Here is a 72,089-nt window from a genome sequence, read left to right as displayed (position 1 = left end):
TCCGGAGGCCTGCGCATGCGCCCCCATTCGACCCCAGGCTCCGCCCCCTACCAATCCAAAATCCATGCTTATACTTACCCTCCCCGCTGCAGCTTCCCAACAGGAAAAAGCTTCATGAAAGAGGGTGATGGTCTGGGGAGGGGCTGCTGTCTTTTGGGAGAGCTGTCTTTTAGGTGACTTGCAAGCCACACCAGGCCCTGAGATCACCTCCTCTGTAAGTGGTGTCAATATCAGTAAGTTTTGTGTATTGTGTGTGTGCATGTGTATGTGTCAGTAAGTGGTGTCTGTGTCAGTAAGTGTTGCGTGTGTGTGTGTCAGGAAGTGGTATGTGTCAGTAAGTTTTGTGGTGTGTGTGTGTGTGTCAGTAAGTAGTGTCTGTCAGTTACTGGTGTCTGTCAGTAAGTTTTGTGTTGTGTGTGTCAGTAAGTAGTATGTTGTGTGTGTCAGTAGTGTATGTCAGTAAGTGGTGTCTGTGTCAGTAAGTTTTGTGTTGTGTGTGTGTCAGTAAGTTGTGTATGTCAGTAAGTGGTGTCTGTGTCAGTAAGTTTTGTGTTGTGTCGTGTGTGTCAGTATGTAGTATCTGTCAGTAAGTGGTGTTTGTATCAGTACGTTTTGTGTGGTATGTGTGTCAGTAAGGTTTGCATTGTGTGTCAGTAAGTTGTCTGTCTGTAAGTTGTGTCTGTGTCAGTAAGTATTGTGTTGTATCTGTGTGTGTCAGTAAGTAGTACCTATGTTGTGCGTGTGTGCCAGTAAGTAATGTCTATCAGTAAGTGGTGACTGCGTCAGTAAGTTTGTGTTGTGTGTGTCAGTTAGTAGTGTCTGTCAGTAAGTGGTGTGGTAAAGAATGAGCATTTATGTTTTAATGTGGTACCTGTGAAAAAAGTTAGTTATTAAAAACAAATGTTTACAGCCCTTTATATGAGCCCTTTGGCGGTGTAGTACACAGACTTGTCCGGAATTTAGACCTAACTGTCCCTACCTTACTGATGGCCACGGGATTACTCAGCCTGGTGTAGAAGCAGCTGTCTGTGGCTTGCTGGTATAATCGTGTCTCTCACTACTGCTGCGTCCAGCTGGGGAGATGTGTTGGGTAAGCGGTAACACAAAGGATCTATACAAACTAACGTCCAGCGGATCCAGCGATTGCCGAGTGACGTCATCTGCTCAACTTCCCTGCAGCACGTCTCCCCCGCTGGATGCAGCGGTAGTGAAATGCGATTATACCAGCAAGCCACGGCCAGCCGCTTCTACACCAGGCTGAAGAATCCAGTGGCCATCAGTAAGGTAGGGACAGTTAGGTCTAAGTTCCGGACAAGTCTGTGTACTACACCGCCAAAGGGCTTATATAAATGGCTGTAAACATTTGTTACTAATAACTAACTTTTTTTCACAGGTGCCACATTAAAACATAAGCGCTCATTCTTTACCACACATTTATTATTATAATTTGAGCTGCTATATATCATTAGCGCAGAAAACATTTATATATAAATTGTCAGTAAGTGGTTTCTGAGGCAGTTAGTTTATCTGTGTTAGTAAGCGGTATCTGTATCAGTAAGTTGTATCTGTGTCAGTAAGGGTTGTGTGTTAGTAAGTATGTATGTACCAATAAGTGTTATCTGTTAGTAAGTAGTGTCTGTGTCAGTAAGGGGTGTCTCAGTAAGTGGTCTGTGTCAGTAAGTTCTATCTATGTCAGTAAGGCGTGTCTGCCAGTAAGTTTGTATGTTCCAATAAGTGGCATCTGTGTCAGTAAGTGGCCTCTTTGTCAGTAAGGGTTATCTGTGTTAGTAAGTGGTATCTGTCAGTAAATGTGTTTGTATCAGTAAGGAGTGTCTGTGTATGTAAGTAAGTGTGTGTGTCAGTAAGTTTATATCAGTGTGTTTGTGTCAGTAAGTGTGTCTGTCAGTAAGGGGTGTCTATGTCAGTAAGAGGTCTCTGTGTCCGTAAGGGCTATCTGTGTCCATTAGAGATGTCTGTATAGGTAAGTGGTATCTGTCAGTAAGGGGTGTCCGTGTCCAGGGCTGCGTCAGGGGTTGGGGGGAACTGCTGGACAAGAGTACCTGTCCTGGATAGAAAGTGGGGCTCCCTCTGGCTTTTACAGTAAGGGGCTGACACTGTACTTAAGCTCTGGCCTGGCCGCGCAGAGCTTATCTTCCAGCTTAGATATGGCCCGGTAACCAGCCAACCTGGCAGCCCACCATTTGTGGGCCAGGAGAGTGCTCGGCAGCCAGCATCTTTTCACTGGTGATAACCTTTATATTAATGTTGCTGCCGAGAGGAGTATGTGGGTGTGTGTGTGTGTGTGTGTGTGTGTGTGTGTGTGGGTGTGTATGTGTGTGTGTGTGTGAGGAGGGTGAAACAGAAGGAAATGTGAGTATGAGTTTCGTGGTCACTGAGAGACAGAGGGGAATGTGTGTTTTTTTTTGGGGGGGGGGTCACTGAGAGACAGGGGAATGTGGGGAGGGGATCCGGTCTTTAGGTCGACAGTAAGTAGGTCGACAATGTTTTGGTCGACCACTATTGGTCGACAGTAAGTAGGTCGACTGGGTCTCTATGTTGACAGGGTATTTAGGTTGACATGTTCAAGGTCGACAGGTCAAAAGGTCGACATGAGTTTTTTTTTTATTTTTTTTTTTTTGAACTTTTTCATACTTTATGATCCATCTGGACTACAATTGGGAATAGTAACCTAGCCCGAAGCATGCGAGGGGACACGGTGAACTAATTGGGGTTCCCGATCATTGTACGGAGAAAACAACACCAAAAAAAACATCGAAAAAATCATGTCAACCTTTTGACCTGTCGACCTAAAGACCCTGTCGACCTAGCATCCCTGTCGACCAATAGTGGTCGACCCAAACGTTGTCGACCTACTTACTGTCGACCTTACATACCGCACCTGTGGTGAGGTGGGTCACAGAGACAGGAAAATGTGTGGGTGTCACTGACACAGATAGGGATATGGGGGCAGTATTTGAGAGACAGAGGTGAATGTGGCGAGTGGGTTCACTGAGAGACAGGTCAATGTGGCCATGTCACTGAGGCATAGGGTAATGTGTGGAGGGGGTGTAACTGAGAGACAGAGGGAAATATGGCTATGGGGGTAGCATATGCATGTGTGAGGCTATGTGGGTCGAGGGGGGGTTATCTATTTTTTTCAGTCCCAGGCCCCACAATTTCTGATGGCAGCCCAGTCCCTGCCAGTAGGAGTGTTTGTGTCACTAAGTTGTATCTATTATTAAGTATGTATGTGCCAATAAGTGGTGTCTGTGTCCGTAAGTGCCATATGTCAGTAAATGGTGTCTGTGTCAATAAATGTTTGTGTTAGTAAGGTATGTCAGTAAGTGTTTCTGTGTCAGTAAGTGGAATATGTCAGTAAGGGGTGCCTGTGTTCATAAGTGATATCTGTCAGTAAGAGGTGTCTGTGTCAGTAAGAGGTGTCTGTGTAGGTGTCAGTAAGTGGTATGTATCAGTAAGTCTATGTCAGTAGGTGGTGTGTATGTTAATAAGTGTGTCAGTTAGGTGTTTCAGTAAGTAAGTAAGTGAGTCTATATTTGTATTTGTGTCAGTAGGGGATGTCTGTTGGTAAGCAGTGTCTGTCTGCAAGTGTGCCTGTGTCAGTAAGAGATGCCTGTGTCGGTAAGTGGTGCCTCTGTCAATAGGTTTCTGTATCAGTAACTGTGTCCCATGAGCCCTCAGTTCACTGTTTGCTCTGTTTTGCCCCTATCTCTGCTCCCCTTTCCCTATCTCCTCTGTATTGCCCCCCTCTTTTCCAATCTTTCCATACCTGCTCTGTTTTGCCCCATCGTTTCTCCCCTTTACACCTTCTTTGCATGTTGATACAGCTCTCTGTATCATATGGCGGTCACTGCGATGCTCCCTGTATTAAATGCTTGTCACTGAGATGCTCTCTGTATCATATGGCGGTCACTGCGATGCTCCCGGTATTAAATGCTGGTCACGGAGATGCTCTCTGTATATATGGTGGTCACTGATGCTCTGTATTATATGGAGGTTACAAACTTTTTCTTGTTATAGCGCCACTATTAAGTGGTTGAAGGTAGGCATTAGCTTTGACCTCCATCGAGATAGCCACACCCATGGCACAGGCCACACCCCTATTTAGACCACACCCACACCACACTGGTCACCCCCCCACATCACTAATCACACCACGCAGCGCTTGTCACACCTCCTGCCGAGGCACATAATAGGCCCTTCCTAAATTTCAGCTCCTGGCCCATGTGGACCTTATTCTGGCACTGACAGTGCATGTTAAGCTAGCAGTGTGCCCAGCTCCTTCTCCCTACTCTGGAAACTGCTCTGCTCCCGCACTCTTGTGTTCCATAATCTGTACGCTCTGCCCAGTTAGGGGCAGAGCCAGATGCTGTGTAGTCTCCAGGACCAGAAAGTGGTGAAAGCTGGCTGCAGTTACATGGCAGTAAGTAAATAAATGCATTGGCTTTTACTATTGCAACAGTATCTGTGTGCTTACATATGGCTTCCTTTTGGCAGGGAGCTTTGCTGGGAAAAGTTGAACCCTACAGGGGCCAATAACATGCACATGCTCTACTATCTTAATGCGTGTGTGCTAGTAGGAGCTGCCAGCTGTATACTGTCCCCAGATCCAATTACATATACCATGTCTCCAACCCCATAATTACTGAAGATGTGTGCTATTGGGAGCTGCAAGTCTGTATACTGCTCATGGGTCCCTTACTGCTAATATACCATGCATTAGATATATTATCACTGCAGGTGTTTGTTGGTGGTGCAAACTGTCCCCATGGCATTGGGTATATAATGCCGGGATTCGGGATGCCGGTGGTCAGAATACAGACTGCAGCATCCTGATAATGGGAATCCCAACAAGGGAAAGGTAGATATACTAAACCTAACCCTCCCTCCCCTGCAGCCTAACCCTAACCATCCCCAGGGGCACCTAACCCCAAAAACCCCTTCCCGCAGCCTAACCCTAACCCTCCCGGGGTCACCTAACCCTAAACCCCTCTTCCCACAGCCTAAACCTAACCCCCTTCACCCACAGCCTAAACCTTACCAACCCCCTTCCCCCCGACCCCCCACCCCCACGGCTTACCTTTCTGGCATTCTGAGCAGTGTCATTATTCCAGCATCAGCATTTCAACTGCCAGGATCCTGACCAGATCCTTTCCCTGTGTCCTATTACATTTACCATGTATCAGATCTGTAATGGATGCTGTCTGTATATTGCCGCTGTGTCCTATTTCATATACAGGACCATAAGGAGACTGGTGTGACCATTTCCACCATACAGGAGATGCCTGGGGATGGGCTCGCCATTCTCACCTTCTGTAATCTATATTGTTGGTTGCTTTCTGCGAAGCACGTTACGCTTGTGCTAAGCCTGGCTCCTCACCAGTCCACCTCTTGGCTCCAGCACTGTGTGGGGAGAGTCATCATGACGTCTCTGACAGTGCCATGCGAGGAGCTATGGGACTGCGACATGTACAAGAACAACCCAGCTGCTGGCTGGGTTACGGTATTAGGGCTAGTTTAGGGGTTTGGTAGGGTTTTGGGTTAGGGTATTAGGTTAGCGGTTATGGTTAAGTTTATGGTTAGGGATGAGTTAGGGTCAGGATTAAGGTAGAGATGCCATGCATCCTGGATTTACCTATCTAAATATGTGTAGATTCATGCCCAGGCCCAGAGTATACAGATTTTAACTGATGTGTAAGGTGGAATTGCAGTCTCCTTTACACATTCATTTATACACCTAGATCCTGTCCAGTCCAAGAAGTGCTAGGACCTGAACCAATAATCCTGAGAATGTAGCCTATCGATTTATAATGTCTAGTGACAATGTTGTTAAGCGATGTACTTTTGGATGAGAAATGTTTGGACACACAAAATGGTTTTATACACTGTATGTGGGTTTCTTTTAAATGTGACACAGGTTTTAAGGCTACTTCCAAAATACCTAGGGCCTAATTCAGTTTTGTATGCAATGCAGATGTTCATGCAACTGAGCAATTATCGGTAGACCGCACATCGCGATGGCACTGTGTATGCACCTTGCCATTTTTGTGATGACACTCACAATCAGGAACAAAAATATAGTACTATAGATTGATTGAGGGAGGGGAGCCACATAACGTTATCTTGCCTAGGGTCCTATGAGGTCTTAATCTGGCTCTGCCCCCCTGGATCTTCAACAGGCCTGGGTTAAAAGTATATGCCCCCCCTCCCCTTCTGTGCCACTGTATGAGCCTTTGCATGCAGTCTAGCTGCCCATTATATAGAGGGGCCAAGAAGCGAAGTAGTGCACTGCATGAAGTAAAGGCAGTGTTTGTTTTTATTACTGTATGCAGACAGTAAAAGCTCTGTTTCATTTTATGTATTGAACATAAAAGCTGCATGTTTACCATGATTATGCACCTGAAACTGTACAACTAAACACGCCACCAAGCTAAATTCACCAGAATGTCTTTTCTTATTTTATATACTGTACATCTAAGGGTTAAGAAATCCCTAAGCTAGCAGCTGAAACAATTATTTCTGAGGAAATTAAGTGGCCCAATATCAGCAGTATTTAATTATTTATTTTAGCTAATAAAATCTTGGCTTGCAAATAGTCAGAAATTAGGCTGATTCGCCCAGATTACAAATGACTGAACATATTTGATCTGATACATGCTACATCTCAATATCATTGGTGTCAAGCAGTCAGGCTGAATGTCGCACATCCCATGTCTTAGCCTCATTACACATACAGTAGTTTCCTGTGCAAGATATTGAAAACATAATACATTAATGCCAGTGATGATTATTTTAACAGAGCATATGGCGAACATCATGTTATATATTAGAAATGTGTCTTTATTTACCCAAGGCATTGGCTATGATTTGTAAGCTGCTATATCTGTTATGAGGTGAACTAACTAGTTAACAGGGATGTTTGTGGCACATACAACTCTTAGTAATTAATACGCTGTATGAAGCAGAATACTGATGGAGATTATTGCAGTGAGCTGCTGCACTCTCCTAGCCAGCATGAGGACAGTAAATCCTGAAGCCCCAGAGAACAAGCAAATTAGGACCTAGCTGGTGCTGGTCAGATATATATATTGATGATGAGTATTGATAATTGACAAGGACAAATAGCAGAGAGAAAATGACAGCGTCGGTGGGAATGAATTACTAGCTATGACACACATTCTGTTGATATGCATTCAAACTGACACGCATGTAGAAATGATAAAGAAAAGAGACAACTATTTTACTGCATTTCTGAGGAATCTACATTTCATGGGTATTTTTTGTCACGTTAGACATTAAGCATGCGTCAAGAAATTATTACTCAAAGCATTCAGTTATTCATACTGGAAATGTATCATTGTGTTTACAATTAACTTGAACAACTTCATGGGAAAAAAACTCATACTGTACTATTGAAAGTGATCTGTACAGAACAAGCAAATAGAAATCTGAACAAAATTTCCAAAATCTAATTTGAGTAATTATGCAAAATGTTTTTATAAGAGTCTCCAAATTCTGCATTTTAGTGATGTAAAATGGCAGAAAATTATACAAAGTTACATATTGTTGTCCATGTTATAGTTATCCTCTTGAATGTTGGTAGATAAAGCTTTAACAGTAGGCAGATATGCCAAAATTTCCCATATTTTAGTCTATTATCTATATGTATATGATGTGATTTTGAGCCCCACATGCTCATGCACAATTTGTAATGAAAGCGCATCCGGCACTATCTCTGTTCAGCAATACTAGGATCCCGGGCTGCTGGATGTGCAGACTCCAACCATTGTGTGTTTCTGCACATGTGCTGTCATGCTGCAAGTCCTCAACTGCGTCCACCATAGAGAAAGATTATGCCCCTCTGCATAATGACGAGAGACAGCATGGCATAGGCCAGTAACCCTGCAAGTTTCAATATATCACCACTGTACCACTGTATACGCTATATATGCCAAAGTGTGCAAACTCCACTACTGCCATGCTCTTGTTTGTTCACACACCAGTTATGTTGCCTCATATGTTCCTTGCTGGATCTGGTACATCCATTATATGTGTGCATTGTCTACCCGATGAATATACCTGCTGCAGTAATCCTGTGTTATCTTCCAAACCTGTTCTGTCTGACTAATAAACCAAATACCTATGTAAGATATTTATAATTTGAGCTGACCTCAATCATGCATCGCTACCACCTGTACCATCTATGGCATCTGATAATAAGATTCACTGGAATATTATGTACATTTACAGTTCCTTGAAAAGATTTAATGTTAACACTTTTTTATATGGGGTTCCTAAATTGTTGCTACATACTAGAAATGAGCGGATTCGGTTCTCAGAGAACCAAATCCCCCGAACTTCATGATCCGATCTGGGAACCGAGTCCGGCTCTGGACTTCCCGCAAGACTCAGATGCCAGAATGAGGCAAAATGTCATCATTCTGCTGTCGGATTCTTGTGGGTTTTGGATTCCATATAAACAGCTGCACATCACCGCCATTTTCGCTCCAGACTTGGAGAGTGAGGGAGACAGACCTCTGTCTTGCTCTGTGGGTGGTGGTATCAGGTGGAGTCAGTGTGTGCTCTCTAGGGGTGCTGTTAGGGGTGCTGTCCTGTAACTGTGCTGTTTTGGCTGCTGTCCTGTCACTCACTGTTGTGTCATGTGCTGTTAGGGGTGCTGCAGCTGTACATGGGTGTTGCTGTACTGGTTGTCACTGTGCAGTACAGGGGAACTGTCCTCCTGTATGCTGTGAAAATGCAGAGGTGCTGTTAAAATACAGGGGTGCTGGCACTTTCCTGTATGCTGTAAAAATTCAGGGGTGCTGTTGTTAAAATAAAAGTACACTAGCCCAAATTCAGGGGAGCTGTTTTTAAATTAAAAGTACACTGGCCCTGTCCTGTGTGCTGTAAAAATACAGGGGCGCTGTTGTTAAAATAAAAGTACACTGGCCCAAATACAGAGGTGCTATTGTTAAAATTACACTGGCCCTGTCTCGTATACTGAAAAATTACAGTGGTGTTGTTCAAATACAGGGGTGCTGGCCCTGTCCTGTAAGCTGTAAATATTCAGGGGTGCTGTTGTTAAAAATCAAAGTACACTGGCCCTGTCCTGTATGCTGTAAAAATAATAATCAGAAAAAAAGAAATTATCTGATGAAAAATTTAAAATTGGCAATATGCCATTCATGATACGAAGTGGCCTGGAAAGGCTAAGGCCTTGGCCTACTTTATGTTCATGACTAGTGGTTCAGCTTCTCATAAGGATGGAAGCCCTCCTCCATCTCAAAAAATGAAGAAAAAAAAAAGCCTGTTAAAGCACAGGAAAAAACAACTGTGCATTCAGAGATATCACAAATCCCCCACGAGAGTTCAAGTGTGTCCACGGTTGTGATTGCTAAGCCTAACCTTCCCAACACTGTATGGGAAGAGGAGTCTCCTACCACCATTTGCATGCACTGTGCAAGTGCTAGGAGGAGCACCGCCAGTCCAGTTGCTGATATTGAGATTGAGGATGTCACTGAAGAACTACACCAGGATGAGGAGGAAATTGGAGTAGCTGGCGCTGAGGAGGAAGTTGTTGATAAGGATTCTGATGGTGATGTTGTTTGTTTGAATAAGGCACCAGTGAAGACAGTTGTTGTCCATGGGATGAAAAAGCTCAATGTCATGCCTGGGCAAAATACAAAAAAAGCCACCTCTTTGGTGTGAAATTATTTCTCCACAAATCCGGACAACAGGTGTGGAATTATTTCTCCACAAATCCGGACAACAGGTGCTAAGCCATGTGTTGCCTTTGTCAATCCATAATAAGTAAGGGTAAGGACGTTAACCATCTAGCATAAGCAGTCCACTGACACCTAAATCCCTTCTTCCTGTTGTACCCAAGCTCCTGCAATCAACACTACCAACTCCCTCAAAGTCAATTTGCTCCTAAGTCAGGAACGTCAGTAGTCCTGCAGGCCATGTCACTAGCATGACTGATGAATACTCTCCTATCCGGGATCCTCTGTAGGATCCTTGAGTGGTACACCTACTGCTGCTGCCACTGCTGTTATTGCTGCTGGGAGTCGATCATCATCCCAGAGAGGAAGTCGGAAGACCACTTATACTACCTCAACTAAGCAATTGACTGTCCAACAGTCCTTTGCGAAGAAGATGAAATATGACAGCGGTCACCATGTTGCAAAGCAGATTACTGAGGCCATAACAACTATGCTGGTGTTAGACATGCGCAATTAGTGCAGTGGGATGTAGATAGTTGATGGACGTACTGTGTCTACGGTACCAAATCCCATCTAGATTCCACTTCACTAGGCAAGCGATTTCTGGACTGTACAGGGACATTAATAAAAGTGTACACAGTGTCCTGAAAAATGTGGTTGTACCCACTGTCCATTTAACCACGGACATGCGGAGAAGTGGAGCAGGGCAAACTAAGGACTACATGACTGTGACAGCCCACTGGGTAGATGTATTGCCTCCCACAGCAACAACAGCAGTGGCACCAGCAGCAGCATCTCACAAAAACCAACTGGTACCTAGTCAAGCTATGCTGTGTTCGTAGATAATTGGAGAGAGACTGCGCTCACTGGGATGGGGGGGGTTAGTGCTGCTAGGCCTAGAGGTGTCCTACCTCCGTACTAATGTTAAGCAATGGTGAGGTCAGCGCACTTGTGGGAGAGAAGGATTGTGAGAGAAAGGGTGAAGATGGAAAGGGATGGAGAAAGAAGGGATGAAAGAAAATGGGAAGAAAGTGATGTGACAATTTGATGTATGATAGTGTTCACAAATGACCATATGTCGTAATATAATGATGTTTATTAGGGTGGTATGTTCCCACTGTCAGGTGTGTCATGCAGACCACCCTTTTCAGTGTACCCTCCTGAATGGTACACTTCTGCTCAAAACTTCTAGAATTAATAATAAGAGTGGTGGGTAAAAGTATGTGCCTCTCCGTAAATCTGGCACAATGTGACTTCCTGCTTTGCCGCTCACGTGATGTGTCATGTGAGCGGGAGTGTTCAATTAGCCCCTGTTGCTCGGGGATACCTCTCTCTAGCCGGGGAGAGGTGTCTGTAGAATGCAGTGTGTAGTGAGACAAGTCCTCCAACGCGTTTCAGCAATCTGCCTTTTTCTAGGATTACAAGACTTGTAATCCTAGAAAAAGGCAGATTGCTGAAACGCGTACCCCCGATTCCTCATTTGGTGCACACAGGGAGGTCTGACAGGCGGGACGCCGCAAACTGTCACACACCCCACCACGACTGATACTTACCTAGTTTCAGAGCCACATAGGTGATACCATAACTATGGTAAAGGTGCACCCTTGGGCATACCTGACATTTATCCCGCAAGGGACCTCTGAACATTAGGACTCCTAAGGACATAACACTGACACAGACATTGTGCCAGATTTACGGAGAGGCACATACTTTTACCCACCACTCTTATTATTAATTCTAGAAGTTTTGAGCAGAAGTGTACCATTCAGGAGGGTACACTGAAAAGGGTGGTCTGCATGACACACCTGACAGTGGGAACATACCACCCTAATAAACATCATTATATTACGACATATGGTCATTTGTGAACACTATCATACTGTACATCAAATTGTCACATCACTTTCTTCCCATTTTCTTTCATCCCTTCTTTCTCCATCCCTTTCCATCTTCACCCTTTCTCTCACAATCCTTCTCTCCCACAAGTGCGCTGACCTCACCATTGCTTAACAAGCTATGCTGTGTGACACCAGTTTCTGTAAGAGGCACACAGCTGAGAAATCTTACGGAATCTGAGAGACATCATCATACAATGGCTTACCCTACTTAGGCTCTCCTGGGGATTTGTGATATCTTACAACAGCACCAATATTGTGCGTGCATTACATCTGGGCAAATTCCAACACATCCCTTTTTTGCACATATAATTAATTTGGTGGTGCAAAATTTTGTAAAAAAAATGACATGGGCATGCAGGGGATGCTGCTAGTGGCCCAAAAAATTGCGGGCAACCTTCAACATTTATCAACTGCGTGCCAAAGACCGGAGCACCGGCAAACAACTCCTGAACCTGCCCTGCCATCACTTGAAGCAAGAAGTAGTAACAAGGTGGAATTCAACTCTCTATATGCTTCAGAGGATGAAGGAGCAGCAAAAGGCCATTCAAGCCTATACTGTACATTCACCTATGATATGGGCAAAGGAGGGGAATGCACCTGACTCAAGTGCATTGGAGAATTATTTCCATGTTGTGCAAGGTTCTCCAACCCTTTTAACTTGCCACACATGAAGTCAGTTCAGACACTGCCAGCTTGAGTCAGGTCAGTCCCCTCATCAGGCTTTTGCAGAAGCAGCTGGATAAATTGAAGGAGTAGCTAAGACAAAGCAATTTCACTAAGTATGTGGGACTTGTGGATGGAGCCCTTCATTCACTTTGCCAGGATTCAAGGGTGGTTAATCTGTTGAAATCAGAACACTACATTTTGGCCACCATGCCCGATCTTAGGTTTAAAGCCTACATTGTATCTCTCCAGCGGTCATTAGTCTACAGAGGTGCAAAGACGTGCTGGTGAGAAAATTGTCAACTCAAGCGGAACATGACCTGTCAACAGCTCCTCCTTCATTTTCACCCTCATCTGGGGCTGCAAGGAAAATAATAAAATTTCCTAAGCCAGCCGCTGGCATTGATGCAGGGCAGTCAGGAGCAAGTGTTGACATCTGGTCCAAACTGAAGGAGCTGCCAACAATTACTGACATGTCTACTGTCACTGCATATGATGCTGTCACCATTGAAAGAATGGTGGAGGATTATATCAGTGACAGCATCAAAGTAGGCATGTCATACAGTCAATATGTATACTGGCAGCAGGAAAAAGAGGCAATTTGGAGGCCCTTGCAAAAACTGGCTTTATTTTGCTTAAGTTGCCCACCCTCCAGTGTGTACTCTGAATGGGTGCTTAGTGCAGCAGGTAACCTTGCCAGCGATCGGCGTAGTAGTTTACTTCCACACAATGTGGAGAAGGTGATCTTCATCAAAATTAATTATAATTTCCACCAGGAATTGCCTCCAGAAAGTACACAGGGACTTGTGACGGTGGTTTCGAGTGGGGACAAATTAATAAGTAAACATCAGTCAGTCTTTTTATGAAAAATCTTCTTTTCATGAGGATAAATTGGGGCTACCCATGTTTGTATCAGATTTAGACATTTGAGACTACACAGTTACATAGTCAGTGAGGTTGAAAAAAGGCAAACTGCCCATCGGATTCAACCTGTATTCTGTGTTAATCTATTCATATTATAATGTGCCTGCTGAAGTAATGGCTTAGTACCAAATGACAATGATGATTCTTACCACTCCCAGATAATGTAATGTCAATATGTTAAATGCTATAGCCCTGGATACATCTACCAGTTAGGAATTTGTCCAATCCGCTTTTAAATACATTTACAGAGTCTGCCATTATTACCCTCTCCAGCAGGGAGTTCCAAATCTTTATTGCCCTTACCGTGAAGAACCCTTTCCTATGTTGTGTACTGAATTTCCTCTCCTCTAATATAAGCGAGTGCCCACACATCCTATATAGAGTTCTTTAAAAAAAAAAATCTGCTGCTAGCTCCTTGTAATTACCCTTTACATATTTGAAGATATTAATAATGTCTTCTCTTAGACGTCTCTTTTCTATTGTATACATATTTAACCTAGCAAGCCTTTCCTCGTACTCCAGAGACGCTACCCCTTTAATCAGTTTAGTAGCTCTTCTTTGAACTCTTTCTAGTTCCCCAATATCTTTTTAATAATATGGTGCCCAGAACTGAACACAATATTCCAGGTGCGGACGAACCAATGATTTGTACAGTGGCAGGATTACATCCTCGTCCCTCGTCTCAATGCCTCGCTTAATGAACACAAGCACTTTACTTGCATTCTTTGCTGCACTTTGACTTTGTGTACTTTTATTATGCCTATTATCTATGAGCACCCCCAAATCTTTTTCCACCATAGTTACTCCTATATTTTCCCCATCTACAGTGTAGGATGCATGTGTTTTTTTTTTCCAAAATGCATAACTTTGCATTTTTCTATATTAAACCTCATTCCCCATTTAGACGCCCAGGTTTCCAGTTTAACTAAGTAATCCTGTAAAGACTCCACATCGCCTTCTGAATTAATTACCTTACACAGTTTAGTATAATCTGTAAAGATTGACACTGTGCTTTCCAGGCCTATTCTTAGATCATTGATAAATATAGTAGGCCAAGAACTGAGCCTTGCGGTATTCCACTGACTACTGGTGACCAATTGGAGTACATCCCATTGACCACTACTTGTTGCACTCTGTTATCCAGCCAATTAGTTATCCATGTACAAATAATATAACCTAAACCAAGTTCCCGTAATTTGTTGATCAGTCTCCTATCAGGCACTGTATCAAAGGCTTTTGCAAAATCTAAATACACCACATCCACTGCTTTTCCATGGACAAGATTCTTGCTCACTTCCTCATAGAAGCAAATTAAGTTGGTTTGGTATGATCTGTCCCTTACAAACCCATGCTGACTTTTACTAATAAACTTTTTAGCCTGTAGGTGAGCTCCTTTGCTATCCCTCAAAATGCCTTCCAATATTTTACCCACTATAGAGGTTAAACTAACTGGTCTATAGTTTAAAGGATCATTTTTATTTCCCTTTTTAAAGAAAGGCACTACCTCCACTGTGCGCCAATCCCTTGGTACCATGCCTGATCTAATTGAACTATGGAAAATCAAGTATAGGGGTTTTGCTAGCTATAACCTAAGATCCATAATAACCCTTGGACGAATACTGTCGGTGCCTGGTGATTTATAAATTTTCACGTTACCAAGTCTCTCCAGGACTACCTCCTCACTTAAACAAGCATCAAGCCAAGAGTCATTACCTTCACTGTCATTATGCACTAAGGTCACCGGCTCATCCTCCCTGGTAAATACTGATGAAAAAAAATTGTTTAATATTTCCGCTTTTAATTTGTCATCATTTATCAAAGCTCCCAATTCATCTTTTAAAGAGTCTACGCTCTCCTTCTTTAACCTTTTCCTGTTTATATATTTATAAAACTTTTTAGGATTAGTTTTACTCTTTATAGCAATTTTTTTTGTTTATAATTTTAACGCCCTTATCGTTTTTTTAAATTTTTATTGCATTCCTAGTAATACCGGAATGACTCCTCCCCTACATTAGATTTAAATGTTTTTAAAGCACTCCTCTTATTAGCCATTACTTCCTTGACTTCCTTAATGAGCCACATTGGTTTTTGCTTAGTACTCCTGCATTTACTGTTCATGGGAATTAATTTGCGAATATTGTTTTCAAGCAACCCTTTTAAAGCTTCCCACATTTCTGATGTGTCCTTGCCTTGAAACAAAACTTCCCAGTCAATGTCGTTTAGTGCCCGTCTCAGCATGTTGAAGTTAGCTCTTCTAAAGTTAAATGTTTTGGTAGCTCCCTTATAGCTATGTTTCTTTAAACTGATGTCAAATTTGATCATGTAGTGATCACTGTTTCCCAGGGTCTCCCCAACTTTAGTGTTTGACATAAAGTCCACATTATTGGTAATAACTAGGTCCAGAATAATTTTACCTCTAGTTGGGTCTTCAGCTAATTGAGTCAAGAATTGATCCTTCAGTATATTTAAAAACCAGCTGCTCCTAGTTTTTACACATGAATCGTTACTTCAATTTATATCAGAATAGTTAAAGTCCCCTAACACTAGAATGTCCCCTATTCCTGCTACTTTTTGAATTTGGTGTAAGAGTTGTTCCTCATCGTGTACGCTAATATCCGGTTGCTTGTAACATGTGCCAATGACTAGTTTATTTGCCTCAGTGCCCCCACTTGTGATCTCAACCCATAGCAACTCCACGTTATCTCCTGCCCCCTCAAAAATACCCTCTATTAAGTTTGGTTTTAGAGATGGTTTAACAAAGAGACATACCCCTCCTCCCCTTATGGTAGCCCTGTCACTCCTAAAAACAGATAATCCCTCCATATTCGCAACCTAGTCGTGAGAGTCGTCCCATCATGTTTCCCTAATACTTATAATATCATACATAGACTTTGATGCAAGCCATTCCAATTCCCCCATTTTACCCAATAGGCTTCTTGCATTCGCAAGCATACATCTTAGCTTAGTCTCTCTCATGCCCATTTGATTTAATGGTATCTTGTCTATATTGACAAGTGCCTTTCTAGAATTACTCTTACCGACTGTTAATCCCCTCCCTCCATTTCCATCCCCTTCATACTTAATACAGCCTTCCTTACTGCTATCTGAACCCCTCCTCCGGTTGTTAGTATCTTCCTTATGCTATGGACATCACCTTCTATATACCTTATTGTTGTACAATAATCATCAGTAAGTAATACATTTGGAATATATTGGGCAATACCCGTGTCAGTAATTCCGGTGTCAATACCCATGCAGATACCCTTGACCTTGCCAGCTGATCTTTCACTCCCCCCTTCTCCTCCCCCATTTGTTCACTACCCCCATCTTTCCTGTTCTCACTGTTTGACCAGTAGCTTCTAGCTAAACCCTCTCCCCAGGCTCCTAGTTTAAAAGCTCCTCCAACCTTCTAACCATCCTACCCCCCAGCACCGCAGCCCCCTCTTCATTCAGGTGCAATCCATTGTGACAAAAAAGAAGGCGCCTGACTGAGAAGTCCACCCAGTGTTCCAAGAACACAAACCCCTCCTTCCTACAGCAGTCTCTAAGCCACACATTTACTTCCCTAATCTCCCTCTGCCTCCCTGGGCTAGCTCACGGCACAGGTAATATTTCAGAGAATATTACCCTAGATGTCCTTGCCTTAATTCTGTTGCCTAATTCCCTATAGTCTTTCTTAAGGACATCCCACCTACCACTAACTTTGTCATTGGTGCCAAAATGCACCAAGACCGCCGGGTCTTTACCTACCAAGTCCGCGATGTGCCATACCTGAGCACCCAGAAGACAACAGACTGTACGGTGATCACGGTCCCGGTAGCAGATTGCCTAGAACACCATCATTGAAATGCTTAGCATTATGTAATACTGCCAATCCAAATAAAAATATGGGAAAACTATGGGTTATCTAAAGCAGGTGCCAAAGCAATTGAAAGCTTAATATAAATGCTCACATATGACGGGGTGTGTAATCCTTCAACAAACTGTTTATTTTGTATTCCAGTTGATGTGATCTACATCTGCTGATAAATTTACTTTTATTTTACTTGCAAACAGTGGCAGATTTTACCTTTGGGCTGCAGGACTGCATCCCCACAAGTAAAATCTGCCACCCAGCTGCACTTGATTCACTGTGATAGGCAGTGACATCCTATTGGAATTCCTACCTGTCATTCACAGACACACAAGGCAGTCCCATCAGGAGGTGTTTCCTCCCCCTGGAACTGCCAGGAAATACTGCAATAAGCATAGAGCTGGTTTCCTGTAAGATGTCATCCCCATTCCTTCTATGCACTGCAGTCGGTGCAGTCTGCAGAAGTTGACGGTTTGCATATGCGCAGCCGCATCATAACATCTGTGCATGTCCCGATCCCAGCACCTGCTGGACACATTGCGCAGGTGTTGGGGCCTGGGAACTAGCTGTCTCTTTTCTGGGCACTGGGGAAGCAGCAGCCCCCCTACCAAATGTAAGTAGGATCCACCACTGATTACAAACAATGTTTGCAATGCAACATGCAAATGCAGAGGGTAAGTCTCTACAATGTCTCAGTTTGGAAGATGGCATCAATTGTTTAAAGCAAGTAGTTAATAGGTTGATCATGGTGGTTGTACTCAATTTCTGTGATTGAGTGTTTTTGAAAATTGTCTTGTGCATTTTATCTGTTGTTTTGTGTCTGTTTAAAGTTTGTCTACTATTTTTTGTTACTTGACTTTTTATTGTCTGGTCAGTATTTGTTTGTGAAGAGTGTATGGTTAGCGTTAGTGTAGGCTTTATTTAGTTTGTAATTTTTCTGTATTTTTAGAGATGAGCAGTTCAGATTTTAAGAGATCCAAACACCTACGGACTTCCAGGATCTGAAGCAGTCGAGCCACAAGCTGCCTTGGAGGTGGTCAACATTGAGTTGAAATGACTGGAAAATTATGTTGTTGTTTTTTTTGAAAAGTATTTTATTGGACAACTGTACAACATTTGCATACATTATCTCAAAACAGAACAAAATGATATAGTAACATAGCTATCTGTATGTATACATTTGATACAATTAGTTTGAAACAAAACAATCAACATAAACCAGGTCAGGTCTATCAGAGAGTACCACTATAGGGGCCTTTTAGAAGGGTGGTTGTCCTAGGTCTAAAATTTCTAGGTTATACCATGTAGTGTGATATATAGCTTGGCGTAGGGAGGTTTTGATAGGGCTGTCTAGTGTTTGCACATAAGGGAGCCATATGTCAAAGAATTTTGTTTTTTTGTTCTCTTTATCTAATAGCATTTCCAGCCATTCCATGTGGAAGAGGTATGATATTCTTGGCAAAAATATAGCTATGGATAGGGAGTCGGTGGCTATCCATTACGACAGTATTGTTTTTTTTCCTGCTGCTGCTATTTTGGTTAGCAATTGGCGTTTGCCGATCGGTAGCTTAGAGGCAGGGTGATTCAAGTGCAAGTCCCACATAACCCATTCCGGGGAAACATCTAAGTTGAGATGCAGTTTATCTCTGACATATGTTTGAATTAAGTTCCAGAATTTACGTACTTCAAAACAACTCCACAAACAGTGATAAATATCTGCATCTATCATGCCACACTTAAAACATTCGGAGTCAGAGGCTGTTCCCATTTGGAGCCGCAGTTTATGTGTAATGTAGGATCGGTGTAAGATTTGATAATTCATTTCTGCGTAAGATGCTGATATAAGGGTTTTATTGATCTTATTAAAGGCAGTAAGCATGGTGGAAACATCAATGGATGGGAAGTCTGATAGCCACTTTACTAGTCCCGTCTGGGTAGACTCCCAATCAATGGGTTTTTTGATGTATGTATATAGCAATGCAGTAGAGGGGTGTATAGTCGGTGTCAATTGCAAAGTAATGTCAAATGTATTAGTCCTGTCTTCTGCGGACATCAGGGCTATGGACTTTTTAATGTAACTACGTATCTGGAAATATATGAATAATGGAATTTTAAATTGTGGGAAACTGTCGCAGAGATGCGAGTATGTGTAAACCTGGCTGGTGTCTTGGTCAATCAGTTGGTATAACAACCTGATTCCTCCGTCTGATAGGGTAGTTAATGTGGTACGTGCCGCAGTCCCTCTAAAGTCTGGGTTATGAGCTAAAGGGAGAAACATCGTGTTATAACTGGATATACCCATCCTCGAACGTGCCTGTCTCCAAGCCGCACAAGTCGAGGTCAATAGTATATTATTTTTGATCGAGGATGGAAGGGCCGATGGACGCATGTGTAGCAAGCTGACAAGAGAAAGTCCAGGGCAGAAAGCCTGTTCTAAGCCTGTGTTAGCAAAGGACTCAGTTTTATGTATCCAATCGATGGCATATCTATAGTTCGCTGCCAGCATATAACTTCTAATACAAGGTAAGTTAACCCCTCCCAATTTTTATGATTGGCTCAATTTAAATAAGGAAATTCTGGGGTTTTTTTGCGCCAAAATAAATTCACTAAAGGCTTTATTTAGGGTTTTTATGTCTGCTTCAGTTATTAGTAGGGGCAGCATCTGAATAGGGTACAGCAGTCTTGGGAAGGAGATCATTTTGATTAATTGGCATCGTCCCAGATAGGACAGGGGCAGATGTTTCCATGCCTGAAAGTCCGTTAACATACGTGTTATAATTCGTGGAAAGTTGAATCTGTATAAGTCAGACGGGTTTACGGGTATCTGGAGACCGAGATATGTAATTGATCGACTCGCCCATCGGAAGGGGAACTGAGAGTTCCATCCATGTGTGGCTTTTGAGTGCAAAGCCAGGGCTTCCGTCTTAGATTTATTAATTTTAAACCCTGAGATCGACTCAAATGTCGCCAGCAATGATATCAGACTAGGGAATGCGAACTGAGGGTTCGAAAAGTATAATAACAAGTCATCTGCATAAGCTGTGACCTTAAGGTTATGATTATCAATTTCGATCCCATGCCAACCAGAGTTCAAATAACAGTGTCTGATGAGTGGATCTAGTGCTAGGTCAAAAAGGAGTGGGGATAGGGGGCATCCCTGTCTCGTGCCTCTATGAAGTGTAAACGTGTCTGTGTTCAGGCCATTCACTGTAAGGAACGCAGAAGGTGTGTCATAGATAGTGCGAAAGAATTTGACGAAATCGGCTCCAAATCTCTGCCAGTGAAGTACCCTTAGCAAGTGAGACCATGACACGCGGTCAAACGCTTTGTCAGCGTCACAGCTCACTATCAAGGAAGACCCACTCGGCGTCTGTGCCGATATGGTCAGAGCGGCAACTAGCTGTCTTATATTGTGCACTGATGTCCTCCCCTTTACAAAGCCGGTCTGTGATGGATGTAATAATGTGGGTAACACCATTTGCAGCCTATGTGCAATTATTGTTGTCAAGATTTTAAAATCTTGGTTTAAAAGAGAAATGGGACGGTATGATTGAACCAAGGTAGGGTCTTTCCCTGGTTTCGGCAATACTATCATACGCGCTTGATTAAAGGTGGGCGGGGCAGCATTGCCGGACATAATGGAGTTAAGTAGGGTCAGGAGATAAGGTGTAATGTGGGGTTGCAGTAATTTGTAATACTCTGCGTTCAGACCGTCAGGACCTGGAGATTTTCCATTAGCCAATTGTTTGATTACCGTCGTTAGTTCTAATTCGGTGATAGGGGCCATAAGGGAGTTTTGATCCTCTGTTGTCAGTGTGGGGGACCCTGCTGATCTTAGGAAGTTCATGCCGCTAATAGCGTCATCTGGCGGAGCTGTGTATAATTCTTTGTAGTAAGATAAGAAGGATTCAGCTATTACTGCTGGGTCAGAAGATATTTGGGTATGTGCTTGAAGAGTGAGAATGTGCGAAGTGGGGCGCTGACCACGAACTACATTCGCCAGAAGTTTGCCGGCTTTATTTCCCCACCTAAAGTATTTATGTTTTTGAAAATCTAAAGCGTATTGGGCTCTCTCTGTGCAGAGGGTATCATACAGATGTTTAGTCTCTATATAGATCCTGCGAGTATCTTCTGTAGGGGAAGCTAACAGCGTGGCATAGGAATTTGTTAATGTCAAGCCGAGGTCACGAAACCTTTGGTTGAGGCGTTTATGCTTAGCAGCGACATATGCTATGATATATCCTCGCACTACCGGCTTGGAGGCAGACCAAAAGAGGCCAATGTCCTCTGTGTGTTGTGCGTTGTCTCTAGTATAGTTAAGGAAGTTAGTCTCTAAATATGACTTAAATTCGGGGGAGTTGTATAAGTGAGAGGGAAACCTCCAGTTGTAGGATGTCTGTTTAGGAGATTTCAGCTCAAGTGTGAACCATGTAGGTGCGTGGTCAGAAATGGCAATATTTTCCACTCTGGAGTCATCCAACCTGGGAAGCAGTCTTGCTGGGAACAGCCAGTAATCTATTCTAGTTGACGTGGCATGTGGGTGAGAGTAGAACGTGTATTCTCGACTAATAGGGTGCTGGTGTCGCCATGGGTCTATTAGATGAAATGAAGACAATAGAAATTGCAGTGATGCTGGAATGGAGTAACTGTGCCCACTAAATGTACCAGACCTGTCCAGAGCTGGCTGTAAAGTTGAGTTAAAATCGCCTCCGATGATTAGATGACCCTCGGCCCATTCCTGAAGTCGAACATAAATGTCTGTAAAGAAGGCATTATGGTCCGAGTTCGGTGCATATATGGTCACTAAGGTGTATAACTCCCCCTCTAATTGTACTTTTAAAAATAAGAATCGACCGTCCTCATCCTCCAGGGTGTCTAATATGTTGTATCTAAGAGATTTACGGAATATAATCATTACCCCTCGCTTCTTGGAGGTAAACGATGCAGTGTTAAAGCCCTGAATCCAAGTATCTCTAAGTACATTGGGATCTCCCAACTTCCAGTGGGTTTCTTGCAACATCGCCACATCCGGTCGCAGGCGTTTGAGGTGTTGCAATATCTTTCTTCTTTTAATCGGAGTATTAAGACCCTCCACGTTCCAAGTAAGGAGTTTTAGACTCGTCTTAATCTCTGTAGAGGCCGCCATTTTAGTGTCAGATCTAACCTATACCCGTCCTTTCGGACACATGAAACAGTGACATCCTAAATCGCGGGGCTCCCCATATCCCAGCGAGTAGGGAAACCCAGCCCAAGGCAGGGATAATTGACCTGTGTCTTAACATTAATAACAATAGCGTTTGCAAACTTTGTGTTACAGTATATATCCATTTTTCACAGTTTTGTGAACCCATAATAGTGGTCCTGAGGACTCACTATAAACCATTAGTATAACTCCGATCAGAATAATGAGAGGGGGTGGAGGAGGGGGGGGGGGAAATAAGAAAGAAAAGAACATAGAAGTAGGGGAGAGAGGAAAGGGCGGAGAAGCCCTGCGATTTCCAAATTCTGAAACAGGTGAAATTGTTCGGAACAACATATAATGAGCAATAATGATCAGCCATACATTACCAATCACGACCTCCATAAGGGAGATGATACAGATGTTAAGCTTTTGAGGACGTTTGTGATCAGTCTCTGTCATTGGAGGCAGATGAAGAGTTACTTCGTACAGATTCTGCAAATGTTTTTGCTTCCGAGGGTGAGTCGAACAGGTACGTTTTGCCGTTATGTTGAGCACGTAATTTCGCAGGGTAGAGTAGAGCAAATCGTATGCCCTCATCAAACAGGATCTTGCAAGTGGGAGAAAATTCTCTCCTTTTCATGGCCACGCCATAAGAGAAGTCCTGGAACAGGAGTAACTTGTCTCCATGATAGAAAAGTTCCTGAGCTTTGCGATACGCGTCCATCACTTTGACTTTGTCTGTGTAATTGAGAAATTTGAATATGACCGGTCTAGGTCTGCGGCGGTCTGTTTGGAAATCAGGACCAATTCTGTGCGCCCGTTCTATTGCCAAAGTTTCACTATTTTTCAAGCAGCCCAATTCGAGCGGCAACCAGGAGGAGACCAGCGCCATCAATTCTTTAGGTTTGACGGATTCCGGTAAGCCAATCATACGGAGATTATTTCGACGATTGCGATTTTCTAAATCTTCTAGCTTCTCCTGTATCGCGGTGATGGAAGACGCTTGGGATTCAATTACAGAACGGGCAGTGGTTAAGTCATCTTCTAGATTCGAGACCCGTTGTTCTACTTCATCTATTTGTGTGCTATGTTCCTTTAGCTGTGCCATGGTGGAATCGATAGCTTCCTTCAACCCCGCGAGTTTCTTGTCTAATAGCGGTGACAATATATCAGAGATTTCCTGTGCCCTGGCCACGACGTCCATGGTGTATCTCGCAGGGTCTGTTACGCCATCTAGGACACTAGCGTTAGGTGATGAAGGTGGTGAATTAGCAGAAGCTGAAGCAGATGCTCTGGTGTCTTTAGTTTTTGCTGGTGCGGAGCCTCGTCCTCCTCTCTGAGGTTTGGCCACAAATTTATCCATATCTGCGCAGTATTAGAGTGTTTCAGCGAGAAGCTAGATATATTAAGGTATCCTGCCCTGCAGGGAGTATAGGCAGATGTGCAGTCACTGAGTGGGAGATAGTGATGCCTGAGGATGTGCGGGCTGTGTGTAGCGGCTGCTGGTTTATGTACTAGAGGCCGTCTTTTGCAGGGACTAGGATGGCACTGACCAGCTCCTGTTAATAGATTAGGATGGGTCCAGGTGTCTGCTGATCTGAGGGGGTGCAGTATGATATGTGCAGGCCTGTCTTCCTGTCAGTGGTGGCAGTGGGGTGAGTGTGGAGTGAGTGTGAAGCCCAGCGTGGTGCATTCACCCCTTTACAGGTCTCCTCCGTCCACCCTCTCCCCTCAGATGCCTCTCCGTGTCTTCTTCCGGTTGTGTCCTCCTCCACCAGCGGTAGCCGTGCAGGGTTCAGCGGGTCGTGTGGGGAAAGGTTCGGGGCGCTGCTCTGTCTGTGATGGTAGCGGGGGGGGGAGGGAGCCCAGTGCTGTGCCCCTAACCCTGTGCAGGTCTCTCCAGGCCACGTCCTTTCCTCCGATGCGTGTGTGCGGTGTCTTCCGGCCGTGCTCCCCGCCGCCAGCAGCAGCGGCACAGGGCTCCGTGTGATGCCGGCCGGCCGGGCGGGGCCCCCAGCCGCAGCCGCCTCTGACAGCAAGTCGGGACGAGGAAGGGAGGTTAGAAGTGTCCGGCCACAGCCAAAATGGCGGCCGCAGGCAGCATGCGCCACAGCTGGCGCTCAGACTCCGGTGAAGAGGGTGGTGGGGAGCCGGGGAGATGGTCTCCTCTTGCCCACCAGTATCTCCGCTGGCCCCTGGTGTATTTTCGGGGCGCAGGTCCCGGTATGTGGCCCCTAAATCTACTTCAGGGTATCAGGGTACGGAGAGCTCTCCTAAAAAGCGGCCAGCAGGGGGTCCGCCCACCGGAAGTCCCCGAAAATTATGTTTTTAAGGTTACTAATCACCCTAAAAACAAAAAAGGCCCAGATTAAGTGATTTTAGCTTTTATTTGTTATTTTTAAAAAAATCCAAATCCTAATCTCCAAATCCAGTGATGATGGATTGGCAAATCCAAATCCAAACTCGGCCTATGAATCAGAACCAAATCCAGCAAAAATGGCCTTGCGCATAACCCTGTTAATTTTGTGTCATTGAGGGTGAGAGTAGCAGGAGCAGGACTGAGGAGGCATAATAAGAGTTACAGTGAGTCGTGGCTCCTACCTATGTGGAGGTGGAGGATGCCACAGCCTGGTCCACCAGCAGAGAAAGAGTGCCACTGCTGCAGCTTCCATTGGCCGGGTCCCAGCACCTGCATAATGAAGCTGACAGGAGCCAGGACCAGAACACAAGTGGCAGCTTGACTGCACATGCGCAAAACCATGGTTTATATGGGCTTCATCATCTGCAGCCCATAGAAGCTTGCTAGGGCTGACAAGGTAGGGAGTTCGCTTCCTACTGGAAGTTGCTCTCTGCCTATTGTATAGCGATCTGGCAGTCCCAGAGGAAGGAAACACCTCTCAATGGGAATACCTGTAGTGTCTGTAACTGGCACGTAGGACCATCAATATGAAGTCACTGCCAGTAACAGTGAAGCCAGTGCAGTCTCACGGACTGCATCTGGCTTTACTGACAGTGAGCAGGGTGGCGGATTTTACCTGGGTGGCTGCAGTCCTGCAGCCCATAGGTAAAAACCACCACTGGTAATAGTAGAAGAGGAAGTAGTTCAGCAGGATGTGGAGGATTCAGATTATGATGATGCATTCACCCTTTGCACAAAATCCAAGAGTGTCCATAATATGAGCTTCACATACGAACAGAATGTGGCCCTTAAAAATTGTGATGCTCCATTACAAGCTTATATATGGGCATATGTAAAGCACAGATTTGGAAGGCTGTGGTGGCAGAAGTCAACTGTGTAGGGAATATAAAGAGGCAATTAGAAACACACAAGAAGCACTTCAATGATATCAAGTACAGGGTCAAATTCAAGATGGTTAAAGAGGCAAAAGCTCACAGGCAAACAGTTGGCTGATCCCCTATTCCCATTGAATTCCTGGACTATGAAGAGCCTCCGCAGATCATGATACATAATGAAGTTGTGCAGGCCCAAAATGTGTACAAAATGGATGCCTCACTCAGATCTGGTGAGTGTAATTTTTTTTTTTACAAATAGTCACTGTAATGTCAGAATATACTGTATGTCCTGTGTACTTCAGTAACATTCTTCATAATAGTTTCAAAGCAATGTTGTCTTTTATCGGAATTTTAATGTGATTTTGAAGTAAGATAATTGATTTTCGTCCAGTACGATTATAGTTAGGCTTGCCACAATATTCCTTTAATTCAGGACACCTACCATATGATTTAAACTGGTACTGTTTCTGCCTAAATAAAATTAATAATTTCACGTGAATTTATTCAACCACATAACCTGTGTACATCATAGGTGTACAGAATTAAATAAACATTATGGCAAGGCTAACTGTAGTGGCTTTTTTGATCTATAAATGTTTTTTCCATTCCTGCTAGGATACCTATTGTATGTCTTTTTTTATACATGTCCATGCACATGGTATGACCCTCAATACAAATCTGAAAGACTTAAAATAAAACAAGCATTATTTAAGTAATTATTATAAGAAGAAAGTAAGGGAAATTTGGGTGCTTCACTGGAGATATTTGCTGCACCTCACCGGCACTTGGAGGCTCTATCCCAAAAATCACAAGGAACATATATTGGAAGTTACTGTATGGTGCATTGCAAGAGATTGAGCTACCTTCAAAATCATGTGAATATAGCTTTGTGTAATAATGTATACTGATCAGTAATACTAAAAATATAAAAAATACTTATCCAAGGAATATGAGTTAGCTCATTCCACTTTTGTGCCATTCACATCAATGTTAGTATGATATTTTTTTTTAATAAATGCATGAACATAAAAGAAATACCAGCATTTGTAATAAAATTCATAGTTGGATGTTTGTAATAAAATCACAGTTACACCAATGGATATGTAGAGTGCACCAAGACTCACTGTGTGGAGTTGGGATTGACTCTTATAATGGTAACTTTGCTTGCTACAGTACGGTAAGGTAATTCAAGTAAAGATAGTCCTGGTATTTTGTAATTTGTTAGTACACATACAGATGTTTAATACAATAAGTAGGATAATACCAGACTGAGGTAACATACCTCACTTACACTAGTAAAAGTGCTGTAAAGGCACTGTACAGTCTCCTAAAGGTTTCTTTTATAGAAGGTTAAAAGATGCATACGATAAAACTAAGTGTTGTTAAATGTATAAAGGTTTTTTCATCACAAATAATGACTGCTAACATTTTCTTAAAATACAAAGGTTTATTATTGCATAAAACAAAAATCAGAAATAAAATGTAAAATATATAAATGTATCGTCCAGGACAGGGCTATAGTGACCCGGAAATGAGTATAACCCAATCAGTGGGAATACCTCCTCAAGCAAAAGTGTTTCACAATAGGGTTCTCTTTATCAAGGCATAGTAGGATCTCCTGTTGTTCCAGTTTATATACTGTATAAGTGGTGATAAAATGGAGGCAATCCCAGTTCAGGTCTATGGACCAAAAGTAGAAGTCCAGTTCCAATTCTGTCCACAAAACGGATCTTGTCATGTGAGAGCCTTCACAGGCTGAACTCTCTGTGTGTATGCCTTAGCTACAGATATGTGGCAAATTTCCTATTTTTCCGAAACCAGAAGTGGTCATCTTGCCATGGGGGTTGTTGGGAAATGTAGTTACTTTAAGATGACATCTTCTTGGACCAGGAGTGAATGTTAAGCAGAAGAATTTGCTGGGTAATGTAATTTCTTTCCTCTAAAGATTCTCAGGGTAGTGATTCCTGGATAGCACATGAGAATGGAGTTTTCATTTCAATCCTGGAATGGCCTGGAGAATCATTGGAATTGTAGTTTTCTTAGCAAAGAGCATTAGTTATAGTTTAACATCTTATTTTTATAGCCATAAAAAAATCCTAATATTAAGGAACTGGTTTAAAAAGCTGTTATAATAAATCTGTTATATAATAAATGTGTTATAGAGGGTATGACTTTAGTAAATACAATGTAAGTGACTCTGAATAAATTAAAATGAATGAAGTGGTTTACATAATAGGATAAGTAAATGAATGTGGTAGGACAAATTTTTTTTGGATAACAGGTCAAGTCTGAAGGGATCAAATTAGAAGACCTTTAAAAACGATAATAATCTCCACAGTCTTTATAAAAAAAAAACATTTTAATTCAAAATCTTGGTTGAGTCCATTAGGATTCAGGTCATTAGTTTGAAAATGCTCTCCATTTCTGCTTTAGAAATGTTTTTTTTAATATATTTTTATCTTTCCATGAATCTTTGATATGCAAAAATTCTTTTAACACTGTACTGTATGTTGAATAGAGCAGCTCGATTCTAGCTTGAAGTGATTGGAGAGACATGTAATAGGATGAGATTTTTAGACTTTTGAGACTTTAAGTTAAAAAACAGCCAAAATTACCTGTTTTGAGTAATTCGCAAATGTAATAGGATGCGAATTGCTCTCTAATTTGCATTTTTTTCTTAAGAAAATCGCAAATTTTCACCTGTCATTTTAATTTCGCACTTCAAATCGCATCCACATGTTTTACCATTCAAAAGTATACAAATGTAATAGGATGCACTTAAAAATTTACTAAAAACCGCACACAAAACAGACCAGATAGAGCTAGGCGATTTGGAGTACTTCCACCATCCAAAAAAAAGGGATTCCTTTTGCACAGGTGAGCCATACTTTCATCAGAAACACCCCTACAAATACCCCTACATTATCCAGGACACCTGTGAGGAAATGAGCAATGGAGTTTTTGCAGTCAGGAGTTGAGCTGTGTGTATGTGATATTGCACATTTGGAGGAGCTGCGCAGGAGGAGGGCGCAGGATGTGCATCAGATCCAGGTCCTAAGACCACTTTGTGCTTCACATAGGTACCATGTGAGGGTGTACTTGGACCCCTTATCTGATCAAGAGGTATTGGAGATGTTTCGGCTGTACCATACAAACCTCTTGAGCTTATGTGAGCAGGTGAGACATGATTTGGAGCCACAAGGCTCTGCCAACTGTGCAGTGTCTGGGCTGCAAAAATTAATGTGTGCCCAGCACCATTACATTGTAAAACACATAGCAAGTTAATGTAAATGTATTTTTATCACCAAAAATATGTGATCACTTACCAGCTTGTGGGGGTGATGCAGGCTGATCAGCATCAGCTATGTGTAGCCCAGGAAGTATCTCTGGCAGTATTATTCGCTTAAGTTGTTCCTCATAGGCTGTGAACTGTATGGGTGCACTAGTACCTCCCCCTGTGTGTCTGGCCTCCATTCTCTTTGCAGCCATCTTTGATTTGAGCAGTCTTTTTATGTCATTACATTTTTTTTAACGTTCACCACTTTTCGCTTGAAATTGCTAACCGCATTAGCTGCATCTGTAATGTCCACCCACATTTTGCGCTTACGCACCATATTTTCCTCATAGGAGAAACGCACATGGCGACCACTGGGAGTACCCCCTGGCATAGGGCTTTTCTCGCCCTCCTCATCCTCCTCACCCTCCTCTGTGGCCTCCTCTTCCTCCTCCTCCAACTGGCCCCCATCACTCTCCTCCTCCTGCCAGTCGACGTCACTAAGGAGCGGCTCCTCCAGCTCTTCCTCCTGCTTCCTCTCAAAATCCTCCTCCTCTGTGTCAGTTTGCCTGCTTCCAGCACGAGCCTCCTCCTGCTCATCACGCTGAGCTTGCTCCTCCTGACTTCTCCCAGCCACTGCCCTCCTTGCCACCATGCTGCCTTTCTCCATGCTGCTCTCCTCTCCATCTTACACTCCTCCCAGCCTAACAAAGGGAAAAATGGTACCAGAGCCCTTTATATAGGGTGTGTGATGCAGATTCCAGGAGACTTTGCTTGGCCAATAGGTGGGGTTCTTTGCTTATGTGTAATGGTGTTGTAAATAGCATTCTGGTTGGTCAGAAAAGCGCACATTATCGGGTCATAATATTGCGTCAAATCGGATGACATCGCATGTTTCAGTCCCGAATCTGCATCCTATTACATTTGCGATTTCGACAAAAAATTAACGATTTCAAAACATGCGATAGGGGGCGATTTTAGAATCTTACTAAAAATATCATTCTATTACATGTCACCCACGATGTGTCTGGAGACCCTTTTTCACATTCTTCAAATGTTTTGATTATTATTTTCAGTGGTCTAGTCATTCATTGTTTAAGTAGTAGTGTATTAAGACTGCAATATTTGTCTACAACCAAGAGAAAATTATGAGGTGTCAAAAAGGTAAAGTAATCTTACAAATGTGTCTTCCTTTGCAGTCAATATACACATTTTAGCCTTGTACACAAAGTTGTTTTTATTTGTTTAAGGTCCATCTTCTGTCATGTACTGTACTTCTGCTGTCCTCTGTATCTTTCTGGCCAGCATAAAACCTCCACACAGCCTGTCATCCCCACAGACCCTTCAACACATCCATGTGCACAGCCAGTCAGTGAGCATCTGTAATATAGAAACACCAACAAAAATATTATGTCTATACAGTAAAGATGAAAAAAAAAAAAATATATATATATATATATATGTATTTATTCACATACACACATATATATATATATATATATATATATATATATATATATATATATATCTATCTACTGTACAAAGTTTGTTTTTCAGCAATAGTTTTTTTACTAATTTTTTTTTATTAACCTGATTATGTAATTGTCCAGGGTATTATTTGAAATATTTTTTTTTACTTTTTCACCATTTTATTAAAACCCCAGCATATTGTCCAAGAACACTTAAGAATAAACAGTAAAGTGTTATTACTGTTTTGTCTTTTGTTTTTTGTTTTTGGGAGGGGGTCACTCAGACAAGTGGCTGGTAATTTTTTTCATATGCTAATAATCCGCAGAATGGTGTCTGTAATTTTTAGCTTGACCTATTGATAAATACTTACCCACTGCTCTATTTAAGATCACTGGAGTGACACTCCACATTCATCTACATTAGAGGCAGTTGGTTGACCTGTGGATACAAAATAAGAAGTTTTTATTTCTTTTGTATTTATTTCCAGCAATCCTGCCAATACCAAAAACACCATAACCACCCAGTCCAGAGTTCCAAGATCCACCTCCCACTTCTTCCACCAATTCAGCTGCAGCCTTCATACAATCCATGCTTGCATTTTAAAACAAGTGTGTAGCCCATGTACATTCAAATGAGGTGAGAAGCCCATATCAGAATCAGCTTTATTAGCCAGATATACTTACGTATACTAGGAATTTGCCTTCGGTTTTCTATACTACAGCCATGTAGGTAAAATATAAGCAGTGGGGGGGGGGGAAGTAAAGTCATACAGATAGGAATACCGTAGAGACACAAGTGAGTTACATTTACGTCTAGTCAGTCAATGTTCATGAGTTCAGCAGGCTGACCACTTGGGGAAAGAAACTTTTGAGGCTTCTGGTGGACCTAGTGGGGATGGCCCTGTAATGCCTTCCTGAAGAAAGCAAGTTAAACATGCTGTGTCCAGGGTGTAGCTGATCCTTTAATATCTTTGTTGCCTGCTTTTTAGCTCTGGACAGGCAGGCCCGGTGACAGGGGGGACAAAGGGGACACCCATCCCGGGCCCAGAGGGTCAGAGGGGCCCCTGGTGGTCAATGACTTGAAAAATGAGCCTCAGCTCCTATTAATACTTAATAAACAGCTCACCCACCAAGTGACTGAAAAAAAAAATTTAGCAGGCCGACCACACATGAAGCCTCCATGTTAAGTGGTCAGGTCCTGATGCCGACATCGCGACATCAAGGCGCTAACACTGCATAGGCCCTTCCCTGTGTCTTGCCACCACTGAGGAGCAGTCAGCTGACCGCATGCCTTTTCCTGGCTTCACATGGATTTAAGGAAGGGAACACCACCCTAACTCCTCTATAGGTTTAAATGGCAGCCCACTTCTACTATTATTTCTATAGAGATACTGTGGAGAGGTCTATAACATTGTGTTTCAAATTATGATTATTGCTGAGCAATTGCATTACACTTGAACTACAAATTGTGCATATTATCTGCAGTAAATTTTGACGTGACTGTATACATGTTTAAATAGCTGCATATATTTTGGATATGTACACCTAGCATTTTGCTGAGAGACAGAGGTCTATAACATTGGGTTGCAAGTAAAGATTAATGCCAAAGGAGTACAATACTCTTGAACATTATTTACAGTAACTGTGATTGTGTTTTACCAGGTATCTAACTGTACTATGCTACATCATACATCTCCATTGGGACCTCTCGTGCAAAGTGCTGGTGGGAAACTCTCTAGTGTATATATATATATATATATATATGTGTGTGTGTGTGTGTGTGTACAGTGTGTATATACAGGTACAGTATATATTGAGGGTGGTAGAGTGGGGGCCCCAGAGATATCAGTGTAACGGACCCCAAAATTTCTGTTGCCGGCTCTGTGGACAGGTACCGGTACTGGACTGAGGGAAGGTCAGCCCCAATGATCTTCTCTGCAGTTCTGACCACCTTTTGGAGACTGCATACAGTATGTCCCTCGCACTGGTCAAGCAATACCATACCAGTATCGAGGAGCACAGTACCAACTTCATAATAGCGGAGTAGAAGAGGAGCAGAAGCTTCTGTGGGATGTTGAATTTCCTTAATTGCCTGAGGAAGAACAACCTCTGCTGCACTTTCCCGACAGTGGTGTCAGGGTTGGATCCCCATTTAAGGTCCCAGGAGATTGTGGTCCCTAGGAACTTGAAGGAGTCGACTAGCGATATCACACTGTCAGCAATCATTAGCGGAGGTGCACTAGCTGACTTATTCCTGAAGTCCACTATCATCTTGACATATAAACAGTCATGTAGGTGCAACAGCATACTTTCTGCAATCAATGCATCCATTATGAAGTTTTCTGCAAGTGTGGATATACACTAGGTAATCGTATTCTGGAGACCAAAACTCTACATGAATCTTGGAATCTTTCTTATGTGTGTTAGAGTCGCAAACAAATGGCAATACCCACTTCCAGGAAAGTTTCCTGCGGATATATGAGTTGTCTATATTGCTATTTTAGTCCCCATTTGGGACTAAAATACTATAACAATGTATTTTTATTGGGGACAAGTCCTCCTTTACCCGCAGCATAACCATAACCCTACCCATGCAGCCTTAAACTAGCCCCAACCCCCCCTCCCTCCCCTGTGGCCCCCATGGTATTTTGTTGTTTACAACTCAGAACTATCCCTATTTCTCATCATCAGTAACAATTAGTGATGTTGAGAAAAAAAATCCCCATTTCTCAGGAGTGGCACAGTAAGCTCACTCAGTTCACTCCAGAAGAGTGACTACCATCATGTATCAGCTGGCAGAGTATTCACAGACACTAATCATATGCTTTTACTGCTGTATGCTATAGTTGTTTTTTCTGTTACTTCACTGTGTATATTAGATATGGAATCACTATTAACAAATGTTCCTTTTTTGAGTATTTCATTAAATAAATTATCTATTGCATATTTGAAAATATATCCTAGACACAGAGATACCAATTATGTTGCTGGAACTTAGCAATTGTTGCAGCTGTTTACTGTTTTAAAAATGATATTTATTCCAAGAAAAGGGTAGTGATGGTGATGGGATCTCCAGTTGCGCCTTGGTAGCAAATTTGTAGGTTGGTTATTTCTGTTTGGAAGAGCACTATTGATCAGTTATTTAATTTCCATTATTTCGTAAATGTGTGATTTCAAGGTTTACATTTTATTATTATTTATTATTATTTTCAGTTCATGATTATAATAAATATGTACGTTGCATTTATCTTGGGCATTTTATGTCATTGCAATTATTTCAACTGCTATTTAATGTAATATGAATATGTTTAGAAATTGACTTTCAAAATGTTTTATAGATTCAGATTTATACTTACCACTTTAAGAAATAAGAAATTTCACTTTATACATTAGGGACACAATCTTCTTTTTCTTCTGGAGATTATTTTTCAATAATATTATACTGTATGTTACATTTTGTAATCATATTGTAAAAAATTGTGAATCATATTGATGTTATCTAGGTAAATTAGGAATAAAAATGCAGCTGTTTACAGTTGTTGATATTGGATCAAGTTTAAGAAGCTTTCTGAGTCCTGTATATATACACTGCTCAAAAAAATAAAGGGAACACTAAAATAACACATTCTAGATCTGAATGAATGAAATATTCTTATTAAATACTTTGTTCTTTACATAGTTGAATGTGCTGACAACAAAATCACACAAAAATTATCAATGGAAATCAAATTTATTAACTCATGGAGGTCTGGATTTGGAGTCACCCTCAAAATTAAAGTGGAAAAACACACTACAGGATGATCCAACTTTGATGTAATGTCCTTAAAACAAGTCAAAATGAGGCTCAGTAGTGTGTGTGGCCTCCACGTGCCTGTATGACCTCCCTACAACCCACACAAGTGGCTCAGGTAGTGCAGCTCATCCAGGATGGCACATGAATGCGAGCTGTGGCAAGAAGGTTTGCTGTGTCTGTCAGCGTAGTGTCCATAGCATGGAGGCGCCATCAGGAGACAGGCCAGTACATCAGGAGACGTGGAGGAGGCCATAGGAGGGCAACAACCCAGCAGCAGGACCGCTACCTCCGCCTTTGTGCAAGGAGGAACAGGAGGAGCACTGCCAGAGCCCTGCAAAATGACCTCCAGCAAGCCACAAATGTGCATGTGTCTATTCATACGATCAGAAACAGACTCCATGAGGGTGGTATGAGGGCCCGACGTCCACAGGTGTGGGTTGTGCTTACAGCCCAACACCGTGCAGGACATTTGGCATTTGCCAGAGAACACCAAGATTGGCATATTCGCCACTGGCGCCCTGTGCTCTTCACAGATGAAAGCAGGTTCTCACTGAGCACATGTGACAGACGTGACAGAGTCTGGGTACGCCAAGGAGAACGTTCTGCTACCTGCAACATCCTCCAGCATGACCGGTTTGGCAGTGGGTCAGTAATGGTGTGGGGTGGCATTTCTTTGGGGGGCCGCACAGCCCTCCATGTGCTCGCCAGAGGTAGCCTGACTGCCATTAGGTACCGAGATGAGATCCTCAGACCCCTTGTGAGACAATATGCTGGTGCGGTTTGCCCTGGGTTCCTCCTAATGCAAGACAATGCTAGACTTTATGTGGCTGGAGTGTGTCAGCAGTTCCTGCAAGACGAAGGCATTGATGCTATGGACTGGCCCGCCCGTTCCCCAGACCAGAATCCAATTGAGCACATCTGGGACATCATGTCTCGCTCCATCCGACAACGCTACATTGCACCACAGACTGTCCAGGAGTTGGCGCATGCTTTAGTCCAGGTCTGGGAGGAGATCCCTCAGGAGACCATCCGCCACCTCATCAGGAGCATGCCCAGGCATTGTAGGGAGGTCATACAGGCACATGGAGGCCACACACACTACTGAGCCTCATTTTGACTTGTTTTAAGGACATTAAATCAAAGTTGGATCAGCCTGTAGTGTGTTTTTCCACTTTAATTTTGAAGGTGACTCCAAATCCAGACCTCCATGAGTTAATAAATTTGATTTCCATTGATAATTTTTGTGTGATTTTGTTGTCAGCACATTCAACTATGTAAAGAACAAAGTATTTAATAAGAATATTTCATTCATTCAGATCTAGGATGTGTTATTTTAGTGTTCCCTTTATTTTTTTGAGCAGTGTATATAACCCTTCATATATATATATATATATATATATATATATATATATATATATATATAACATTTTAAGCAACAATTAAATATACATCATTGTCACTCAATGTAATCTTTTTATGACAACACACTTCTGGAAATGGGCCTTTAATAAGGTAATGATCCTTGAAGCTTCATTGCTTGTGATACCCAGGAATTTTTAAGAGACAGGACACTTTAGCTGATGGCAATGGCCTCTGTAGTGTCCAGATATAAATTCAATTGAATAAACAGACCCACTAGATTGCCAGAGCAGCTGGAAGGAGTTTGTCAGAACCCAAGGAGAATATACAGTAAATAGAATAAAAATACCAGTGCTATGAGTTGTTTTGTCCAAAATACACAGCAAATGGATCAGTTATATAAGATTTTTATTCTAAAAAATAATAATTTAAAAACCACATTAGAGACTGAATAGTCAATATTCTCATACAATACTATAAATATAAATGATAAAAGTATAAGTGTAGTACTTAAATGGCTATGAGATAATCAAAATTTTTGCTTTGCTGATAGGAACTATACCATTATTTTAGTGATCCCAGACTTTAGTAGATGGAAGTTTGCTCCTCCTTATATATTGGTTAAATGCACAGTCAGCTGGTAATACCCTGGTTATACCTCACCCACAGTTCCACGAGAGGGTAGCTGTATTTACTCATCTGCGTAGGTATTTGAAGGGGTTTCCATAGTTTGCTGGAAGTACTGGATACAGGAGGTGTCTGCAGCTTTGATAATCCAATTGGAAAATAAAAAGTCCTTATCCGGATCAATCGTATATGGTAGAAATGTTGAAGTTCCTCAGCATGAGCCTTAACGCATTTCTCTAAGCTAGGTCACTCAGCTTCTTCATAATGTATTCACTCATGGATACAGATGGCTGGAATGCAGTCCTGAATAATATTGGTGATAACAAATGAACAGGAATACAATTGTGCAGTCCCAAATAATACTGGTAAGAACAGATTAACAAGAGGAAGACAAATACTGGGTGACATATACAGTATAAATCTGAAGCTGAAAACCACAGTGCTTATGCACTGTGTGCCGAGCACACTCGGCACACATCTACTGTAGTTACAGCCCTGAGATAAGTGGTTAAAGAAAACTTCTACATTTTAGTAAAATTATTTTCTTCCATGTTTCCTCCACCCATGACAGAGAATTGGAAAACAGTTTTAACTTCATGCAGTCTTCACATACTATTCTATGCCCAGTGACGTGTTTTGACATTGACTATGTATATAATAAAAAATAAAAAAAAAATATAATAGGATTTTAATTACCTACCAGTAAATCCTTTTCTCATAGTCTGTAGAGGATGCTGGGGTCCACATTAGTACCATGGGTTATAGACAGGTCCATCAGGAGCCTTGGCACTTTAAGAGTTTGAGAGTGTGGGCTTTACTCCCTCTATGCCCCTCCTACCAGAGTCAGTCTAGAAACTGCACAGAAGGAGATGGACATACTTCGAGAGAAGTATTTAACACAGATAGTGGCGAGATTCATACCAGCTCACACATCCAAGGCACATCAAGCTATCTAGCTTGGAAACTCAGCAACTGCTCAAACATTACTTACCCAGTAAGAACACAGTATGTAACTAACAACAAAGTTGTACTGAACTAGATAACAAGTGCAGGAAAATGAAGCGCTGGGCGGGCACCCAGCATCCTCTATGGACTACGAGAAAAGGATTTACCGGTAGGTAATTAAAATCCTATTTTCTCTTACATCCTAGAAGATGCTGGGTCCACATTAGTACCAAGGGGATATACCAAAGCTCCCAGTATGGGAGGGAGAGCGCTGAGGCTCCTGCAAAACTGAATGACTGAACTTCAGGTCTTCAGAGGCAAAAGTATCAAACTTGTAGAACTTCGCAAACGTTTTCGACCCAGACCAAGTTGCTGCTCGGCAAAGTTGTAACGGCGAAACACCCAGGGCAGCCGCCCAGGAAGACCCCACCTTACGAGTAGAGTGGGACTTAACAGATTTTGGACACAGCAATCCTGCCGTAGAATAAGCATGCTGGATAGTGATCCTGATCCAGCTAGAAATCGTCTGCTTAGAAGCAGGACACCCAATTTTCTTGGGATCATACAGGACAAACAGAGCATCCAATTTTATGTGACAAGCAGTCCACTTCACATAATTCTTCAGAGCCCTCACAACATCCAAGGACTTTGAAGAAATTGAGGAGTCAGTAGCAACTGGCACCTTGATAGGTTGGTTGATATGGAATGCCGACACAACCTTCGGAAGAAACTGTTGACGTGTTCGAAGCTCAGCTCTATCCTCATGGAAGATCAAGTATGGGCTTTTACATGACAAAGCCCCCAACTCCAACACACGTCTAGCAGAAGCTAAAGCCAACAAAGTGACAGCCTTCCACGTAAGAAACTTGACCTTGTAGAGGCTCAAACCAATCAGATTGGAGAAATTGCAACACCACGTTAAGATCCTATGGCGCCGTAGTCGGTACAAAGGGAGACTGAATGTGCAGGACTCCTTTCAAAAAAGTCTGAACCTCAGGAAGGGCAGCCAATTGTTTCTGGAAGAAGATGGATAGGGCCGAAATCTGGACCTTTATGGATCCCAATCTCAGGCCCATATCCACACCTGCTTGCAGGAAGAGGAGAAACCGTCCCAGTTGAAACTCCACCGTAGGAAACTTCTTGGACTTACACCAAGACACATATCTTTTCCAAATACGATGGTAATGCTTAGACGTTACTCCCTTCCTTGCCTGTATCAGGGTAGGAATAACCTTGTTCGGAATGCCCTTCTGAGCTAGAATCAGGCGTTCAACCTCCATGCCGTCAAACATAGCCGCGGTAATTCCTGATAGGCGAATGGCCCCTGCTGTAGCAGGTCCTCCTGAAGAGGAAGTGGCCTCGGCTCTTCTTGTAGTAGATCCAGAAGGTCCGCATACCAAGCCCTTCTTGGCCAGTCTGGAGCAATAAGGATCGCTCGAACCCTTGTTCTCCTTATGAGCTTTAGGATCCTTTGGATGAGTGGCAGTGGTGGAAACACTTACACTGACTGGAACACCCATGGAGACACCAGAGCATCCACTACCACTGCTTGTGGGTCCCTCGACCTGGAACAATAATGCCGAAGCTTCTTGTTGAGACGAGAGGCCATCATGTCTATTTGGGGTCATCCCCAAAGGTCTGTTATTTCCTTGAACACCTCCGGATGGAGACCCCACTCCCCTGGATAGAGATCGTGTCTGCTGAGGAAGTCTGCTTCCCAGTTGTCTACTCCCGGAATGAAGATTGCTGACAGCACCAATGTGTATTTTTCTGCCCAGAGGAGCATTCTTGACACCTCTGACATTGCAGCTCTGCTCTTCATTCCACCCTGTCGGTTTATGTAGGACACTGTTGTTACATTGTCCGACTGCACTTGAATGGCCCGATTTCTTAGAAGATGGGTCGCCTGAAGAAGACCGTTGTATACAGCTCTTAATTCCAGAATGTTGATCGGTAGGCCAACTTCCAGAATTGACCACCTTCCTTGGAAGGTCTCCCATTGAGTGACTGCACCCCAGCCCTGGAGGCTTGCATCCGTGGTTAGAAGGATCCAGTACTGAACCCCGAACCTGTGACCTGCGAAGGTGAGGCAATTGGAGCCACCAGAGGAGTGAAATCCTGGCCTTTGGTGATAGATGAATTCTCCGGTGCATGTGTAGATGAAATACTGACCACTTTTCCAGGAGATCCAGTTGGAAGTACTGATCATGAAACCTTCTGTACTGGAGAGCTTCGTAAGAGGCCACCATCTTTCCTAGAAGGCAAATGCATTGATGAACCGACACCCGGGCTGGCTTCAGGACATCCTGGACCATTGTTTATATCACCAATGCCTTTTCCAGTGGAAGAAATACCCTCTGTACTTCCGTGTCGAGGATCATCCCCAGAAAGGACAACCTTCTGGTCGGTTCCAAGTGTGATTTTGGAAGGTTCAGAAGCCAACCGTGGATTATGAGGAGATCTGTCGTAATAGCAATGGACTGCAATAGCTTCTCCCTGGATGTTGCCTTTACCAGCAGATCGTCCAGATTTGGAATGATGTTCACCCCCTGCTTGCGAAGGAGAACCATTATCTCTGCCATCACCTTGGTGAACACCCTCGGTGCTGTTGAGAGGCCGAATGGCAGCGCCTGGAACTGGAAATGACAGTACAACAAAGCAAAGCAGAGATACGCCTGATGCGGCAGCCAGATCGGAATGTGGAGGTACACATCCTTGATATCCAGGGATTGCAGGAATTCCCCTCTTTCAGACCCAAAATCACCGCCCTTAGAGACTCCATTTTGAATTTGAACTCCTTCAGAAAGGAGTACCACGAAAATGTTCGAATAGTGTGTATATGAGGTGGTACAGGGACAATGGCTTGTGACTCCACCAACTTCTGTATGGCTTCTTGTAGAACAACCCTGTCCACCAGCAGAGCTGGTAAACCTGATTTGAAAAACCGGTGAGTGGGAGATTTTGAAACTCCAGCCTGTACCCCTGGGACACAATATCCTGCACCCAGGGATCCAGGTCAGATGACACCCAGACATGACTGAACTGCCTGAGTATTGCTCCCACTGGCCCCACCTCTGGGCCCGGCAGTCCACCGTCATGTGGAGTACTTGGTTGTACCTGAAGTAGGTTTCTGTTCCTGGGAACCTGCTATAGCAGGTTTCTTGTACTTGGGCCTACCTCCCCGAAAGAAGGTGTTGGATGGCCTGGCCTTTCTGGGCTTTGAAGTCTGAAAAGGCTGCGATGCAGGTGAAAAAAAATGGTTTCTTCGGAGCAGGTGTAGCTGAGGGACGAAAAGGAGACTTATCCGCTGTAGCCGTGAAAATCCACGCATCTAACGCTTCCCCAAAGAGAGCATGACCTGTATACGGTAGGGACTCCACACTTTTCCTGGAGTATGCGTCGGGAGACCATTGACACAGCCACAGTCCTCGCCGTGCTGACACCAACATGGAAGACATTCCTGCAGCCATGGAACCCAGATCTTTCATGGATTCCACCAGAAATCCTGCTGAATCCTGAATGTTGCGCAAGAATAAGCCAACATCATCCTTATCCATAGTATCCAAATTTTCAAGTAAGGTGCCAGACCATTTTACTATAGCTTTGGCAATCCAAGCACTGGCAATAGTGGGATATAGTATTGCCCTTGAAGCCGTGTACATGGATTTGAGCGTATAATCAATCTTACGATCAGCTGGCTCTTTCAAGGCGGTAGATCCCGGAACAGGCAACACAACCTTTTTTGAAAGTCTGGATACTGATGCTTCAACAATAGGCGGGTTTTCCCATTTTTTCTTATCCTCAACAGGGAAAGGAGATGCCACCTGAACCCTCTTAAGGATCTAGAATCTTTTCTCAGGGTTTTCCCAAGCCTTTTCAAAAATTGCATTTAATTCTTTTGACGCAGGGAAGGTTAGCAAGGCTTTCTTATTTTCAGTGAAGTAAGCCTCCTCAACCTGCTCAGGAGGTGTATCATTAATATTAAACACATCCCTAATGGCCTCTATCATCAACTGCATCCCTTTAGCAATATATGCTGTGCCCCATACTCCCTCACCACCGTCAGAATCTGTATCGGTGTCATCCTGCATAAATTGTGCTAAAGGACGTTTATGGGAGTACACAGCAGGTAGACCTGAGGTACCAGAACTGGGCCAGACTACCATATTCTGCAGCACCTGGGTAGCAGATTCATTCTTTGCAACACTATCAGAAATCTGAGAAATTATAGTCTTGATAGAGAATAACATTCCGGCTCCCTTGCTGGAATATGTGCTAAATCAGTGCTATCCTGATTACATGGAATGGGATCATCCTAAGAGGACATATCCTCAGCATCATATCACACAGAGTCCCTGGACATTGCTAGTGGGGACCACAGACACTCCACACAGACACACAGGGGATACAGACAGAGTTTAGCCCCCAAGAATGGCAAGAGAGACACAGAGATTGGAGCCAACCCACAAACAGCGCTATATATATATATATATATATAAAGAAATAGAAAGAAATTATTGCGCCACGTGTGTTCACCAACGTTTACTTATCCTGAATGTGATTTATACCAAACAAATAGATCTGACACTCCCTAAGAATTTAAAAGGGCGTCTGCTTACCCCCAAACAGGGATGGCGGTTCCCTGTATCGTAAATTTGGTACACAATTGGGGGGAGGGGGTTTAGCGACCAATGGTGTCTAAAAGAACTCACACTTTAGGTGAATAAAAATATAAAATACAATTTATTCACGTATAAATTTAAAACAACAAATCTTTTTCTAAAAAATGGGATAAAAAGGATACACACATAAAATATAATACCAGTTAAATTGAATAAATATTAAAAGATTCCTTAACTTGGTATGCAGTCACTGCCAGATAGCCCAACGCGTTTCGTCAATCAGACTTCATCAAGGGGTGTTAGCAGAATGGGAACAGACTTCTATTTATACCAGTATTCATCTAGTCCTAATTATGACATCCCTTCCTGTTGTTACCACATGGTGTTGTATGATAAGCTACAACCTATTTATTTATATAAATAAGTAACATGATTGGATAGTATAAAACTGTATTAAGTTCACTGTAAGTTTAAACAACGGGTTTGGAGCATGAAAAGCTATAAAACTGTCTTAGAAAGATGCGCCGATGCGACTTCCGCCCCACTTCCGGTTTGACGGCGTCACGTCACTTTCGCCCCACTTCCGGAAACGGGACCGCGCATGCGCCCGCTGTTTCCACTAGTTCAAGTGTTCCTAGAGGACTTGATAGTTGGTTTCAGCTTGCTCTAGCGGCGGCCATCTTTGTAGGGTTTTTCCTTTAGTTTCTTTATGTGGCGGCCATATTGTTGGAGATCAATATTGTGGACATTCAAATCCGTCCTCCATGATGCTCAGCATAAAAAATAAATAATAAATGAAGAAAAAAGGATCAATACATGATAAAAACGATCTAATAGCAGTTATTAATATTGCAGTGGTCTATATAGAAATGATTAGGTTGTCAGTAACATAGGGAAATACATTTTGCAAAATACTTGGGATATTCATTTTTAAAGAGAATGTAATTGCTCAGTGCAAAATTTAAACGTACATATTTTATGCTGAATAGGTGCATTTTTAAGGTGCATATTAGTATATTAAAGTGCATACTGGAATATTAAAGTGCATATATGTGTGATAAGGTGCATGTATGGATAGACTAATTAAAGTGCAATAAAAGTGCATATTGGGATTTAATAAGTTAATACTGACATGCTCATGTAGGCTTTTTTGAGAACTAGTTTAGTTACAGTACCTGATCTTCCCAGGTGGTCTCCCTGTTCTGGTACTGATCAGGCCCGACACTGCTTCGCTTCCAAGATCGGGCGAGATTGGGCCTGTCCAGTGTGGTTTGACTGTAAAAATCACTTACCATACATGTGTCAATATTAGTTCAAGGTGTGACCGACATAAGACTAATAGTAATTTAAAATAAACAGTGATGTGGGAGAAATAATGGTAGGGGGTGGGGGGATGGATAGTGGGTGTGGGGTGGGGGGGCTGGGTTGGGTGGGGTTGGGGAGGGGGGGGAGGTGTTTGGGGGTGGGGGGGGGTGGGGGGGTTATAAGCCAGTGCTCAGGGTAGGGGAAGGATAATGCAGTTGATTGAGGATCCGACCGTGTGATCCTGATGCCAGGAACGAGTTTACAGGAACGGAGCTATTTCAAAGTAATCGTTGAATCCCTTTGGGTGAAGTGTCTGCAGTTGGAATATCCAGTACATTTCTCTGCGTGAAAGTCTGTTGGCCAGGTCGCCACCTCTCTCTCCAAGTTTCACAAGTTCGATTGCTTTAAAAGTCAATGCTTCTCGGTTGGAGTCATGTGCTGTGTTGAAATGTCTGGATACCGCATGAGTTTCTATTTTGTTCTTTATATTGCGGACGTGTTCTTGGATTCTTATTTTGAGGGGTCTCTTTGTTTTACCCACATACTGCTTTCCGCATCCGCATTCTAATAAGTAAATCACCGATTGGGTGTTACAGTTTATGAAGTCTTTGATTTTATGAACTTCCCTTTTTTCCGTGTCCGTGAATGTCTTCCTTACTGGGTGTAGATACCTGCAGATGTTACATCGGCCGCACTTGAAGGATCCAGTGCATTTTGGCATTCGTAGATCTTCTTTGGAGTCCTTACGTAACATACTGGGGGCTAGTGTATCTTTAAGATTTTTTGATTTTCTGAAAATGATCTCGGGGCGAGGAGGCAGAATTTCTTTAAGTACTGGATCCATTAGTAGGATTCCCCAATGGTTCTTGAGTGAGTCTCTAATGGTTTTTTCATGACGGTTATATGTGGTGATGAAAGAGATAGAGTCCTTTTTGGTTTCTTTGGTCTTATACTCTAGCAGTGTAGATCTTTCTAGTGCTTTTGCTTTGGTTGCTGCTTCTTCCAAAATATTGGATGGGTAGTCTTTATCCTTAAATCTATGTTTGTACTTCTCGATTTGGGCTTCACATTCTTCCTGATTGCTGCAGTTTCTCTTTATCCTGTTAAATTGGGAGAAGGGGATGTTATTTTTCCATTTCTTTAGATGATTACTTCTGTAATGCAGGTAGCTGTTTGTATCAACTTGCTTGATGAAGTTCTTTGTCTCGATTTTACTGTCCTTACCCATTAAAACCAGATCCAGAAATTCAATAGACTCTTGGTTGATTTTAGATGTAAAAACGAGATTCATATCATTGTTGCTCAGATATTCAAGGAATTCATAAAATCTTTCTTCTGTTCCATCCCAGATGATTAAAATGTCGTCTATGTAGCGACGGTAAAAGATTAGGTGTTCCTTAAAATCATGGTTGCCATAGATAAAATTCTTCTCCCAGCTGCCCATAAAAAGATTTGCGAAACTTGGTGCAAAAATTGTTCCCATAGCGATCCCACATCGTTGTAAATAAAAGTCATCTAAAAATTTAAAATAATTGTGTTGAAGGATAAAAAACATGACATCGCAAATAAAATCTTTATGGGAGGTTGTTAGTGTAGTATCATTCTCCATAGATTCTCTGCATGCTGTTACCCCTTTTTGGTGGTCTATACAAGTGTATAACGATTGAACGTCTATTGTTGCCCACTTGAAGGTGTCTTTCCACACAAAATCTTTTAGGGAGTTCAATACGGCAGTGGTATCCTTTAAATATGATGGTAAATCTTTTACGTAGGGTTTTAAGAAGACGTCTACATATTCTGATAAGTTTGATGTGAGTGAATCAATGCCCGCCACTATAGGTCTTCCGGGCGGGTTCTCCAGATTTTTGTGGATTTTTGGCAAGAAATAGAAGATAGGGGTAATGGGATCTGATTTCATCAAGAATTGGAATTCTCCCTTTGTGAGAATGTCAGTACGTAGACCACGTACTAGAAGTGTCCTCAGTTCTTCGATGAAGACATCTTTAGGGTCATTAGGCAATTTCATATAGGAAGTGTCGTCTCCCAGTAGTCTCTCGGCTTCTGTAATGTACTTTTCGCGGTCCATGATAACCAGACCCCCCCCTTTGTCAGCTTGTTTTATAATTATTTCTTGATTCTTCTGTAACTTTTTTAGTGCCTCTCTTTCTCGATTCGTGATGTTCTTCTCCTTAATTTTCTCTAGATCGGTTTCGCATAGGTCCTTTTTTACCATTTCATAAAAAATATTAATATTGCTCCCTTTCGACTCCAATGGATAAAACTTGGAATTTGGTTTTAAGCCTGATTTTGATTGGGTTTCATAGTTATTGATAATAGCATTATCTTTCTTTAGAAAGTGTCTTTTCAGTGTTAATTTTCTAATAAATTTGTTTAAATCAATGAAGGTCTCAAATTTATTGAGACCCCCTGTGGGTGCAAATGTGAGACCTTTGTTGAGCAAGGATGTCTCAGGTTTTGATAATGTATATTTTGAAAGGTTGAAAATTCCTTTTTCCTTTATATCCGTCATTACAGTGCTCTTTTCTTGTTCTCTCTCCCTCCTACTGCCCCGTTTTCCCCTTCTTCTGTATATCTTCTTTTCAGCGGTGATGCAAGGCGGACATCCTCCTTTAGGGTATTTCTTGTACCTTCTTTCGGTCTTGTTCCTGTTCTCTGGGCTAAAAAAGCCTGGTCACTGTTAGAGTTGAATCTTTGTAGTGCTGTGAATCTGTTCTGCAACCTTATATTTGGAGACGGTGTATTCCCTTCTAGATTTCGTGAGGGTTTTCTTTTCATTGGTACGGTTTTCCAATACTGTCTATCTGTTCGGTTTATTTGCTGATTCATGGTTCCAAACCTACTCCAATTCTTTATTTTTCCTTGTTCATAGTCTGTTTTATCCCTTAGAAATTTCTTTTCTTTATTCTTAGTGACTTCTTCTTCAATATGTTCCATTTTCCTGTGAAGAACTTTTTCATTAATTTTGTAGTCCTCTTTGTCTTTGAAAGGTTCCAGTTCTGTTTCTTTATGCTGGATACTTTTTTCTAATTCCAAGAGGGAGTTCTTCTTTTCCTCAATCAGAAGTTTCATGAGGTCGATGGAACAGTTGTGTAGTATTTTATCCCATTTTTCTAAAAAGGTTGTGTCAAGATTGCCGAATGTAGGTTGCTTTAGGAGTCTAAGCCCCCTGGGAATTCTATTAACTGATATATAATGCTCCAAACCCTTAATGTCCCACCATGTTTTTACTTCTTTGGTGAGGAGTCTTTCTATACCCCAAAATAATTCATCCAGATCGCATGGTGGTGAGGGTTCATTGGATTGCTGTTTCTCGTTAAATATTTTTTGGCACCAGTTTTGTCTTTTGGTTGCTCTATCTGAGTTCCTCCACATTCTTCTAGAAATGTTGTGATGCACCAGGCAGCAATAAAAATAATTGCCCAAAAATTTAGAAATAGAAAGAAATTATTGCGCCACGTGTGTTCACCAACGTTTACTTATCCTGAATGTGATTTATACCAAACAAATAGATCTGACACTCCCTAAGAATTTAAAAGGGCGTCTGCTTACCCCCAAACAGGGATGGTGGTTCCCTGTATCGTAAATTTGGTACACAATTGGGGGGAGGGGGTTTAGCGACCAATGGTGTCTAAAAGAACTCACACTTTAGGTGAATAAAAATATAAAATACAATTTATTCACGTATAAATTTAAAACAACAAATCTTTTTCTAAAAAATGGGATAAAAAGGATACACACATAAAATATAATACCAGTTAAATTGAATAAATATTAAAAGATTCCTTAACTTGGTATGCAGTCACTGCCAGATAGCCCAACGCGTTTCGTCAATCAGACTTCATCAAGGGGTGTTAGCAGAATGGGAACAGACTTCTATTTATACCAGTATTCATCTAGTCCTAATTATGACATCCCTTCCTGTTGTTACCACATGGTGTTGTATGATAAGCTACAACCTATTTATTTATATAAATAAGTAACATGATTGGATAGTATAAAACTGTATTAAGTTCACTGTAAGTTTAAACAACGGGTTTGGAGCATGAAAAGCTATAAAACTGTCTTAGAAAGATGCGCCGATGCGACTTCCGCCCCACTTCCGCTTTGACGGCGTCGCGTCACTTCCGCCCCACTTCCGGAAACGGGACCGCGCATGCGCCCGCTGTTTCCACTAGTTCAAGTGTTCCTAGAGGACTTGATAGTTGGTTTCAGCTTGCTCTAGCGGCGGCCATCTTTGTAGGGTTTTTCCTTTAGTTTCTTTATGTGGCGGCCATATTGTTGGAGATCAATATTGTGGACATTCAAATCCGTCCTCCATGATGCTCAGCATAAAAAATAAATAATAAATGAAGAAAAAAGGATCAATACATGATAAAAACGATCTAATAGCAGTTATTAATATTGCAGTGGTCTATATAGAAATGATTAGGTTGTCAGTAACATAGGGAAATACATTTTGCAAAATACTTGGGATATTCATTTTTAAAGAGAATGTAATTGCTCAGTGCAAAATTTAAACGTACATATTTTATGCTGAATAGGTGCATTTTTAAGGTGCATATTAGTATATTAAAGTGCATACTGGAATATTAAAGTGCATATATGTGTGATAAGGTGCATGTATGGATAGACTAAAGTGCAATAAAAGTGCATATTGGGATTTAATAAGTTAATACTGACATGCTCATGTAGGCTTTTTTGAGAACTAGTTTAGTTACAGTACCTGATCTACGAATGCCAAAATGCACTGGATCCTTCAAGTGCGGCTGATGTAACATCTGCAGGTATCTACACCCAGTAAGGAAGACATTCACGGACACGGAAAAAAGGGAAGTTCATAAAATCAAAGACTTCATAAACTGTAACACCCAATCGGTGATTTACTTATTAGAATGCGGATGCGGAAAGCAGTATGTGGGTAAAACAAAGAGACCCCTCAAAATAAGAATCCAAGAACACGTCCGCAATATAAAGAACAAAATAGAAACTCATGCGGTATCCAGACATTTCAACACAGCACATGACTCCAACCCAGAAGCATTGACTTTTAAAGCAATCGAACTTGTGAAACTGGGAGAGAGAGGTGGCGACCTGGCCAACAGACTTTCACGCAGAGAAATGTACTGGATATTCCAACTGCAGACACTTCACCCAAAGGGATTCAACGATTACTATGAAATTGCTCCGTTCCTGTAAACTTGTTCCTGGCATCAGGATCACACGGTCGGATCCTTAATCAACTGCATTATCCTTCCCCTACCCTGAGCACTGGCTTATAACCCCCCCACCCCCCCCACCCCCAAACACCCCCCCCCCCCTCCCCAACCCCACCCAACCCAGCCCCCCCACCCCACAACCCACACCCACTATCCATCCCCCCGCCCCCTACCATTATTTCTCCCACATCACTGTTTATTTTAAATTACTATTAGTCTTATGTCGGTCACACCTTGAACTAATATTGACACATGTATGGTAAGTGATTTTTACAGTCAAACCACACTGGACAGGCCCAATCTCGCCCGATCTTGGAAGCGAAGCAGTGTCGGGCCTGATCAGTACCTGAACAGGGAGACCACCTGGGAAGATCAGGTACTGTAACTAAACTAGTTCTCAAAAAAGCCTACATGAGCATGTCAGTATTAACTTATTAAATCCCAATATGCACTTTTATTGCACTTTAATTAGTCTATCCATACATGCACCTTATCACACATATATGCACTTTAATATTCCAGTATGCACTTTAATATACTAATATGCACCTTAAAAATGCACCTATTCAGCATAAAATATGTACGTTTAAATTTTGCACTGAGCAATTACATTCTCTTTAAAAATGAATATCCCAAGTATTTTGCAAAATGTATTTCCCTATGTTACTGACAACCTAATCATTTCTATATAGACCACTGCAATATTAATAACTGCTATTAGATCGTTTTTATCATGTATTGATCCTTTTTTCTTCATTTATTATTTATTTTTTATGCTGAGCATCATGGAGGACGGATTTGAATGTCCACAATATTGATCTCCAACAATATGGCCGCCACATAAAGAAACTAAAGGAAAAACCCTACAAAGATGGCCGCCGCTAGAGCAAGCTGAAACCAACTATCAAGTCCTCTAGGAACACTTGAACTAGTGGAAACAGCGGGCGCATGCGCGGTCCCGTTTCCGGAAGTGGGGCGGAAGTGACGCGACGCCGTCAAACCGGAAGTGGGGCGGAAGTCGCATCGGCGCATCTTTCTAAGACAGTTTTATAGCTTTTCATGCTCCAAACCCGTTGTTTAAACTTACAGTGAACTTAATACAGTTTTATACTATCCAATCATGTTACTTATTTATATAAATAAATAGGTTGTAGCTTATCATACAACACCATGTGGTAACAACAGGAAGGGATGTCATAATTAGGACTAGATGAATACTGGTATAAATAGAAGTCTGTTCCCATTCTGCTAACACCCCTTGATGAAGTCTGATTGACGAAACGCGTTGGGCTATCTGGCAGTGACTGCATACCAAGTTAAGGAATCTTTTAATATTTATTCAATTTAACTGGTATTATATTTTATGTGTGTATCCTTTTTATCCCATTTTTTAGAAAAAGATTTGTTGTTTTAAATTTATACGTGAATAAATTGTATTTTATATTTTTATTCACCTAAAGTGTGAGTTCTTTTAGACACCATTGGTCGTTAAACCCCCTCCCCCCAATTGTGTACTATATATATATATATATATATATACACAAAGGGAGACCCTTTATAAGCGCTGGCTGTGTACCTTAATAGGTAACACAGCCATTTTGCAGCCTCCCCCCCTTCTACAACCCCCTGGTACCATGTAGGATAGCTGGAGATTGATGTGGGGGGACTTGCTTCTTTTCCTATACAGCGCTGTGCAGGCTTGAAAATGGTGCTGAAACGCTGCTGGGTCTGCTCTGAGGAGAAGCTCTGCCCCCGTAATGGCATCGTCTTCCTGTCCTCCAAGGATTATACTGGCCTGAGGTATGGTGCTGGCTTAAATTCGAGACCCCGACAGACTTTGGTGACCAGTGTAGGGTTAGGCGCCCCTCACACCGCCGCACCATTGTACCGCTAAGCCTCCCGGAGCGCAGTTAGTACTGCGCTCCCACCCTTATGCCGCCATCTTCACATTGGCCCCCTGCTTGTCAGGGGGGTCGGGGTCTGACTCGCCACGATCTTCAGCTCTGTAAGGGGGTGGCAGCAGGCTGCTGGGGTGAGCGATCACCTGTGGCGGGGAACGGTCTATCCCCTCTGGAGCTCAGTGTCCAGTCAGCGGAGACAGTGGCTCAGACCCCCCATGGTTTCCCCTCTTAGTACCACGCTGCAGGGAGGCTGTTGCCAGTAGCCTCCCTGTAAAATAAAAAACTCTAAAATTAAACTTTACTAGAAAAGCTCTGTAGAGCTCCCCTAGCTGTGACCGTCTCCTCCGGGCACATTTTCTAAACTGAGTCTGGTGGGAGAGGCATAGAGGGAGGTGCTAGCCCACACTCTCAAACTCTTAAAGTGCCAATGGCTCCTGGTGGACCCATATATATCCCATGGTACTAATGTGGACCCCAGCATCCTCTAGTATGTAAGAGAAAATAAATTAATTATGGATATATAAAGTAAGTTCTTTACATGCTTATACTATTATAACATTATTTAAAATTGAGGGATTTTGCGTAAACTCTTTTATTTTTAGTATAAAATTATCCAGATATCCCTAAATACGTTATGATTTTGTTTTGCCAATAAAATATTTTACAAATACTGTACATACAATGAGAAAAGTATGCATTTTTAATGCATCTACAATTACAAAACAATTAAGCAGCATTAGGTTATAGCAATATGCCTACTCTCCCTGTACATTCTGGAACTTTCTGAATTCCAGATAGTCATCATAGATTTCCTACTGAGCATATCCCTCCCACATCCTGCCTACTTCATAGTAAAATATTTGTGGTTGTGTGATATGATTCTCAGAGGCATTGATAAGTATGGATGGGGACATGATTATGCAATTTCAATTGCTCTGCCCCTTGTCACAGGCCACTTGGATCACCTCTTCATAACATTCCAAAATGAGAAATAAAGAAAGTCAGTAAATCTGGTTAGATTATGATGTTCTCATGCAAAGTTCAGTGAGTGCATGCTTTTGAAAATGAAGGATAAGAAGAACTGGACATAAATATACCAATTTGGATGCATATCCTTTGAACCTAGTCTAGGGTAGGCACAAAAGCATGCTGATGGTCATGATATGCTCCATAGCAGGTGCCTCTTACCCTGTTAGTCACATCTTGACACAGTACAACTCTGCATTTGGATTAATATATTCATTTTCTCCATAATTTCAGATATATACACCTTGATTTACATCCAACTCTGCTAAAACCCTCAAATAAAGATTATACATTTCTCAAAATCTCCAAATGTTATCTTTAAGAAATATGATTAGTCTCTTGTTTTTGGAATCTGTATTTCTGCAAAATAAACAACAGTGAAACATACTTTTCAAGCAGTATAATTTATGTTTTATCAACAGCAAAATACACTAATTTTTTAAAGACAGTATAATCTATGACATCATTAATTACATCACTAAAACATTATCATGACTCTAGCACTATATACTGATTATGACTATTAGGATTCAGTAAAAAATCCCGACAGTCAGGATCCCGGTGATCAATATACCATTGTCGGAATCCCGACAATAGAAATACCGACCTCGAGCACAGTGTGTGCCCACCTGGGCTCACTGTGCTCGCCATGCTTCGGGCATGGTATTCCCCCTTGGGTGGTGGAGTGGACCACCACCCTAGAGGGATTAATGGGCAACTGTTGGGATTTCAGCCACCAGCATTTTCCCTGCTGTCGGGATTATGGCATTGGAATTTCAACCACTGGGATCCCGTCTTTCGGGAAATTAACTGCATCCCAATTATTGTACTGTGCAACTGTATTATGGATGAATACTTGAACAAGTTTAAAATATATTTAGACACATATTTAAAATATAATAATATTGTTTTGAAATTATAATAATAGCATGGTAAATAGTAAATAGTTTTGCAAATGTAAGTAATAAACTGTAAAATACATAATATTAAACAAAATAAAAATGCTTTTCATCTAAGTATTAAAAACTCAATATTATGCCAAATAATGCTACATATATTTTATTTTCAAAAAGTTAAAATAATAATATTGCTATCAGTCTACAATATACAGCAACATTTTAAAATGTTACTACATGTTCAGCTTTTAATGCAAAACATGAAAGAGTAAAGTCTGAAAACTGTTCTTGAAGTCTAAAGGTATGGATATAAATCATCAGTGGATAATATATTGTTTGCATCATTGGGTTTTGAATGATGTATTGGGTTGTCACATAATTCAACACTATACTGTAGAAGAGTATTTTGAAATTGTAACTTTTGTTTTCCTTAGATTATGTTCTTTTCAATTGTTATTTCTTTAAAGATATTCAAAGAAAATGTAGATTTAGTATCATCTGTGAGTGTTAACACAAATTTTTCAATCACAGCAAAATTGTTAATGAAAACTGTTATTTTAATATTGTGAATAAAATGCTATTACAAAGAAAAAACTTTGCTGACACAATTAAAGTTTAACTGTGGGAAAAAAAATTAAATTATGTCAATACGGTAATAATGTGATCTGATGATATATAGCAGGCATGGGGAACCTTTGGCCTTCCAGCTGTTGTTGAACTACACATACCAGCATGCCTTGCTACCATTTTGCTATTTGGCCATGCTAAAATTGTTGCTGGGCATGCTGGGATGTGTAGTTCAACAATAGCTGGAAGGCCGCAGGTTCCCCAACCCTGATATATAGAATATTCAAACTAGGATTATAGCAATTATCAGATTTTTTTATGAAAATGTTATTATTAGAATTATTACAGATGAAAACATTGTGATGGAGATGTACTCTTGAAAAAAAGTGATACAGTGCACAGAGATAAACTACCAACCAACCAACCAACCAACCAACCAACTCCTAACTGTCATTTTTCATAGACAGTCTGTAACACGGCAGTTAGGAGCTGATTGGCTAGTACTTCGTCCCTCTCCACTTTTTCACTTTTCACGGCTTAGTAAATCTCCCCTTTGTGTTATATTTATGGTTTTAATCAGCATAAATACGTTGTGCACATGGTGATTGGAGCTCTCTGTGGAACACAAATTCTCCTCTGTATGGTTACCGAATCTATAGTATCATATACAGTAAACTTTGCAGTGGCGTAACTTAATCCTAGTCGCCTGGAAGCAAGATAGATGTTGTGTTCTCCCATGTCAACTTGTAAAATAAATGACACGCCTATTTCCTATGAAAATGAGTTGTATCGTGCATCTCAGTACTTACCATCCAGTTACAGCCAATTTCCCACTAACCTATTATCGGCGCTTTCCACGCTACTTTGGACTGCTAATTTGACTTAATCACAGAGTGAATTCTCAACCAATGCCAAATGCGAAGTAGCATAAAGATCACTCATTACATCTGCAATCTTTGTGATCACCAGAAAACATGGAGGACATTTTAGACAATATTGTCAGCAATTTTGTGACCACCAAATTAAGATAATTGCAGTGCCTATTATATAATGAAGTGTTTCTCAGTGACCACCATATAATGCAATGTGTCTCAATGCCCACCAAATAGTGCAGAGTATCACAGTGACCACTATATAATTCAGCGTGTCTCAGTACCCACTATATTGTGCAAGAGACTGTCACAGTGGCCACCATATAATGCAGAGTGTTGCAGGGCTCACCATATAATGAAGAGTGTTGCAGCACAAAACTGAACTGCTTACCCACATGCCCATCCACTCTGTGTTTGGGAGTTCCACATATGTTTACAGACACATATACAAAGAGTTACACATATAAAGTTACACAGACACATATATTGTTTCTCAGACACATATACAGAGACAAATATACAAAGCTACAGACACATATAGAGCTACACAGACACATATACAAAGCTACAGACACATATAGAGTGCACATTCACATATACAGAGTTCCAGACACATATAGTTACACAGACACATACACGGACATATATACAGAGTTATAGACACATATACAGTTACACAGACACATACAGGAAGCAGTCAGGATCCTGGCTGTCGGGATTACCGATCCTATTCTGAATGCCGACACCGGCATCCAGAATGGGTACACCATCCCGGTGCTAGCATACCGACAGATGGAATCCCGAACAATAAGAGACTGTGGCACAAGGCAGGTAACCCACAGGGTGTGGTATGAAGGTTAGGTTTAGTCTGCGGGGGGTATTAGGGTTAGTCTGCATCCCGGGGGTTAGGTTTGGGCTGCAGGGAGGGGAGGTTAGTGTTAGGCACCGACCTCGGAGGGTTAGGGTTAGGCTGCGGAGGGTTAGGTTTAGGCAGCGGGGACAGGGGGTTAGGTTTAGGCAAACATGGGGCTAGTTAGGTTTAGGCACCAAGGGGGGAGGTTAGGGTTCGGCTGTGAGGAGGGAGGGTTAGGGGGTTGGAGAGATGGAAGAACATCCCTTACTCACCCCTGTTAGTTTCATAGATATCAGGATTCTTTCATTTGTATTTTGACTGCTGGGATCCCAAGCAGCAGTGAATCATACTGTTCCCACACATACACAGAGCTACAGACACATAGTCACACAGACACATATACAGAGTTACAGACACATATACACATAGAGTTACAGAGTTACACAGACACATACACAGATATACAGACACATATAGAGTTACACAGACACATATACAAAGTTAGACACATATACACATACACAGAGTTACACAGACACATATACAGCATTACAAACACATATACAGAGCTACAGACACATAGAGTTACACAGACACATATACAGAGTTACAGACACATATACAGTTACATACACATATACAGTTACACAGACAGATATACAGTTACACAGACACATATACACAGACACACATATAGAGCTACAGACACATATAGAGTTACACAGATACATATACAGACACACACAGAGTTACAGGCACTATATAATTTACAGTTACACAGACATAATATAATTCATTGTTCCTCATACCTTACAGACTGTCACTGCATGAAAGCTTTTGCTGCTTTGGCAGGTCCATCATCCTATCTTCCATGCAAGTTAAAGTGCAGGAGCATCAGTGCTGTGCTCCGTGCTGGATAGCCTGCCCCTGCTGGGACACTGCTTCCTCCTTTCTTCTAATAATCAAGGATGGCCCTTTTAAGGAGAGGGGCCCAGGACACATGCCCCGAGAGACCCCTGGTACTGAGAGCCCACCTCTCACTGCAAAGAAAGCAGTCTTTCCCCCTTGTCTCGGAGGTGAAGCTTTGCCTGGGATGCCTGGGAGGGTAAGTGAGAGTAGCAGGGGGAGGAGTAGCTTGACAGGCTTACAGGGTGCAGGGGGGAATGTTCACGTAGAGCTGGCTGCAGCTAATACGAGCCGTGCTGCTGCAGGTATCAGCTCACAGCCGCTGCTGGTGACCTGGGCTGGAAGCTGTTCGGGACAATGGAGTCGAAGTGCCCCCTTTAGGGCAGGAGCCCGACGGCAAAAGACTTAATTGTCTCCGACAGTTCCGCCCCTGAAACTTTGTTGATAATATCACTTAAAATCCATCAAAATACATGAAACTAACATTTACTATTTTTAATACAGCATGCATTTTTTTAATCATAATGACTGCATAATAATTTAGGGCAATGAGTAGAGCAGTGGTTCCCAAACTTTTTTGAATCACTGCACCTTAAAGTATCAGGATTTTTTTTCTCAGCACCCCTGAGCCCTATTGTTATGGAAAAATTCAGAAAAAAAGAAAGAAAATATAAGGTTCTTATATGTCATTCTTAGGTTCAGTTATGGTGAGGGACAGAATTTATTTATATTTGTCCACATATTTTCTAATTGAGAACCACAAGCATTGATTTTGCCTATTACATTGACTAGAAATAATTTGAGATGATCCTGGATCACCAACCCAGGGCACCCCTGCAAGTGTCCTATTGCACCCCAAGGTACCATGGCACCAAGCTTGGTTATCACTAGGGTAGAACATTCAAAAAATAAAATATGCTCTATCATGTAAAAGCCATCTTGGTTTCCACAGTCAAACTGAACAAAGTGTTTTTTTATGTTAATGATATATCAATAGTAATGAATCTTTGTGGAGCATGGGTTTAATTCAGACCTGATCACTAGGCTGTGTTTTCTCACAGCCTGAGATCAGGACCAAACTGTGCATGCATATGCACTGCAATGCACAGGTGCGTCAACGTGCATCGGTGTATAGCGACTGGATGGTGCGAAAAAAGCGATTGCATGGGCAATCGCAAGGAGATTGACATGAAGAGGGTGTTTGTGGGTGGCAACTGACCATTTTCAGGGAGTGTCTGGAAAAAACGCAGGTGTATCCAAGATCAGTTTGTGCAGCTCTGTTACACATGTGCTCGCACACTTGCACAGCTCAAATACCCTCCTCCTGTAGGTGGCGACTATCTGGTTGCCGGACAGCAAAAATCACTGCCCAGCGATCAGGTCTGAATTAGGCCCGATGTCCTAAACAATTGACAAATCGCAACTGCTTCTTCAATTTGAATTTATTGAAATTAGTCAAACATGGTAAGGATATGGCGACATTAGTTCACAAGAAAAAGTCACAAATAAAAAAAAAAGCATCACATATCAATCAAACACAGACAGATCCATTTATTTCCTTAAATCTCATATCTACAGTATGGAATATGGATCATATTTAAATCTATTAGTACTTGAAGAAATGGAACGAGGTAATAAGTCACAAACATATTAAGATTTAAATGATGCTATATAAAATAATAATTAAAAAAATGTATTTATCGCTTTTCTCCCATAGGACAAAGTCGCTTTACAGATATTAGAAACATGGTACATGTAAAAGAATTTGGTATTGAAGAAAATAGAAAAACCACACCAATATAATTAAAACAACATATAAACACAATAAGTATGTTGCAGGGTTGATGCAGACATTTTGAGTGTTAACTTCCAAGGGTTACATACTCCACCCACAAAAGTTGCCAGGTGAGCAGCCATGTTGGACACACTACTGTATGTAGGGTTACCCTAGGTGGAAAAGATTATGCCTAGAAGAGATGACTTAACATGGTGGTTGCAGTGTCCAAATGCTCAGAATGAGGTCCCACCATAAATGTCAGGTCCATATATTTTTCATCCCATGCAAGAGCATACCAGGTGAGGCAGCCATGTTGGGTGTACTATGGTTACACTGTGGGAGACATGGCATACAAGGAACCAAGGCATACATGGCAAAGCAGGAAACAGTAAATACATCATATAGAGATGTAGTTCATGCACAATCTTTGGTGGAACCAAAAGCTGACTCATGGAGAGTTAGTAGAGGTAAAGAATACAGTAGGGGTTACAGGATGAAAATTCAAAAGCAGACAAGTAAATAGTGGCATGAAAAGCAGTGAATGAAGTAATGGTGGGAATAGTACAATAAATAAGTCCAGTAAAGCAAGAGTCCTGAGTATAACAATGCGAGCTGTTGTGGGGAAGGAGGAGTTGGTCCTTTGATGCAGACTCCAGAGCCCCAATCCTCAGCCCCAGTCGAAGCAGGGGAGTCCCAAATGAGAGGAAAGGCTGTACTCACAAGCAATTCTGATGTCTCTTTACAGGATGGTGGTGCCAACATGTTTATATAACTCAGATTAGCCCTCAAGATACAGGGCCAACGAGCAGAACAGCAAGGTGTAGTGGTGGTGTAGAGGTGTTTGGGCAGCAGCAACATCAGCTAGCAAGGGAGTAGTGATCAAACCAGTACTTGCTCTATAGATGTGGCTATCCCAATCAACAAGCCTGCCCCAATCAGCAGAGAGCTGGCTGGATCTTGCAGATGGGATCTGGTAACAGGGTAGGCTGTGAGAGCCTCACACAGAGTGAACTACATGTGTGTAGTGATCAGTGGTGCTGAGAGGGGGATAGCAGGTACAGATTACCCAGGCACACCTGGAGGACTGGGTCAGAGCACACTAGTAGCCTTTTTCTTTTTGTATTTTGTTTTATTATAAATCAGTGGGTGAGTGGGCAAGCAGCGGGTCGGGCTGCTGGGGAGGGAGATGTATGTGTGTGTCAATGGGCTGTGTTTCCGGGAAGCTAACTGCTTGATATCCGGGATCTTGGCAGTCAATATACCGATGCTGGGATCCCAAGGGAGGATGCATTGCCGGCGTCAAGATACCGATCCTGCTTGGGCTGCTGGCAACATATTACTGACAGCTGGCATCCCAATCGTCCTCACAGTGGGACTCACTGTCATCTTGCCATGGAAGGTTAAGGTTTAGGCTGCAGAAGGGGGATTAGGGGAAGGCTGCAGCGTCGGTAGGGTTAGGGACCGGGAAGTGAGGGTTAAGATTATGCACTTAGAAGTGGGGTTCAGGTTAGGCACCAAGCAGGGAGGGTTTGGCATCAACGGGGATGGTTAGGGTTAGGACACACAAGGGAGGGTTAGGATAGGAGGAAGAGGATGGTTAGGGGACTTACTGGGGGGTTGTTGTTATTAAGATGGACGGGATGCCTGCATCCCGTCCATCTGTAAATCATACTGATCCCATGTGTCCCATGTTGGGGACATCCTTCACAACCACTTCCAGCTGATGCACCACTGCTAAGATCTTGCAAGATTATATAATCATCTGGCAAGTCTCTCTCTCTGCAGCTGACTATTGTAGCCTCTTCAGTATCAGCAGGCTCTGAGTGGCGGCAGGGACTGGAAGGGGCAGGCATGCAGCTGGCTAGGTGTGGCCTGTGGGTAGTGCAGCTCAGTTGGAGGAATCAGCAGCAGGGCTGGTCACCTCATTGGGAGCTAGCCTTGTGAGGCTGTGACACTGCGAGTTGAGAACTGTGACTGTAGAAGGAGAGTAAAGAGGAGAATGAGGATCCAGCTGCACCTGCACTGGAAAGATGAGAGTTGACAGGAATGTCATGTTCATGTATGCTGAAAACCTGGTCCATGTCATGGTGGCAATTTCCCTTTGACTCCTTGGTGCCTGTGCACACCAGATGCCAGAGTAATGCAAGATGGTGATATGGCAGTTCAGACACTGTGAATGCGGTGATCTCATGCCTACAGGAACTGAAGAACATAAAAAAAAACATTTAAATTAAATTATGAGGGTCCTCAAAGGAAAAGTGGCCGAGGAACATCATGAGGAACACATGCTTCAGTGTTGTGCATTTAAACACATTAATAAAGAAATATACACACACACATGTTGCAGTATCCTGGCAGAGGTTAAGTTTGTTTATGGAAATACTGTAAATGATATCTTTTCAATTGTATGACTATGTGACACCCTAGCAGAGTAATGGAGTGGATTTGCTAATGTGTGCAATGTGTGCCCTACAAGCAACAAACAAACATTCTTTTTGTAGACAAGGCCATTAGCACATAATGGATGTTGTTTAGGATGCATATTCTGCACCAAGGAAACCAGCTCCATCAAAAAGGCTGCACAATCAAAGGGCAGACAGAAGGCTGGTGAGTACAACACAAATAATAAAAACATTATTACACACATGTCCATGGGTCAGTAGGCCAAGCTAATATAACTATAATGTCACATAATATTAATTACATTACCATTGTGGCATTAAGGCCTACAACAATTACAAAGGATATAATTCAGATACGGTCTCAAAGCAATAAAAAGTGGGGTTAGGGTTAGAGATGAGCGCCTGAAATTTTTCGGGTTTTGTGTTTTGGTTTTGGGTTCGGTTCCGCGGCCGTGTTTTGGGTTCGAACGCGTTTTGGCAAAACCTCACCGAATTTTTTTTGTCGGATTCGGGTGTGTTTTGGATTCGGGTGTTTTTTTCCAAAAACACTAAAAAACAGCTTAAATCATAGAATTTGGGGGTCATTTTGATCCCAAAGTATTATTAACCTCAAAAACCATAATTTACACTCATTTTCAGTCTATTCTGAATACCTCACACCTCACAATATTATTTTTAGTCCTAAAATTTGCACCGAGGTCGCTGTGTGAGTAAGATAAGCGACCCTAGTGGCCGACACAAACACCGGGCCCATCTAGGAGTGGCACTGCAGTGTCACGCAGGATGTCCCTTCCAAAAAACCCTCCCCAAACAGCACATGACGCAAAGAAAAAAAGAGGCGCAATGAGGTAGCTGTGTGAGTAAGATTAGCGACCCTAGTGGCCGACACAAACACCGGGCCCATCTAGGAGTGGCACTGCAGTGTCACGCAGGATGTCCCTTCCAAAAAACCCTCCCCAAACAGCACATGACGCAAAGAAAAAAAGAGGCGCAATGAGGTAGCTGTGTGAGTAAGATTAGCGACCCTAGTGGCCGACACAAACACCGGGCCCATCTAGGAGTGGCACTGCAGTGTCACGCAGGATGTCCCTTCCAAAAAACCCTCCCCAAACAGCACATGACGCAAAGAAAAAAAGAGGCGCAATGAGGTAGCTGTGTGAGTAAGATTAGCGACCCTAGTGGCCGACACAAACACCGGGCCCATCTAGGAGTGGCACTGCTGCTAATATATAGACTGGTTGATAAAGAGATAGTATACTCGTAACTAGTATGTATGTATAAAGAAAGAAAAAAAAACCACGGTTAGGTGGTATATACAATTATGGACGGGCTGCCGAGTGCCGACACAGAGGTAGCCACAGCCGTGAACTACCGCACTGTACTGTGTCTGCTGCTAATATATAGACTGGTTGATAAAGAGATAGTATACTCGTAACTAGTATGTATGTATAAAGAAAGAAAAAAAACCACGGTTAGGTGGTATATACAATTATGGACGGGCTGCCGAGTGCCGACACAGAGGTAGCCACAGCCGTGAACTACCGCACTGTACTGTGTCTGCTGCTAATATATAGACTGGTTGATAAAGAGATAGTATACTCGTAAGTCGTAACTAGTATGTATGTATAAAGAAAGAAAAAAAAACCACGGTTAGGTCACTGGTATATACAATTATGGACGGGCTGCCGAGTGCCGACACAGAGGTAGCCACAGCCGTGAACTACCGCACTGTACTGTGTCTGCTGCTAATATAGACTGGTTGATAAAGAGATAGTATACTACTAATATTATATACTGGTGGTCAGGTCACTGGTCACTAGTCACACTGGCAGTGGCACTCCTGCAGCAAAAGTGTGCACTGTTTAATTTTAATATAATATTATGTACTCCTGGCTCCTGCTATAACCTATAACTGGCACTGCAGTAGTGCTCCCCAGTCTCCCCCACAATTATAAGCTGTGTGAGCTGAGCAGTCAGACAGATATATAATATATATAGATGATGCAGCACACTGGCCTGAGCCTGAGCAGTGCACACAGATATGGTATGTGACTGAGTCACTGTGTGCTGTGTATCGCTTTTTTCAGGCAGAGAACGGATTATAAATAAAAGTGGTGGTCACTGGTCACTATCAGCAAAACTCTGCACTGTACACTACTGAGTACTCCTAATGCTCCCCAAAATTAGTAAATCAAGTGTCTCTCTAATCTATTCTAATTCTAAACGGAGAGGACGCCAGCCACGTCCTCTCCCTATCAATCTCAATGCACGTGTGAAAATGGCGGCGACGCGCGGCTCCTTATATAGAATCCGAGTCTCGCGATAGAATCCGAGCCTCGCGAGAATCCGACAGCGTCATGATGACGTTCGGGCGCGCTCGGGTTAACCGAGCAAGGCGGGAAGATCCGAGTCGCTCGGACCCGTGAAAAAAAACATGAAGTTCTGGCGGGTTCGGATTCAGAGAAACCGAACCCGCTCATCTCTAGTTAGGGTACTGCGATCTGTGAGAAAAATAAGGATTTTTAACCTAGGTTGCTGCTTGGAGTGGTGGAATCACTACTTATTCCACTGTTAGTCAGGATACATAAAAGGGGGTGTACTCCTAGCATTACCCTGGATAAACACATAATACTTGTTTTAAAAGAGGGTGTATTTATTGTACACAATCACAAAATACCTTAAAATGACTTGGCATTGTGGAATTTCTAAAGTCTACTTAAAAAATGAATTTCTTGGGTATAATTGCCATTTGTGGGGAGTGTTCCTAGTACCCATAGACAAACTAATCCACAAACAAAAACAAATAACACACCCATATATATATATATATATATATATACATACAGGAAAAGTAAATTGCAGTAAAAAAGATACTTTGGAGGTCTGGATGGCTGTTATAGAAATCACAAAGTTTTCCTTACTCCAAAGCTTGACCTCTAGTGCACAGTATTTAAAGTCAATTAAGTGTGATCACTTGAGGTGGATCAGAATAAACATCAGTTCAAAGTCATTAAGGTACATATGTGAAAGTGATGCGCTGTTTGCGTTTTACCCACTCCGTCGCTTTGTGTAATGATAACGTTATTTGTAAGTTTCCTGGTTGTATTTCGATGCCCCAAAGCCTATTAAGTGGTTGGTGTGCTTTTTCTGCAATGTCAGACTCTCATGCCGGAAAGTAGATGTTCATTGAAAACACACGCTGCCAGTGAATGGATGTTGGAGTGGCTTGTGTGGAGGTGGGTGCTGGTAAATACCTAGAGACAAAGAAAAAGGACAAAGGACTCTTTTTAGGAAGCACTCTCATTCAGAAGGACTTAATATGTTCAAATACAATTAACTGATAAAACGGGCAATTTTATTATGTAGTTTAAGATAATGGAGTTCCATCAGTAGTAATATGTTTTAAAAAGTGAAAATATAAGGACTAAAATACACACAATTATTAGTAAAATACTAAGTTATTTGATTTTTGCACTTGCAGGTATGTTTTATGCAGTTAGTATCTCTACCAGGTATCTCAAATAGATACAAAAGGAACCCTCATTTTGCCTGCATGTATCCCAATGGGAAGTGTACTCACAGGAAATTAAATCATATGTTCAAACACCATTTACTTTTGAGGTAATCAATTCCTCTATCATGCTCCTTAGGGTTAGTGTGTGTATTCAATGGATAATATTGAATTACAGCACTAGAGTCTTCCCAGAAAGTCTCCCATCCAAGTACTGACCCGGCTTCCACTGCTTGGCTTCCAAGTTTGGAAGAGGTTGGGCTTTGCCAATGGCGTATGGCCGCAAAAAAAATGTATCCGTCACAACGCACCAATACCTTTAGGTAGTGTTTTTTTCTCTTGGTAGAGTAATTTGTGCTCTCACGGGCAGTATTACAATATTCAGACTACACATTATATAATAATATTGTAGTATATAATATTGTAGTGCTGCCTGCGAGAGCACAGATATCCCATTCCCCTTCCTTACTAATACTCCCATTTTTCTACTCTTCTCTACACGCCCTCCCTCTCTGCCACTTCTTTCCTCCAACTCTTTTTATCTCGCACCTGTTTATTTATTTGCTTTCTCTTTTGAGTACAGCTCATCTATTTACATTTTTGATTTGCTGAGTTGCCTCATAAAGCCCTTAAGATTTTATTTATATTGATCACTATTGATTTGTGGCTTGCCTGCTGTGAACAGCTGTACATTTTTGGCTTTACAGTGCACCTGAAAACACAGAATCCCAAATGACGACATAACTAAAGTTTTTTTGAGATTTTTGAAAATGTATTAAATATTAAAAAACTAAGAAATCACATGAACATAAGTATACACAGCCTTTTCCATTAAGCTCAAAATTGAGCTCAGGTGCATCCTATTTACACTGATCATCCTTGAGATGCTCCTATAGCTTAATTGGAGTCCACCTGTGGTAAATTCAGTTTATTGGATATGATTTGGAAAGGCACACACCTGTCTATATAAAGTCTCACACTTGACAGTGCATCTCTGAGCACAAACCAAGCATGAAGTCAAAGGAATTGTCTGTAGACCGCCTAGACAGGATTGTCTTGAGGCACAAATCTGTGGAAGGATACAGAAAAATATATGCTGCTTTGAAGGTCCCAATGAGCACAGTGGCCTCCATCATCTGCAAAAGGAAGAAGTTTGGAACCACCAGGACTCATCCTATAGCTGGCAAACCATCTAAACTGATCAATTGGGGGAGACGGGCCCTAGTCAGGGAGGTGACAAAGAACCCAATGGTCACTCTGTCAGAGCTACAGCATTCCTCTGTGGAGAGAGGAGAACCTTCCAGAAGGACAACCATCTCTGCAGCAATCCACAAATCAGACCTGTATGGTAGAGTGGCCAGACGGAAGCCACTCCTTAGTAAAAAGCACATGGTAGTCCACCTGGAGTTTGTCAAAATGCACCTGAAGGACTCTCAGACCATGAGAAACAAACTCTGGTCTGATGAGACAAAGATTGGACTCTTTGGCATGAATGCCAGGCGTCAAGTTTGGAGAAAACCAGGCACCACTCATCACCAGGCCAATACCATGCCTACAGTGAAGCATGCCTGGTGGCAGCATCATGCTGGGGGATGTTTTTCAGTGGCAGTATTTGGGAGACTAGTCAGGATAGAGGGAAAGATGAGTGCAGCAATGAACAGAGACATTCTGGATGAAAACCTGCTCCAGAGCGCTCTTGACCTCAGACTGGGGCGATGGTTCATCTTTCAGCAGGACAATGACCCTAAGCACACAGCCAAGATATCAAAGGAGTGGCTTCAGGACAACTCTGTGACTGTCCTTGAGTGGCCAAGCCAGAGCCCAGACTTGAATCCGATTGAACATCTCTGGAGAGATCTGAAAATGGCTGTGCACTGATGCTTCCCATCCAACCTGATGGAGCTTGAGAGGTGCTGCAAAGAGGAATGGGCGAAATGGTCCAAATATAGGTGTGATAAGCTTGTGGCATCATATTCAAAAAGACTTGAGGCTGTAATTGCTGCCAAAGGTGCATCAATAAAGTATTGAGCAAAGGCTGTAAATACTTATGTACATGTGATTTCTTAGTTTTTTTAAATTTTTTATAAATTTGCAAAAATCTCAAAAAAACTTTAATCATGTTGTCATTATGGGGTATTGTGTGTAGAATTTTGAGGGGAAAAATTAATTTATTCCATTTTGGAATAAGGCTGTACCATAACAAAACGTGAAAAAAGTGAAGCACTGTGATTACTTTCTGTATGCACTGTATATACAACTTGTTGCTGTACACATGTATTATAAAAGAACAATAAAAACTATTTTAAAAAAATTGTAATTGCATGATACATTATCTTTACATTAAGTTAAACTAATTACACAGTTAACTCAATTCTTATGGTTGTTTTTTAAATTATTCACTATACAATATAACAAATATTATATTTTTGTTAAACATTTCTTGGTGACTAAAGATGTTATTTTTTAATGTGTTCTGAAGGTAAATGTTATACAGCTTAAAAAAATACTTGTTTACTGTGTTGCTTTAAATTGAGCAAAAACAGTTTCTGTTCAATAATGTATTCATTTAAAGTTTACTGTATCCTGAAAATTTACTGTATCCCAAATCTCAACTGTATTTCTAAATTTTAGTGTATACAGAAAGTGCTAGAAAGAGTTCATTATATCAAATTAATTTAGTGCAGAAACAAATTGGCAAGGGCTTTGCTGCAATCTACAACTCAAAGGGGAAAAGAGCGTGCCCCTCAATCAATGCTTTTTTTTAAGGTAAAAAAAAAATCACAACTTTTCCGCATTATTACTGAAAACCTGACCACTTAACAAAATTCGGCAACATAACTGCACATCTACATCACACACCTTATTGAATAACACTAGAACCATCAAAATCGTTGTTGTCATTGCATAGTAGTTGCTCTCGCAAAAAATTGCTTAGCCTATTATAAAACACTGTATACTAGTTAACTGTGTTGCTCTAAATCGAGCAAAAATAAAATGTGTTCTATAATGCATTCATCTAAAGTTTACTGTATCCCAACAGTTCACTGTATTCCAAAATGTCACTGTATCCCGAAAGTTTATTGTATCCTGAAAGTTTACTGTATACTGAAAGTATTAGAAAGGATTCATTATATCAATTGACTTTAGGGCAGAAAAAATTGGCAAGGGCTTGGCTGCAACTTTCATCCCAAAGGGTTGATACATAACAATCTATCTCTTTCCTTTTCTGTATATACAGTACTATAGTTGTGCATACACTATTTCTTGCACACGCATGTGTGTGTAATATTTATATATATGTGTATGTGTGTGTGTGTGTGTGTGTGTGTGTGTGTGTGTAACAATGTAAAAGTACATTTATGTGTATTCATCTGTATGCATGTATTTTTTTATAAGCTTATATGTGTCTAAATCAGCTTCTTGGTACACAGAGATAATGCAAGATTAATTTCATTATGTTCTTTGATATACCCTGCAAAAGATTGCTAAAATATATTGAAGATACTCACTTTGAACCCTCTTGAGTTTTAACTAGAGATGAGCGGTTCTGATTCCGTGAAATCATAACAGCTCCAAACATGCCTGGCTCGTGAGTTTGCGAGCCAAGCCGGCGAGCGTCACGTCAAGCTCAGGAGCGTGCAAGAGGCCGAATGTCATCATCCCTTTCCGGATTTCTTGTGAGACTTCGATTTTATAAAGGCTTGACGTCATGCGGCTCAGCGCCATTTTCCTGCACGCATCCACGCTGCGAGGAGCTCTGCTGTGGGGTGCTGTCAGTCTGTCCTTTTCAGGACAGGCTGTTAAAGTTTCTACTGTCACTGGCCTTCAAAATCTGTCAGGGGCTGTCAAGGGTCAATCAGGGCTGTGTCAAAAGTGGAACGTCCATCACATTTTTGTCAGTCAGTGGCCATCAGGGTCTGTCAGGGTCTGTCAGGGTCAATCAGGCTGTGTCGGTTCATCCATCACATTGCTATAACGGTGTGTCAGGGTCAATCAGCGCTGTGTCAGACGTCCATCACAGTGCTGTCAGTCAGTGGCCATCAGGGTCTATCAGGGTCAATCAGGCTGTGTCAGTGCGTCCCCCCCAAAATAAAACAAAAATATATATTTTTTGCTTTTTTACATTGTTTGTTGCGTGCAAATTAAATGCACACTAGTACACCATAGTTACTTGTATTTAGTACCATGTGTTAAAGTGGTCTGACTCAATGCAATGTGGCACAATCTGCGTCCCCCCCAAAATAAAACAAGTAAAAATAATTTGCTTGCTCATCTTTACATTGTTTGTTGTGTGCACTGCACCCCTGATTTGTGCATTGTGATCTGTGAATTAACAAATGGATAACAATCAGTTTACAGAACCAAATACTAGCGCTCTAGCTGCTTCCACCAGTCAGCCGATTGTCATCTAGTACTAAAGCTGATGCTCAAGGGCATAGACAGTTTAGACAACTGGTAAAGAAAAAAAGACCTCAAGCAGTAAGAAAAAGAAAGCTGGTTCATGCACAAATTTTAAATTGCTAACATGCCATTCATACCACGCAGTGGCAAGGAAAGACTTAGGGCTTGGCCTATATTTATGACTGATGATTCTGCAAATGTTAGTGAGGCATCTTCTGCCTCTCATGACAATAAAGACCTTGTCACTCAGATTTAGAGGTGTAAAAAAACTGAAAACCACTAAGGCAGCAAAACAAACTGTGCCAACTTCAGAAACAGAAGTTTAAAAAATCTCTGAGGAGAGTCCAATTACATCCCCAAATCCTAGGTGTGAGCCAAACTCTCAGATAAGCTGCCTTACACCGTTACTGCTCCCTCTGTATGTGTGGAGATGAGCAGCATAAGTATTGCTGGTGACCTAACTGTTGAAGATGCCACCGTGGAGATACACAAAGATGAGGTGGTATTTGTATAGCAGTCAATGGCACTAATGAGGATCTTGAGGATGAGAATCAGGATGTTGTGTGTATAAGTCACAAGTGGAAGCATCTGTTGGCCATGATAAGACAGCCATTGTGATGCCTGGGCATCAGAACAACAAAACCACATCCTATGTGTGAAATTATTTTCACCCAAATCCTGACAACATTTGCCAAGCCATCTGTAGCCTTTGTGAAAACAAAATAAGTAGAGGTAGGGACGTTAAGAATTTAGGAACCTCCACCCTATTATGTCATCTGCAGCAAGCTTATGGCAAATGTACGGTGTCAGAAACTGGTGCTAAGAAAATAACAACAAGCAGTCCAGCAGTAAATGTCTAATAGAAACCAGCACCTGTGATCTTCACCACTAACACCTTCATCCTCAACCTCAATACTCTCAGTTTTGACCAGTGATGGTCGTGAAACCAATTTGTTAATACTAGGTGAATCCTCCCCTTTCCAGGATTCCGCAGAAGAATCCTTAAGTGCAAGGCCTGCTGCTGCTGGGGGTACTCCATCATCCCAGAAGTGGACCAAGAAAACTGCAATTACTAGTAGTATTTCCCAAAAACAATTGACTGTTCAGCAATGCTTGGCAAGGAATAACAAGTATGTCAGTTTTCACCCAGTTGCACAGCATATCACTGATGCCATGACTGTTTGGACAGAAACAGATCTGTGTCTAATATCTGCCATTAATTCAGTGGGCTTTACACAGTTAATGGAGGCCGCGTGTCCATGGTACCAAATTCCATCTCAGTTCCATTTCACCAGAAAGGTCATTCCCGGCTGTACAAGGATGTTAAAAAAAAACTCATTCACAGCCTAAAAAATGCCATTATAGCCAATGTCCACCTAACTGCAGATATGTGGACAAGCAGGAGTGGGCAAACTAAAGATTATATGAATGTGACAGCACACTGGGTGGTTAAATCACCTTTAACAGCAGCAGTACTATCTAGCAAACATTGCAGCTCATTCAAAGGCAGGCTACTCTGTGTATCACTGGCTTTACTAAGAGGCATACCTCTGACAACCTCTTACAGAAACTAAGGGATGTGATAGCAACATGGCTTAACCCAATTGGACTCTGCTCAGGATTTGTAATTTCAGATAATGTCAATAATATTATGAAAGCGTTACAGCTGGGTGAATTCCAACACATCCCCTGTTTTGGTCACACGTTAAACCTGGTGGTTCAGCTTTTATTTTTAAATGACAGGAGCGTGCAAGAGATGCTGTCTGTGGCCCGAAAGATTTTGGGGCATTTTTGGCATTCCACAACAGCATGCAGGAGATTGCAGCCTCTGCAAGAAGAGTTGAATCTGCCCTTCCATCAACTGAAGCAAGAGGTGGTGACAAGGTGGAACTCCACCCTTCATATACTTCAGCGGATGGAGGAGCAGCAGAAAGCCATTCCTAGCTATACAACAAGCCATGACTTTGGGAGAGGAGGGAGTGGTCTGTACCTCAGGCCAGCACACTGTAAATTACTTTCTGTTTTGTGCAAGGTGCTCAAACCCTTCAAAGTAACCACTTGTGATGTCAGTTTGGACAATGGTAGCATAAGCCAGGTGGTTCCCCTAATTAGACTTTTGGATAAACAACTGGAGAAATTGAAGGAGGAGATAAAACAAGGCAAATTTGCAAAATATGTCAGACTTGTTGATCAAGCCCTTTTTTTGCTAAGCGAGGATACAAGGGTTGACAATATCCTGGAATTGGATCACTACGTTTTGGAAATCATGCTTGATCCTAGGTTCAAGTCGTATGCACTGTCTTTCTTTCCAAATGCCACAGATCTTATGAGATGTAAAGAGCTCCTGATGAGCAAGTTGGCAGCTGAAGTGATGTCTCCTTCTTTAATTTCTTCCGAAACAGCCAGGAAAAAACTACATTTTCCCAAAAGACCTAGTGGGATTGCAGAGCAGTCCAAAGACCATTTTGACATCTAGTCAGGTCTACATTAATTTCCCAGTAGTGACACCTATTCCGTAACTCCATCTGATGCGGTCACCATCCAAAGAATGGTGGAGGATTAATTTCACGACACCATAAAAGTAGGCATGTCACAGAGTCCCTTGGCATACTGGAAAGAAAAAAGTCAATATGGAGGCCCTTGTACAAACCGGCTTTGTATTACTTAAGCTGCCCACCCTCAGAGAGAGTTTTCAGCACAGCTGGGAACCTTGTGAGAGGACTGCGTAGGAGGCTACTTCCTCAAATTGTAGAAAAGATGATGTTCATCAAAATGAACTGGAAATTCCACTCAGAAGACCTGTCCCAGCAATTACACTGAAATACAGAGACACCTGTAATGGGGGATTACAGCAGGGAGGAATTAATAATGTATTGTGATGAGGAGGATGTACAAACTGATGAGGATGGCAGTGGTGACATCTTGTAGACTCTGTAGAGCTGTTGCTTTAAGGCAGTTGGTAGCATGTTTTTTGGGGGCTCAAACAAACCAATCATTTCAGCCACAAGTTTGACAGTCCTTGACCTGAAATGATTGGTTTGTTAAAGTGTGCATGCCCTGTTTAATATCCAACATAAGGGTGGGTGGGAGGGCCCAAGGACAATTCTATCTTGCACCACCATTCATTTATCCCACTGCTATGTGGCAGTTTTCATAGATACTGTATGCTACAAACTGCCATCTATTTGTGCTGCTGCTCTATCGCTTAGCAGTAAGTAACTAGTCAGCTGGCTGCAGACTTGACCTAAAGTGTCTGAAAACAACATTGTGAGCATTAAGGTGGTCAAAATTGTCTGAAAATGACTGGAAATTAATGTTATTGAGGTTAGTAATACTCTAGGGCAGTTGTTCTCAAACTCGGTTCTCAGGACCCCACACAGTGCATGTTTTGCAGGTAACCCAGCAGGTGCACAGATGTATTAATTACTCACTGACACATTTTAAAAGGTCCACAGGTGGAGTTAATTATGTCACTTGTGATACTGTGAGGAGACCTGTAAAAACATGCACCGTGTGGGGTCCTGAGGACTGAGTTTGAGAACCTGTGCTCTAGGGCCAAAAAAACACAAAAATTATGTGATTTTGGTGGTTTTTGTAAATTTTGGAATAACATCCAAATCCCGTCACGGCTTTTTGGAAAATCCAAATCCCGCCAATGAATCCAAATCTTCAGGCCGATGCACATTTCTAGTTTTAACCCACACTTTAACATACTTTTGAGATATAGATTCATGTGTACATATATAACCATATGAAATAGAAGTTGTACGTATGTGTATGGATAGTGCTTTACATTGATAATTAAGCACTAGTATGAGATTATACAGTATATGATATAATTAATACCATTGTACTCAAATTCCATGACGACTAAGGAAATTTATTTTGTGTCCCAATAATGAGCTGTTCCAGAGATGGGATATTATGTGTAAATATCAGTTTTCTATTTTAGCAATGACATATATCTGATTTTTAATTATTTGATACTATATATTGTATCTATATTGTGCTGTGTTAACCATGATGTAGAGTTTAGTTTAATATAATATGTAATATTTAAGCTGTTCTAATATAGCTGTTGTGAAGAAATTGCCAGATGTTTTATAAGACATCCAGAGGCTTATCTCTTACTGCGCAAGTGCATTTGCTCCACAATAAGGCTTGAATGTCTGGAACGCACAGCAGTGATACTGCACATGTGCATGTGGTCCAACACAGATTGAGACTTTGTTGAAATGCACATTGCACATTTGCGGACCGTAAAAACACTGGTACATAATCGCAGGGCTATGGCACACAACACATTTCTTCTGATGAAGCTGCTGACAGTCATTTAAGGCAGGAGTTAAGGCTACCTTACAGAGAGACCATTAGGATTCCATATCTGTTACCATATGTTGTCTGCAGGATTCTTCATATAAACTCCAGGGAGGGCTGCATAATAGGAATGCACTAGGAGCCAGGGTGTATGCAAATTGCCAATGTCAGCCTGCTCATAATATCCATTTCTGGCCAACAATCTTTTTGAAAAAGCAATACATGGCCAGGTAAATATGTGACTACAGGTCGTGTTGCAGAACCTGTGAACTAATATCAAGTCTATGACTGCATATCAATATAACTACTGCCTCACTAATATCTGAATATCCTGCATATTACTAATATATGGACTGATTTAGTAACCTCTGATTATGCCTAGTTGAGGACTATTGCTGTTCAATACTATCAAAATAATTAACCACCTTCTGCTATCTGCTATTGGTTTATCTACACTTTCATCAACAGAGTTAAT

General features: G+C 41.9%; 2 pseudogenes; one reads left to right on the top strand and one right to left on the bottom strand.

Annotated features, from left to right (window-relative positions):
* Positions 1-42,806: 42,806 nt before the first annotated feature.
* On the bottom strand, positions 42,807-42,926 carry LOC134930154 (5S ribosomal RNA; annotated as a pseudogene).
* Positions 42,927-48,453: 5,527 nt separating this feature from the next.
* On the top strand, positions 48,454-48,573 carry LOC134930192 (5S ribosomal RNA; annotated as a pseudogene).
* Positions 48,574-72,089: the final 23,516 nt, after the last annotated feature.

The sequence above is a fragment of the Pseudophryne corroboree genome, chromosome 5, assembly GCF_028390025.1.
Source record: "Pseudophryne corroboree isolate aPseCor3 chromosome 5, aPseCor3.hap2, whole genome shotgun sequence".
Taxonomy (NCBI): domain Eukaryota; kingdom Metazoa; phylum Chordata; class Amphibia; order Anura; family Myobatrachidae; genus Pseudophryne; species Pseudophryne corroboree.
Note: the sequence above shows the minus strand (reverse complement) of the source record. Positions and strands in the feature narration are given on the sequence as shown.